Below are 60011 nucleotides of genomic sequence, written 5' to 3'. Positions count from 1 at the left end.
TGAACCAGAAATATTCCCTCGTCTCAGTGCACCCCCGTGTGTTCAACAAACCTACGGCTCTGAAGCCACTTGTTAGGTATTAAATAGAGTCGGTACGCAGCGGAAACACAAACACACATACACAAACGAAAGCAATAAATAAGAGACACGAGATTTTTACGTGGTTCGGTCAAGGCGACCCACGTCCACGGGCTGCAACTAGGATATTTTATTAAGCACGGTACAAAGATTACAATACATGCCTAGGTATATTGTATATATAGATAACAATTAGGTTTAATGGAGTAGGGACCCAAGAAAACTCCAACGGGCATTCCTCCATAATTAAGCGGGCGGCCCCTTTAGTCTTCTAATTGTCTACCAACGAACCCAGCCTAAAGGCCTTCACAAATCCTAACAATAACTATATGTCTGTGAACATGAAATTGAAAGGGGTTAGGTTAAAATACAAAATAAACAAAAAAATGATAAGTGTGAGACGTAATCTAGTACATTTATCTTAAATTTGGGGGGTTGTAATTAATTTGAGAATAAAAAATGATGGAAATGACATATATGTACCGAATTGGTTTAGCTTATACCTTAGTATGATCATACCCTTTTTTGTCTTTTCAAACATATATTGAATTTAGTATTTTATTTGTACCAAATTGTTTTATTGATTGTGTTTTTGATTTGTATTTGATCAACATAGCTAATTCTGCGTTTGATGATGGGGATTTAGGATTTTATGAGAGTTCAAAGCAACTTGACTCGTGGCCAGCTTAATAACCTTTATATTGATGAATAAATTCAAACTCCTGACCCAAATATTATTAAGTTGTGGAAGATTTATTTTGGGATGTTTAGATATTGCAATTGGGTTGGAATGATTTTGTGATTTTGATAGCTTGCTTATGACAGTAAGTTTTGTTATAGATTGTAAATGGAAAAAAATAAAATTTTGTTGTGAAGTGGATCGTAAATTTTTAGGTCTGTAAAAATGTAAAATGGTCAACGAGTCAACCTTGACCAAAAAGTCCACTGTGGTCAAAAGGATGGGCGATGAAGTATCTGAGCATTGATTCCCTGACCATCAAACCGCCTCATAAAATGTTATATCCGATTCTATTAAATTGGAACATTTAAACTGGAAAAATTCTTGAATCTATCAATGTATAGGAAGAGCGTTTGCGCCCATCTTCGAATGCACCTTGTATAAGCACCGAGCAACATGAGATAACATTATCCTACTTCTTGTAATCAAAATACCATTTCAGACATGAACACACTAGAACCATTTAAATTAAGATCACAACATTATGTAATGCCCATAACACTATAGTTAATTAGTTATACTAAATCGTGAATAGTTAATTAGTTGTACCAAACTGTGAAATCGATAGGCCTGATTAGACCATTCTCAGCCCGTTCCATATCTTATATCCATATATATTATATAATTACACAAAAAACACTGTATTTGCTCTCTTCTATTTAATTAAATAATAATTTTTATACCTTTATAATTATATTTTCTTTCTCTTTCACTCACAACTACTTTATGAAAATATTAAAAAATTATACAGTATCTACAGTAAGGGTCAAGTTATTCTACAAAGGAAGACAAAAATAAGAAGGATGAGAAGGATTTATAGTAACACAAAAAAAACCCTTAAAAAAATAATAGATAAATAATCATAACTTAAAATTTAATAAAAAAACAGAAAAAGTAAAAGCACAAAAATGTTTCCATCATCTTCCTCATTCTTAAAAAAAAAGAAAAAAAAACACGAAAAAAACACAATGTTGAGTGAAAAATACCATTGTGTATTTTAGTTTATAATTGTGTTTTGTGTTTCTTTTCATCATTGATTGTGTCTTTTCCTCCTTGACATTGTGCCTTTTTTCTTGATATTGTGTTATATTAGTGAACATTGTGTTATATTTTGTTCGGCATTATGTTATATTTTGCGATTTATTGTATCTTTTTTTAGTTATAATTGTGTCTTTTGTTCATTTTCGTCATTGTGTCTTTTGTCTCTACATTGTGTCTTTTCGGGTTTTTGTTTTTTTTTGTTTTTTTTTTGTAATGAGAATGATGAGTGAAACATTTTTTTTTACTTTTTTATTTATATTTTGAGTTATGATTTTTTTTATTAATTTTTTGAAATTGTTTTAGGGGTTTTTTGTGTGGCCACAAATCCTTCTCACCCTTCTAATTTTTGTCTCCATTTGTATTTTAACTTTTTCCTCTACAGTAAAACCTCAAATTTAACTTTCCCATATAAATTTTCTCTCTCCTCTACTTACAACCATATCATATAATTTGCAAATCCCTCTCACATAATTTTAGGGAACGGATTGAGAATGCTCTTACTTCTTATGTTATAGCCCGTTCGAGAACTGATTATGACTGGCAATAGGATACCTACTTTGTCATTTATGTTTGAATCCAGAGATATGTGTAATCGGTCTGAGTTGCTTCATTTTCTATTTTTTATAATATTTTAGAGATCACGTAATCTTATGTAAATGATTGACTAACTCTATAAGATAAACAACCTGTTCATCTTATAGAGTAAAAATCTGTTGACTATTTGTAAGGTTTAGTGTATTCACTTGTATTTCCTGTTTGGTGTCTCGTTTGAAAACCTTCTCGTTTGTGTGATGCTTAACGTAGAATTAAATAGGTTTACATAAATACCTGAATTGTACATCTTGATCCAGCTGCATGCCACACTGACCTGGTTTTATCGTTTCAAACCTCGTTTATAAAGACTAGTTCGATTTATAGGTTCAAAACTTAATCTCCATTAATAAGAAATTTAATATGAGACGGACCGTACAAAGATGAGACAGTCCATGTTATCTTAGTTTAACCTGTTTGACTTGAATAAGTTTATACGGGGTGTTACAAAAGTTAAATCGTCCATTTGAATGAGAGGGACCACGTCAAGATAAGGAAAAAAATGGATGAGACGTATCGTATCATTATTAAACGGTGTGTCTAATCCTTCTGCTTGGTTCGTTAAGGAAAAAAATTATTTTAACAACTTCTCGATATCTATGTAAGTGTTCTAAGACCTTATGCATGTATGAAAACACTTATGTGAGTTACTTCTATAACTCATTTTGACTGAGGTTCAATCGGTAAATGCTTGGATACTCGCTTAAAAGAAATAAACGAACTTTAAACGAGTGCAAGAACAAGCCTACCATACTTCCAAGCAATCGCAGAACCTAGGAATGACTTGTAATGACATCTAGCTTACTAGAGTTTTAACTTGGTTGGAATCACCTTTCTTGAACTCGTTCTTGCTTATAACACCTTAAAACATTAGTTTTGCTTAATCTTAATGTGTGAGATGATAACCAGGAGTTGTGTGGTGAAAATGGACCGCCACATAATGAGACGGTCCGCCTCGTTTGATTTTAAGTTTGGCAAAATGACAAATTGGTCCATCGACTTTCTAAATTGATAAAAATGGCATGAAAGTTTTCAAAATGTTACACTTACACAAAGGTTTACTAATACGCCAATCACGTGGACAACCTAATAGCATGTCACGCGAAATATTTAGTCTATTAAAAAAAGAAAGCAGCACGTGTAAATTTATGCCAAACTCGCTTGCTAGTGTTACAGCGAACTACCGACACGTAAAAGATTAAATTCATTTTTTAAGTTCAGAATAACCGAAAATTAAAAGCCAAATTTGAAAAGTTACCAAACACTGCCCAAAAAAATTAATTTAAAAAACGTCTTATTTTTATGGTTTCATACATGTGGACCAATAATTGACAGAAGAAAAGTAACTTAAAATTTTAAGTGATGTGTGGTCCGTATAATCCATTCATATTGCTTCTTTTTTACACGTTTTAGATGTAGCAACTTTAGTTCAATCTCAGTAAAAAAAATCAAATTTGGTCTTTGAAAGGAAGATGCTAAGTTTGCCACCAAAAGTTTTAAAAATAACACAAATACTCTTTTATATTATAAAACTAAAAAATCTAAATATTTATGAAACATCTTTTTTTCAAAACAATGTTACATATGTATAAATATAATTACTATACATGTAATAGAAGTTTTTAGCTCAATTAGGCTGTTCACTATGAAGGGAGCTTTAAAGCCTTTCCAGTTCTCGGTGGTGTATTCTCTTATGCCGCCCCTAAGCTGCCCTCATACAGCCCATAACGAACAGTCTTTGTGGCTTCTTCTGTAGCGAAACTACCATTGTTAGCTACACCTCCCTATTGGAAATGATGCCACATGTTGCTTCCATAGATTTGGAAAACCAATTGTCAAAAAACAAGAGTTGGAAACAAGAGTTGGAATCTAGCCAGGTTGCTAATTGGCTTGCCGAAAAAACAATTTAGAAGATGGTTGGCCGGAAATTCTTTTATATATTAATATATTTTGATTGTGTTTAAAAAGACGGGCCATGGGATTTAAGTATTTGTTCTTTTAATTGACAGGTATAAACGTAATTTCATATGCATTTAACTAGAAAAAGTTAACGACTATCCATTTTAGAAACCGCCACTTTATGTTAATCTATCAAACCAAACTATAGTTTCTAGAATTTAGTAATCAAGTTCAAAACCGCAATATAAAGATGCCTAATAGTTACTTTTCGGAGAAATCTTTTGAAGAAAAAATGTGGCCTGAGCTTTGACGATAGTAATGTGTCTATTTTATGGGGAAAGAAAACGATAAATTGTAAGGTTTTTTAGAATGTGCGCATGTACATTTCACATTTTTTGGATGTGGGCTGTGCATGTGTCATACAAAGGGTATATGTTTCTGTCAGTATTTTAGTGTAATTGGATTAACTGTGATGTTAGGGGCGAAGCCCATAACGAACGGGGTCCGGGGACAGCGCCCCCGGTTGCGGAGTTCTAGGGGCGGCAGCCCCTAGCAGGTCCAAGGGGCAGTTATCTGAAGTTTATGAAGTTTATTTATTAATGTTTTTAAATTTTGAATAAGATAGTTGCTTGAAGCAGTTATCTTGAACCACAACTGCCCTGGAGGTAAAACACGGTTTTGCTTTGATCGACACCCTATCTGCTTCATCTTCCTCACAAATTCCATACGAAATTCTTGTCTCAATTTAGAGTTTTATTCGATTAAAATGTTTTGGGGAACCACCAAAATAACTTTTAATTTGAAAGTTATCACACGACTCTCTAAATAATCCAGGTTGCTATATTGAAATCCCCAACCCTCTTTCGCCATCAGATTCTGCACTATTATGCACATATGTTTTTCGAACATGCGACTATTTAAATCACTAAAGTGCTGCTGGCCCAGAAGCCCACCATAAATGAGAGTGTTATGTGCCAACCTCATGTGTTTATAGACCAAATCGTTCGTTTGTTTTAATAATTATGTCATGTTTCTTTTCCATTAGTTATGTTTTTTGAGTTGGTTAAGGATGGATAATTGGTGGTTAAACTCTACGATGTTTGGCCATTTCAATAGCAGTTTAGGACTCACGTTCTAGAAGGAGATGTTTATTTGTAATTCTTATTTAAGGATCCTTTCTAAAGTTAATGAATTATGATTGAGTATTATGAAAAATTGATCTGATTCTCTCTCTTGATTATATTTGGATTCTCTCTAATATGTTGGACCACTTAATTAACGATTCGATTCAGAGAAAACCCATGCCCAATGCCTATTTTTAAAATAATCTTTGAGTAACTCACCTCAATCATTTGGGCTATCAATCATTAAAACATTTTATGCAACATATGGCTGGAGAAATATTGTTAATATTAATAATAATTCCTGTGCTTAAAATTTTTAAAGTTTCCAAAATCTTGAAAACGAAATAACTTTTTAATTTTGTCACGATGTATGGTCACCGGCATTTTCTTCTAGATACTCCACGTGGCCAGAGGAGCCCACACTATTGACAATTGAGAATACGGTTATGAAAGCCAAAAGGTGACTCAAGTTGACAATTGAGAGCATAGACAATAACCACTTGCATGGGTCCCATTCCTCCCTATAAATAACAAGACACGCTACGTCTTCCTTACAACTCAGCTCACGCAATACAACAACTTCAAATTAAAATGTTGATCAACATCCTCTTCTGTTTATCAGTCCTCTTACCAATCCACCGAATCAGAAAAGAACTGATCCATCTGCTAAAGACCTCCTTGTTATACATATTCGGATACGACAAAGTTTATCTTCATAGCCACGAATTGGAGGTGGATCTTCCCATCATCCGATTCGAGGATCTGCTGGAGCGAAGACATAGGGAGGTGGAAGAAATGTGTTTCATATGTTCCAAAAACTATGAGGGACATGACGTGGTGTGCCAGCTTAGCCGTTGCGGTCACGTCTTCCACAACAAGTGTGTTGGGAAATTGATTAGCCGAAAACAACATGACTGCCCGTTTTGCAGGTCGTCTTTCTTCTCCGGCCCGCCTTCGGTTACGTGTAAAAGTATCTGAATTTAGGTTTATAATTACGTTTAAAACGGGAACGTGTTTTGACTTTGACTCTTATAGTTCGTAGTAATTGTTTTTACTTTTTAGTAGGTTGGTAAAATGGGAACGTGTTTTGACTTTGACTCTTATGAATTCTAATCTAAGTTCAACTTTTTGTTAATTATATTTCAAACAACGGTTAAACTCAGATGATCTTCTATTCCAATGGTATACGATGATTATTAAGATTTGAACTTTTACACTCTTGGATTTGAAACTTGAATCAAGAGGTTTTTTCCCACAACGGTGGGTTTTCCTTTTGACGATGTTCATCGGTGAGCCAAACCTTAAGCGTCAAAATCAGTATGTGCGGTTGATATCTCGTCTCAGAAAGGCTCACTTGAATATTAAGAATAATTTCAGACGTCGGTAAAGAAAAAAAAAGGAAAGAAAGAAAGTATATTTGTAGAAAAAAGCCAGAAGACATTATCATGCTTCAGATAAAATACGGTTAAATCTGGTACATTAATTATGGATCGTAGCTTCTTGTTTATTTTTGGGGATTTGGTATTACATGGATTATCATATAGTTTTTAACTTTTAAAAATTTAAAGCGATGAAAAGTTCATAATTATTTAAAATAAAGAGAATTACACTACACAAAATTTCAACAAGCATAATATTTATTACATTAGTTGTAAAACTATAACGTAGTATTATCACAATAGTTGTAACTATAGCGTAATAATTAATACACTAATTCAACGATGTTGTAACTTAAAAGTTATCGCACAATAACAAAACGAACTTGCACAATAGACATTTTGGCAGTTGTAAACGTATAGGCATAACAATAATTATTATTATGGTTAGTTGCGTTTTTTTATGAAATTGTCACCATTTCTTTGGGAGAATTACCTACATCTTCTTATTTTAAACCTACTTAAATTACAATCAACCCCAAACTTAAACTTATAATCAACCCAAAATTTAAATTACACATCTCCCATTCCTCAACCAGCACAACTCTTTTGATTCACGCTTTTGAATCTCGGCAAACCTAATCGGTGAACTAATTGGCATTTGATTCCAGTTGATCGGCACTTGATTCCAGCTCACCAATGATTGATTCGACTAAAGTTCACTGGTGATTGACGATTCAAGTTTGGATTCCAATTTCAAGCGATCCCAGCATCCAAATATGTCGGGATTTGATTATAGTTCAAGTGAGATTAGCGTTTCCAATTTCAAGCGATTTCGTGTATGATCTTTTTTTATGGTTTTGGATATCAGATGATTGTAAAAAGGTATCTTATTGTCACACCCCAACGTATGGCCTAAAGATGTGACATCAAATTGATACATGTTTTGAAAGTATATCAGAGTTGCGGGTTTATTTTAACGGAAGATTTTATATTAAGGTATTAATTTACATTGAAAATTCTTGGGATTAAATACCGGAGTGCTTGTTTTACAAAACACATGTTTCATAAGATTACAAGGATAATTGGGCCATCTTTGAATTGCAGTCATCTATCTCCGTTAATAGCTCCTAACTAGTTTTGCACCCGCCGCAAGTGCATTAACTTGCGCTTGGTTGTTATGGGCTAAATTCGTTATAATACTAACACTAATTTATAAAAAGAAAACAACTCGTCAAACGCAGAAAACAGTTGCGGCACTCTTAGCTTCATTACGGTACTAAAATAATTAAATTAGTAAACGTCAAGAAAATTCGTTACGGGACCGGAACTAAAACAAAGAAAACTCATAGCTTATGAGAAATATATAACACACTTAAAATGACGTTTATTCTGTCAGTAACAGCCGAGTATTACATTGGCGTGAGTCGATGCAACTCTGGTTGGTTTTGGTTACCTTTGTTACGATATATGACATAAAAAAGTAACATATCTAAAATGACGTTTATTCGGTCAGTAAAACCTGAGCATTGCGGTGGCAAGTCGGCGCAAATTCGATCGGTGTGGTTACATTCATTGAGGTCGATGATAAAAAAAACATATTTAAAACGACGTTTATTTGGTTAGCAAAACTCAGGGGTTGTATCGGCGAGTCGTAATGAATTCGTTTAGTTTCGATTATATTCGTTATAGTAACGAAACTAAACAAATTACATATTTAAAAGTAAAAATAACATTAAAACAAACAAAAAAGAGAAAGAAAACCATTAAGAAAAAAAGCATGTATGTGAGACGGACCATGTCAAGATGAGACGGCCTCTATATGTGTTTGACATGCCGTCCCATTTGAACCTTTGATCGATATTAAAAACGGATGAGACGTACCATATTATTAAACGGTATGTCTAATCCTTCTGCTTGGTTCGTAAAGGGTAAAAATTATTTTAACAACTTCTCGATAGCCATGTAAGTGTTCTAAGACCTTATGCATGTATGAAAACACTTGTGTGAGTGACTTCTATAACTCATTTTGACTGGGGTTCAATCGATAAATGCTTGGATACTCGATTAAATGAAATACATGAATTTTAAACGAGTGCTAGAACAAGCCTCTTCCAAGCAATTGCAGAACCTAGAAATGACTTGTACTAACCTCTAGCTTACTAGAGTTTTAACTTGGTTGGAATCACCTTTCTTGAATTCGTTCTTGCTTCTAACACCTTAAAAATTAGTTTTGCTTAATCTTAATGTGTGAGATGATAACTAGGAGTTGTGTAGTAAAAACAGAGCATCTGTAGGTCCCCGTGGGGCGTCGCCGATCGATACGAGATCCGCACGAGGTCTAGGAGTGCGGAATCCTCCTAGACTTGTTTATTGGTGTAGAAGACGAAGGACACGATTACACATAAATACATACACGAACAAACACACGAATGGAATAAACACATCTGCAGATCTTTTATATCATAATCATAACTCGTTACATACCAAACACGAAAACAAATGACGGCCGACCCGAGGTGAGCTCTACCTCGGGTCGTCCCACACGACTCTCCCTCTCGGTTTCTCTCTAGACAAATAAACTGAACACAAAAACACTCTTAATTTCTGGATCCTCAAACCTAAACAAGACACGTATATATATATCGAAACAACTTCGCGGGCTTGGGCTTGGGCCAGTAGGCGAAGTTGTTCTAACTTCGCCTACGGCAGAAGTTGTTACAACTTCGCCTACGGCGAAGTTGTTATAACTTCGCCTATGGCGAAGTTGTTCTAACTTCGTACTTCGTTTCCGCTGATCAGAATTGCATAACGACGGTCACAAAATGCACCAAAAGACTCCCCTTTGACCGTTGCTCTCAATTCTAACAAACACAAAAGATCATCTGTTACAAAACATGCACCAACAGACTCCCTCTTAACTGATGATCTTCTGTTTGCTCTTCAACCAGCCGTGTCTGAAACTGTCTTGTAGCTTCACAAATCTACCAATCACCCAGCGTCTTCCATATCAGATCTCCCCTTCAGTGTAAGCTTCTCCGACTATATAGATTGAGGTCTTTGAAATGCATGCATCCCTGTGCCTAATTGATCATCTCAACCAATCACGTGAGTCCTTCTGACTTCACCAACACGTGAAGTTGGGCTCCCTCCACAACTTCACCAACACGTCGGCATACGATAAGGTTTAATCTTCAACTACTCAACATCAAGTGATCAATTTCATCACAAAACCACCTTGACAGAATCTAACACACATGACCATTAATTAATCCGAAGCATCTTCACTCACCAGGGATAACGATCAAGAACATAAACACTTTAATTCCCGATTAAATCCAACTTGTTCCAGAATTTTCACTTTAATAAATAAGCATCACGTTTCAGGATCCAATTCTCGAACGCCTTGAAAATAACATAAATAATATGCTCTGACCGCAATCCAGTAATGACGAAAACCTTCAGTTCAATTTGACTGTCTTAACACATTTTTCATTAGGTTTTTAATTTATTTTCTAATCGAACTTGGCTTTAGGCGAAGTTAAACCTTAGGCGAACTTAGCTTTAGGCGAAGTTAAACCTTAGGCGAACTTAGCTTTAGGCGAAGTTGTCTCCATTTGTATTTTAACTTTTTCCTCTACAGTAAAACCTCAAATTTAACTTTTCCATATAAATTTTCTCTCTCCTCTACTCACAACCATACCATATAATTTGCAAATCCCTCTCACATAATTTTAGGGAACGGATTGAGAATGCTCTTACTTCTTATGTTATAGCCCGTTCGAGAACTGATTATGACTGGCAATAGGATACCTACTTTGTCATTTATGTTTGAATCCAGAGATATGTGTAATCGGTCTGAGTTGCTTTCATTTTCTATTTTTTATAATATTTTAGAGATCACGTAATCTTATGTAAATGATTGACTAACTCTATAAGATAAACAACATGTTCATCTTATAGAGTAAAAATCTGTTGACTATTTGTAAGGTTTAGTGTATTCACTTGTATTTCCTGTTTGGTGTCTCGTTTGGAAACCTTCTCGTTTGTGTGATGCTTAACGTAGAATTAAATAGGTTTACATAAATACCTGAATTGTACATCTTGATCCAGCTGCATGCCACACTGACCTGGTTTTATCGTTTCAAACCTCGTTTATAAAGACTAGTTCGATTTATAGGTTCAAAACTTAATCTCCATTAATAAGAAATTTAATATGAGACGGACCGTACAAAGATGAGACAGTCCATGTTATCTTAGTTTAACCTGTTTGACTTGAATAAGTTTATACGGGGTGTTACAACAGTTAAATCGTCCATTTGAATGAGAGGGACCACGTCAAGATAAGGAAAAAAATGGATGAGACGTATCGTATCATTATTAAACGGTGTGTCTAATCCTTATGCTTGGTTCGTTAAGGAAAAAAATTATTTTAACAACTTCTTGATATCTATGTAAGTGTTCTAAGACCTTATGCATGTATGAAAACACTTATGTGAGTGACTTCTATAACTCATTTTGACTGAGGTTCAATCGGTAAATGCTTGGATACTCGCTTAAAAGAAATAAACGAACTTTAAACGAGTGCAAGAACAAGCCTACCATACTTCCAAGCAATTGCAGAACCTAGGAATGACTTGTAATGACATCTAGCTTACTAGAGTTTTAACTTGGTTGGAATCACCTTTCTTGAACTCGTTCTTGCTTATAACACCTTAAAACATTAGTTTTGCTTAATCTTAATGTGTGAGATGATAACCAGGAGTTGTGTGGTGAAAATGGACCGCCACATAATGAGACAGTCCGCCTCGTTTGATTTTAAGTTTGGCAAAATGACAAATTGGTCCATCGACTTTCTAAATTGATAAAAATGGCATGAAAGTTTTCAAAATGTTACACTTACACAAAGGTTTACTAATACGCCAATCACGTGGACAACCTAATAGCATGTCACGCGAAATATTTAGTCTATTAAAAAAATAAAGCAGCACGTGTAAATTTATGCCAAACTCGCTTGCTAGTGTTACAGCGAACTGCCGACACGTAAAAGATTAAATTCATTTTTTAAGTTCAGAATAACCGAAAATTAAAAGCCAAATTTGAAAAGTTACCAAACACTGCCCAAAAAAATTAATTTAAAAAACGTCTTATTTTTATGGTTTCATACATGTGGACCAATAATTGACAGAAGAAAAGTAACTTAAAATTTTAAGTTATGTGTGGTCCGTATAATCCATTCATATTGCTTCTTTTTTACACGTTTTAGATGTAGGTAAAAAAAAATCAAATTTGGTCTTTGAAAGGAAGATGCTAAGTTTGCCACCAAAAGTTTTAAAAATAACACAAATACTCTTTTATATTATAAAACTAAAAAATCTAAATATTTATGAAACATCTTTTTTTCAAAACAATGTTACATATGTATAAATATAATTACTATATATGTAATAGAAGTTTTTAGCTCAATTAGGCTGTTCACTATGAAGGGAGCTTTAAAGCCTTTCCAGTTCTCGGTGGTGTATTCTCTTATGCCGCCCCTAAGCTGCCCTCATACAGCCCATAACGAACAGTCTTTGTGGCTTCTTCTGTAGCGAAACTACCATTGTTAGCTACACCACCCTATTGGAAATGATGCCACATGTTGCTTCCATAGATTTGGAAAACCAATTGTCAAAAAACAAGAGTTGGAAACAAGAGTTGGAATCTAGCCAGGTTGCTAATTGGCTTGCCGAAAAAACAATTTAGAAGATGGTTGGCCGGAAATTCTTTTATATATTAATATATTTTGATTGTGTTTAAAAAGACGGGCCATGGGATTTAAGTATTTGTTCTTTTAATTGACAGGTATAAACGTAATTTCATATGCATTTAACTAGAAAAAGTTAACGACTATCCATTTTAGAAACCACCACTTTATGTTAATCTATCAAACCAAACTATAGTTTCTAGAATTTAGTAATCAAGTTCAAAACCGCAATATAAAGATGCCTAATAGTTACTTTTCGGAGAAATCTTTTGAAGAAAAAATGGGCCTGAGCTTTGACGATAGTAATGTGTCTATTTTATGGGGAAAGAAAACGATAAATTGTAAGGTTTTTTAGAATGTGCGCATGTACATTTCACATTTTTTGGATGTGGGCTGTGCATGTGTCATACAAAGGGTATATGTTTCTGTCAGTATTTTAGTGTAATTGGATTAACTGTGATGTTAGGGGCGAAGCCCATAACGAACGGGGTCCGGGGACAGAGCCCCTAGCAGGGTCCAAGCAGGGTCCAAGGGGCAGAGCCCCTGGCTGGGGTCGAGCTGCCAGGTCAGCTTGGAAAAATTTTATTTTCATTAACTGTCTTAACACATTTTTCATTTGGTTTTTAATTTATTTTCTAATCGAACTTGGCTTTAGGCGAAGTTAAACCTTAGGCGAACTTAGCTTTAGGCGAAGTTAAACCTTAGGCGAACTTAGCTTTAGGCGAAGTTGTCATCAGGCGAACTTGGCTTTAGGCGAAGTTAAGCCTCAGGCGAACTTAGCTCTAGGCGAAGTTGTCATCAGGCGAACTTGGCTTTAGGCGAAGTTAAGCCTCAGGCGAACTTAGCTCTAGGCGAAGTTGTCATCAGGCGAACTTAGCTTTAGGCGAAGTTGCCATCAGGCGAACTTAGCTTTAGGCGAAGTTGCCATCAGGCGAACTTGGCTTGCAGGCGAAGTTCATCGCTTTGAAGGCGAAGTTGCCCAGATGAAGGCGAAGTTGCCCAGATAGCCGCAGTTTCGGTTTCTGTCCAACATTTCGAGCGATTTTAACACCCTTGTTACGGTTCAACATCACCCACTACGCTTCCCGACCATTTTCGGTCGTTTATACACTAAAAGCTCGGATCTTTAAACTTCAAAGATCAAGAATCATACATTTTTGAGCTTGTTTGGGTCTTGTTTATTTGCTTAATCACAACTAGTCTCTCTCTCTCACACTCTTGGATCTCGCCTCTCTCTTCCGGCCGCCGCCGGTTGAGGTGTGTGGTGTGTGTGTTTTGGAAGTGTTAGAGAGTATGGTAAAAATGAAGATATTTTGGGATTTTGGGGGTATTTATATCCCTGAAATCTCATTCTCATTTAACCCATCTCAATTAATCCAAGTCCAAGACCCGCTCCTTACCCGATATTAATTAATTACGCGAAATCACTAAACATAACTTCCTTTATTCATCATTAAAATTTTAGGATGTTACAATCTTAATGATAAGAAAAGCCATGGCTTAAGTAAAGATAACTTTGTGTATGTTGTGTGATTGTGAAGGGGGGTGTAAATATGCAGGTATCTAATGACAATGTAGTTTACACAACAAAAACTTCAAATCTCACAGCTTAACCTAATAGTGGATCACATAACCTAAATGCCAATCAACCATTAGAATTGGACAAAATAATAACCACCTGCTTAACAAAAATTGAGAAGGTCAATATCCCATGAATCTATTAAATAGAAGCAAAAGTAAAAAAAAATGAAACACACACACACACCTCGTATCTCGTCCGATGACCTGATCATTGGCGTGATCTTTAATTAATAATCCAATCGCATCTAGTCCTGATTCTTCTTTCACCTTGACACCAACTCTTAGTTTCAACTACATCCATCCTCTATCAACCAATATATAATAATAATTCAAAAACAATAAGATAAGTCAAACCATAAATTATTGTTGATTGTCAACAGTTAATTGAGGATTCAACAATTGTTGTTCGTGAGACAACAATTAATTGAGGATTCACCATTGCTAGAAATTGTTGTTCACGGCTGTTCATCGATTGAGCATGGTAGCGAGATTAAATGAGTAAGCCAATTGTATATCTGGATTGAATTCATTAGATCAGGCTATTGAGAATCTGGAGCTAGCTATTAGGAATCAGGGATGAAGAATATGAATCTGCAGCAAAGATAGAACCCTAATTGTGAAGAGCTTCGCTGTAGAATATGAATTTTTTAATATTAATTACCCGTGAAAAGTAAATATAAGGATAGACGGGAAAATGAAATTTTGGGTGATTGAGAGGTGGACACGTGTCTAATAGTTGATTCCTTTAGTATATAGGTTAGATATCTAAATCTAAATAAATCTAAGACACGAACACGGTTATGACTTATGATAACCAAAAGGTGACTCAAGTTGACAATTGAGAAAATAGACAATAACCAATTGCATGGGTCTCGTTCCCGGTTCCTCCCTATAAATAATAACACACTTTACGTCTTCCTTACAACTCAGCTCACAAAATACAACAAATTAAAATTAAAATGATGATCAACATCCTCTTCGGTTTATCTGTCCTCTTACCAATCCTTCGAATCAGAAAAGAACTGATCAATCTGCTAAAGACCTCCTTGTTTTACATATTCGGATACGACAAAGCTTATCTTCATGACCATGAATTGCAAGTGGATCTTCCCATCATCCGATTCGAGGATCTGCTGGAGCGAAGGCATCGAGAGGTGGAACAAATGTGTTTCATATGTTCCAAAAATTACGAGGGAGATGACGTGGTGTGCCAGCTTAGCCGCTGCGGCTACGTCTTCCACAACGCGTGTGTCGGGAAACTGATTAGCCCAGAAACAACCCGACTGCCCGTTCTGCCGGTCCTCTATCTTCTCCGGTCGGCCTTCAGTTTCGTGTAAAAATATCTAATAGTCAGTAGTTAAGATTATATGTAATTATAGGGACATGGTGTTTTAATTCTTTTATATTTTAACTTCTGATTTTATAAATATATTCAAACACCTCCTGCCTTGTGGTTTTATTATCTATATTAAGGCTTTGGTTTTATTAAAGCTTTTAAAATTACACAGTTGTCATTTCTTTGAATTTTATCCATTTGCTTTGGAGTAGAGGTGAAATAACTGGTTCTGGACGGACTCAACCCGAAACCGGTTCTGGTTTCTACCCATTGGGACTCATATCCAGTTCAGACCTGTTCATACCCGAAAAACCCACCAGTTACGGTTGGACAAACTTTTATACTTATGGATAATCAAATATGAAATAGATTTTGTCTTGATAGCATAAGAAGTAATCAGGACTATCGATTTCATGGTTTGGTATAACTAATTAACTATTCACAGTTTGGTATAACCAATTAGCTATAGTGTTATGGGTATTACAGAGTTTTGTGATCTCAATTTAAATGGTTCTAGTGTGTTTATGTCTGAAATGGTATTTTGATTACAAGAAGTAGGATTATGTTATCTCATGTTACATGGTGCTTATACAAGTAAGGTGCATTCGAAGATGGGCGCAAACACTCTTCCTATACATTGATGGATTTAGGAAATTTTCCAGTTTAGACGTTCCAATTTAATAGAACCGGGTATAACATTTTATGGGTCAGTTTGATGGTCGGGTAATCCAAGCTCAGATACTTCATCACCCATCATTTTGACCACAGTTTACTTTTTTTGTCAAGGTTGACTCGTTGACCATTTTACATTTTTACCTGGACCTAAAAATCCACAATCCACTCCACAACAAAATTTCATTTTTTCCCACTTACTATCCACAACAAAACTTACCGTCATAAGCAAGCTTATTAAAATCACAAAAGTCATTCCAACCCAATTGCAATATCTAAACATCCCAAAATAAATCTTCCACAACTTAATAATATTTGGGTTAGGAGTTTGAATTTAATCATCAATATAAAGGTTATTAAGCTGGCCATGAGCCAAGTGGCTTTGACCTCTTATAAAATCCTAAATCCTCATCATCAAACGCAGAATTAACTATGTTGACCGAATACATGTCAAAACACACAATCAATAAAACAATTTGGTACAAATAAAATCCTAAATTCAATAGATGTTCTAGAATACAAAAAAGTGTATGATCATACTAAGGTATAAAGTAACCTAATAGGTCCAGTTCGGGTTGTTGGAATCAGAATATAATATGTTACCAACGTTATTGGAATCGGCGATATAACATAGAATGGATCAGAATATGAATCGGAGATATAATTGCATTTATTACGGATGACTAGGTCAAACAGGTTTTTCGGGTTTGCCAGAAACCCAATTAAAAGTATTCGGTACTCAACTCGAATTAGTATGGGTGGGGTTCGGTTTTGTTCGAATAAGGTTCCGGTTACATGAGTACAGGTACTTTCGGGTTTGGGTTAATAGTTTTACGGGCCTGGTTTCGGCTTTTAGATACAAATTGACAGCCCTAGGTCGAATAGTACACTAAACATTTATTATATTTGAAACATTAATAAAAACAATAAAAACCTAATTTCCTTAAACACCGCAGACAAAGAGTATCAGTTTTATCAGTTAAAAAAATGTCACCCATGAGGTATCAATCGCTTATAAACCAAGGCCTTAATAACTCGAACCCATCCTTGTTCATTTTTGGATATGGGTTCACTTATTTTTATTTATCGGTTCACGTTAGTTAGTTATTCTTATATAGCTGTTCAGCCTATTCTATCATATGTAAGTCTGCTTTAGTTCCACAAAAATATTATACACGTGTCGCCTGCCCAATGCTTTGCACGCTTTTTTTAAACGTTTAATATGCTAATTTTCATCTGTATTGAATCTCATTCCTATATCTCACCCCTGTATGACTAATGATACCCAACTAATCCATTGGTTTTTCTACTAAACATGTTATGGCCATAATTGATCGATCAAAAGCTTTAATAATTTTGTAATTTAAAATGGAGTGTTATGAACCGTGTGGTCAATTTAATAGTCACAATCCCTTAACTAATAATAGAAATGAATTAAAGGATTCATTTGTGATTCATCTAGGAAAAATCTAGTGTTATCTAGAAAGCCCAAAATAAAAATCTAGACGAGATGACGTTTGCAAAATGCTATATATTGAAAGACTTCTAGAACATAAAAGACATGTAGGCCCATTCCAGAACATGTGAAGAGAAATAAGAAATTATGAACATAAGTTTTAATTTTAAAGGACCACGTACGTAACCTAAAAGGTGAAATATAAAATAACTAGGATATATCCGTGTGATACATGGGTTGAAAAACATATTATTTAAACTAAAAAATATAATATATGAATTGACAAATTGTAGTATAGTTAGCGGTTTTTCTTATGAGAACAAAGAAATTAGAAATTGCCGTTTCATCAGTGTTTTAAATGAAGGATTGAGTTACTTTACAAAAGCCAACAAAAATAAAAAGTGTAAGAAGCTATAGTTGATTGACATGTGTCGAGTGAGGACCAAAGGTAAAAGGGTAAAAAAGTAATAGTACATATTTTCTCGCTCCACATGCAAGTCACATGTCAATTCGTCCATTATTTTAAAATGTCCATAACTTTTTAATACAACATTAATTTTTTTAAAAAATTTCACCATAATAACAAGCATTTTTTATTTTTAATATGAGTATGACTTTGTTGTATAAAAATTAAAAAAAAATTACGTCTTTGTGTCTTTTCGTCATTGTGTCTTTCTGTTTGTCATTGTGTTTTTTTCGTCATTGTATTTTTCAAATCATCATTGTATTTTTTTTAAATGCTAATAATACGGTTGTGTAATAATAATACGTAAATATAATGATAAAAATAACAACAAATTATCTAATACATAAAACACAATGATGAATACATATTACCCAATTACATGAAACGTAAAACACAATAATTAACATATAACACAATGGTGAATACATATAACACAATGACCTGAAACATAAAACACAATGGAAACTATATATTACGCAATGACATGAACGTAATACACAATAACTAAAACAATGATAAGTAGAAAGACAAATGATGAGCGCATAGACACAACAACAAACAAAAAGACACAATGACGCAATCTTTGTTTTAATTGTTATCTTTAATATAAGTATCAATTGATAACATAATGACCAAAATCTATAACATAATGCATAGAAAAAACCCAATTAAAAATCATAATGAACAACCAATAACACAATATAAAAAACTCACTAAATTTTTTTATTTTTATATAACAATATGATACTCATATTAAAGATAAAAAAACTCTTTTTATTATGGTGAAATTTAAAAAAAAATAATATTGCATGAAAAAGTTATGGACGTTTTAAAATTGTAGGGGAATTGGCATGTGCCTTGTATGTGGAAAGAGAAAGTCAACAAAAGTGGGTTATTACCTTTATGCCCTTCTTATCAATTTGTTTTCTTAAATTAATCTGCACCATTCAAATATAAGATCAATGGATTAGATTCTTTATCACCATTCTCATTTTGTTGTCATTTCTATTTTAACTTTACCCCTAATTACCTTTGTTCCTTAAACTGCAATACTTTATTTTAGTTAGTAGTATAACGTACTTTGAACACACTATTTTTTAAAAATTATTAAAAACTATAATATATGAAATTTTGAATTTGATCGAGGTTTATAAACATAACCTATTTTCATTTTCATTAAATAGGAATCATTATTGTGATAATCAATTTGAATCATTTCTTAAAATAAAAGTTACCTAGATTTTCAAGAGAATAGTTTAAAGAACTCAAATGTAAGAAATCATTATGTGATGCCGATCTAACCAATCAGTGTATAAAAACCCATGAATGCAACTTACATGAACTAATCATAATTCTCGTATCTGTTTTGTACTCTTTTTCTCTCAATACATAGTTATTTTCACGTCGAATGGCGCTCAGAAAAGAAACCCTTTTCCTTTGAAAAGCTCTGACGGTGTTATGCTTGTAGGTTACTCAAATATGATAATAACCGGGTTGTCGTCAGCCAATACAAGATCACTTGAATTCAGTACACTCGGGTGCTAATTCTTGTATCTTCAATTACAAAAGAAAAAAAAACATTATTATTGTAACAAAACAACAATACAGAACAATAATACACTAGTATGGCTTTATTTTCATTTTGTGAACCTAATAGACCAACTTTTGGTTCTATGATAAATTTTTTAACATTTCGTTTCATTAAAAAAGAAGAGATGACTAATGAGTAACAAAAAATAATGTATGACTATATATGTATGGCCATTTTTAAGTAGACAAGTCAGGTTCTCCAACAAATAATTTGGTATACCTAATTGCTCATACATGAGGAGGACGAAAAATTCCTTTTTACAGTATGACATATCAAGAACTATCACGGGTACACACTACACGGCTGAGAAGGCGACACAAGAAGGTACATGTCACCTAATCACGTACACATAAAATGAGCTGTGATTTGGCCTTCCATCATTTTGGAAACGTAGATTGCTAAAGATCAGGTGGATGACAAATGATGGGTGAGAAATGTAAGATTTAATGTTGTAAAACATTCGAACAGATATAGATCAAAATCTTAGGAGTAATGTTTAAATGTTTTTTTATCATATTTTATGCAATATATATGTATATATATTTTTAACTTGGAGTTGTACCGATATCATCATTTTCTTGGAATTTTCGTTTAAAAAGATTGCTAATAAAACTATGCCGTTTCATCTTCCAAATTCCCTTATTTTAAAAGGGACAAAATTTAAACCATAAATACATAATCAATTTCAGTTTATACTTAAATGCTAGATCCCTAATCAATTACAATTTTTAGTTTACATTATCCAAATTCCGACAAATCATAATTAATCATTTAATTACTATCAATGTAGCTGTGAACAAAAATGTTGAGCCCCCCTTTCGCGTTTTTGTTCATACTTCACTACTTGTTTCATCGGTCTGAACAAAGTTTTTACGAATCAATTTGACGAAGATAAAAAAAAAAGAAAGAAAACTTTATCCAATATACCACTTAGGTCAAGAATGTTAGGTTCAAGAAAATCTTAAGTCTTTTTATCAGAAAAAGATAAATTGACCTTAAACATACAAACAAAAACTTAGTTTTCAAAACTACCATTGGTAGAGGGAATTGAGGGGTGAGAAATGGAATTAGAAAGAATTCTCTTGTTTGTTTATGAAAAAAGAGGTGAGAAATGGAAATAAACCATTTCCATTTCTCTGATTTTGTTTCTCTAAAAAAAGCGGAGAATTGGATTTCTAGGGTTTCATTTCTCAGCCTCACTCTCTCACGCCTCTCCCTGCTGTTCGATCACAGCAGCAAACTCACGCCTCTCCCTGCTGTTCGATCGACTTGCAGCCTCTAATCACCCACAAATCATCTCCAATCCAAGAACCGAGTTCGTATTCGCGATCCTTGCTTCGATTCCAACGATCCTAGGTATGAAACTTTTATTTTTTCGACTTTCTTATGCTCGACCAGACCTAAACCTCGATCCAAACTCAGCTGCTGATGTCGAATGTTATCGTGGGATGTTTGTATGTCGTTGGTAATCGATTTAGATATGTTAGATTTCAATGGTTTATGTTTAATTCAACTCTTGATGAAATCTTAGATGTCTAGGTTGGGAATTGAACATTATATGGTATGAAATTTATGAGTTTGAATCATGAATTTTATGTTAGAATGATATTTAGATGCTAGGTTGAATGTTGGAACCGATAAATTGAGTGTTTACATGAGTTGCTTGAATGCTGTTGCTGATGAAATCTGTAATGCTGTTTTGTTCAAACAATATTTTGATCATAACAGATGCAAATTGATCGTTTCTTGAGTCTAACATTAAGTTCAAAGAGTCTAGTTTCAAACCCCACTGGTTTCGTAATTTTTAGAGAAGTTTTGATTACCCAAACGTGAAAAATAAAACCGAAGGTCAAATCTGTTTTTGACTGACAGATTTTAGGTCCACTTCTAAAGAGCATAACTCTCTTGTTTTTGAAGTTTTAGACTTCATTCCTCTTTCTAATGAACATTTTAAGTGTCTAGAATATTTCCCAATTGACCTTGTATACAAATCCTGAGTATTCAATTTTTGAGAAATTTTGACATTTACAAACTCTGAACAGTAAGTTTTAGATACCTTTGATAATTAGCATTTTAGTTGAAAACCTTATGCATACTTTAAAAATTTGAGAAAAATATATAAACACCTAGAGATGTTGAAGTTTCTGTGAAAATATTTTCATAATTTATTTCAATTGTTTTGTTGATAAATAAATCTATATTTACAAACTCAAATCTGACCAAAAAACTCATATTTCTACGTATCAACAAATCATCACTTTTTACACCATTTTTATCTAGAAATTGACTTGTAACTCACATGGAAACCTTAGGGATCTTGTATAACATTGACTAGTAACTCACATGGAAACTTGGATGTTCAATTTCATCCAAAATAACATATATATTGATGTAAATATTGGCAATTAAACAACATTCAGTAAGTCAGTGAATAAAGTAGCCTGTAATCATTTTTCTTGTTTTCATGATCACTTTGTTGCTAATATTTGGATTATATTTTGGAGTTATTTGCTTTTCTTGAATTTTCTTATATTTTTATGTGTAGATGGCAAGATCACCTTCCAGACAAAGAATAGTTGCCATAGGTGCATTTTATGTCATTTATGTTACGATTCGTTGGTGGATGTTGTGTACTTATCATTTACGTCGGTCGATTGAGTCAATGACTTTACGTACAAAATATTTAATGAGTTACCATAATAGGCGTGAAAACATGGTGAGGATGGTTTATGAAAGTGATGTTACGAGTGTTGTTAACATAAGAATGAATATACATGCATTTACAACACTTTGTGATATGCTAGAAACTAGAGGGGGACTAAAGAATAGTAAAAACATGCTAGTCGATGAGCAAGTTGCTATGTTTTTACATACCCTTGCTCATAATGCAAAGAATAGGATACTAGTCAACAGATTTCATAGGTCCGGGGAAACTGTAAGTCGGTATTTCAAGTTAGTCTTAAATGCTATATGTCGATTACACAAAGAACTCTACAAGTCACCCGTGCCAGATAATGAAACTGATGAAAGATGGAAATGGTTTAAGGTTAGTCAAACACATTTTTTATTAAAGATATTTTTTGTTAACATAAATTAGTAAGTAATGTTTTCTTTTAACTCAGGGTTGCTTAGGAGCATTAGATGGAACATACATTAAAGTTAAAGTCCCTGCTATTGATAGAAAACCTTATAGGACAAGAAAAGGGCAGATTTGTACTAACGTACTCGGAGTATGTACGAGAGACCTTTTATTTACGTATGTCTTAGCGGGATGGGAGGGTTCTGCAGCTGATAGTAGAGTTTTGCGTGATGCAATCAGTAGACCCAATGGTCTTAAAATAACTCCGGGTATGTGATAGACAATTTTCAAAGAATATACATAGATTTAAGTATGATAATTAACATAGAGTTTATGGTTAATTGTAGGAACATACTACCTTTGTGATGCCGGTTATACAAATGGTGAAGGATTTCTAACTCCATATCGAGGTCAACGTTATCATCTTAACGATTGGTCTCGTCCTCCTACGAATGCTAAGGAGTTCTTTAATATGAGACATTCATCGGCCAGTAATGTTATAGAAAGATGTTTCGGAATGATTAAAGATAGATGGGCTATTTTGCGTGATAACTCATATCATCCCATAGAGTCCATGCCACGTATCATCATTGCTTGTTGTTTATTGCATAATTTCATACGAACAACAATGAGTGAAGACCCTCTTGATAACGAAATCCCAGTAAATCACACACAACCTGCAAATGACCATGACAATGTTATTTCTATGATCGAGCCCTCACAAGAATGGACCGATCGTAGAGACCTTCTTGCTAATGAAATGTTTAATAGTTGGACTGCGATGCGTGCGCAGCGTGCCAACAATGTTTCTTAATTATGTTTGACAATTATGTATTTTTTATTTGTAGAACCAAGGATGTTTCTTATTAATGTTTATTTATGCACTTTATTTGTTTCTTATTAATGTTTCTTGTTATATTTGTATTTGTAGTTACATGAATTATGATTTTTAATTGTATAATTATGCATTTGTACGTAGACATGGCAGATTCAAATATAGTGAGAGGAGTTACTCGGAGCAAGCATACCTAGACAAATGATGAAGATGCAAAGCTAATTGATGCATTAATGGAGATACATGCATCCGGAAAGTATGCTGGTGCTGACAATGGATTCAAACCATGTTATTTAAATGGTGTTCAACAATTGCTAGATGTAAGTCTTCCTAACTCTGACCTCAAAGCAGAACCACATATAAAGTCTAGGATGAAGACATGGAAGACACACTTTAGCATTGTATATGATATGGTGCATACAAGTGGGTTTGGTTGGGATGAACAAAAATGTTGTATTATTGCCGATGATAGTGTTTGGAATGAATACGTGAAGGTATATTCTAAAAAATATATTTTTTAGATTTTAAAATTTTAGTCTAATTTATTTGTAATTGTCTTGTAGTCTCACAAAGGTGCTGTGAATTTTCGTGACAAGTCATTTCCTTTCTATGACAAATTGTGTACCATATTCGGTAAGGATAGAGCTACTGGTAGTAAAGCAGTTGACCATGGAGAAGAAGATGTTGTTCAAGAGACGCAAAAAAGCTCATCTGTTGATATTGAAGACTTTGATTTTGTTGATGAAGCCGTTCCAAATGTTGATAGATCTGAAGGACAAACAGGAAGTGTAACAAGCAAGTGCAAAAGAGGTAGAAGCACGGATGCAGATGAGATATATCGAGAGTCTTGCAAAGATATCAAGGAAGTTTTGCTTCGATTTGGGGAGATGGTGGGTGAACAACTTAGCAAAGAAGGTATGGAGGCTCGTGAAATCTATGAAAAGGTTAGTGATGAGTTGAAAGCTTTACCAGGTATCACTACGAAAAAACGGTTCAAAGCAGCTCATTTGATTGGTAAAGATGTGGATATAGGACGTTCTTTTCTTGCGTTGACAATAGAAGAGAAAATTGAGATGGTCGAGTTGTATACCGATGGTTCAATGGGATAGTTGTGTATGGTTGAAGTATGTTTTGTATGTGAATTGGTTTTAACTATGGTTGATGTTTTTTGCTTAAAAACTATGTTTTGTATGTGAATTGGTTTGATCAATGCATATTTTGGTTGGAATTTATGCATCTTTTTATATGTTTTTTATTTTTTAATAAATATTTGTTATGAAAAAAATACTTGTGCTAATGATAAAGTTGATATAATTCTCTATTTATTTCCTATGTACCAAACAAGAGAAATGATTCTCAGCTATATTTCTCTACAGAAATCTCTGTACTACCAAACAGAACAGTCAATTCTCATTCTCCAGACCAATTCCCTTTCTCTGCAATTCCATTTCTCTATTCCATTTCTCTACAATTCCATTATCTGTACCAAACACCCCCTAGAGAGAAAAATCAAAAATAACCTTCTAGTCTTCTAGAGGATAAATGGACCCTGGACTAAACTGTCAATTAAACCAGTAACTACCCTTCTACCAAGTCAAAAATGGACATTTTAATAAACATAGAAAATACATCGGAAAGCGAAAACACAATTTATGGATTGAAAATGTTAAATTCATTTAAATTTTCATTACAAGAAAATAATTACATGTGTTTTAGCATTTTTTTTACCAATCTTGTTTTATTTTGTTCTTATTCTCATGATTATCACATCATAATTTTAAAATTCACCATTGAATGTCAACATATGACACTTTCAGTTTCATGTAACGCCCAAGCGATTGGTCGCCAATCATCATACCATCTATGAGTTTTTCTTAGTTTTACAACATCATAAGTTAGTACCATTTAAATATAAGTTATGATTCAAACAATGATGCAACATCATATTAGGTATGATTGAAACAATAATGCAACAAATAAGTCAAAGCATCAAAACTCATAACCAACCCAAACTCAGTCCTAGCACAGGCCACGCTAAACAACGTACCCTACGCTGGCATGTGATGGTTTAGGGCATAAACGTAGTGTGTTGCAGAAAGATCTGAGCGTAGACCACCTTCAAGTGGCGTACCTACACAAGTGGACGCAACGCACACCCTTTGTAACACCAATACCCTATGCTTCAAGTTTCACTATGATTTTAAAATCAAACTATGATTAGATACATGAGTTTTTATCGTGTTCTCACACATAATTGTCTCGTATTTCATTTCGTCATCTCACGGACTTGGTTATTTAATAAGGGTTAGTATAGTTAATAAAAATATAGATCATAAAGAATAATTGATGAATAACTTAGGACATGTTCGGGATTGAGTTTGAAAAATGCTTATTGGCTCTTTCAAAAAGCCATTTTGAAAAGCCAAGATTTGGAACTTTTGGAAAAAAGCTTTTCAACCTTTTGAAAAATCTAAAATAAGAAAGTTTTTGTAATTGCCAAACACATTTTAATTTTTTAGTTTTTTGAAAATACCAATAAGCCAATAAACATTTTTCAAACTCAATCCCGAACATGCTTTTACATCCCGTTTAATAAGAGTATTAAAGTATCGTAATAGTCATCTTCCTTTCTATAATTACCCTTCTCATTTTCATATCTCATAAAAATAGTAACTTGTTATTCAAATATTATGCAAAACCATTCTTGATCCGTAAACTTTTTATTATAGAAATGAGAATGTCATTAGAACACACATATTGATTTTGAAAACCAATGCTTTTCGAGAAAAGAAACAATTTTTTTTTAATTTAATAATTAGCAAAAACGTGTTTTTTTTTTGAATTTTTAATCTTTTTCTCTACCGGATTTTTTTCTAATAAAAAAGTTTTAATACCGATACTTTTCGAGAAAAGAAACTAAATTTTTTGAAAATTTAATAATTAACAAAAACATGTTTTTTTTTTATTTATTTATCAACAAAATCCATGTCACTAATTTTAAATTTCCTATTATCACCTCATGTCATCAATAACAATTTTTTTTAAATTAAAATATTTCATATCATCATAATAACCTATCAAAATGGTAAAATAAAACTTTGATTAGTACATAAGTGAAAGTTGAATGATCTAAAATGAGACAAAAAATTTGTAAGTAAACTAATTGAGACAACAAAAAAAAATAGAGTAATCAAATTGATACAATAATAAAAGTTCGTTACTATTCTATAAAGTTGTCATTCTCAAAATCAATGTGTGTGTTCTAATGACATTCTCATTTCTATTATAAAACGTTTACTGATCAAGAAGGGACAGCTTTATAGAAAATAGTAACCAACTTTTATTATTATATCAATTTGGTTACTTTAATTTTTTTTGCCTCAGTTAGTTACTTACAAACTTCTTTTTGTCTCATTTAGATCACTCAAGTTTCACATATTTACTACTCAAAGTTTTCTTTACCATTTGATAGGTTATTATGATGATATGAAATATTTTCATTTAAAAAAAATGTTAATGATTGCGTGAACTGATGATAGGAAATTTAAAATTGGTGATATGGATTTTGTTAATAAATAAATTAAAAAATTCAAAAAAAACACGTGTTTGTTAATTATTAAATTTTCAAAAATTTTAGTTTCTTTTCTCGAAAAGCATCAGTGTTCAAATTTTTTTATTAAAAAAAATCCGGTAGAGAAAAAGATTAGTTATTTTCTCGAAAAGCATTAGTATTCAATTTTTTTATTAAAAAAAATCTAGTTTCCGTTTAGAAATTTCATAATACTTAACTTTTAGGGGGTGTTTGGTACAGAGAATGGAAAAGGATAGAAAATAGAAATGGAAATGGAATTGTAGAGAAAGAGAATTGGTATGGAGAATGAGAATCATTTCTCTTGTTTGGTACACGAGAAAATAAACATAGAACTCTACCATACCCAACCCCACCTCCACCCAACCTGACACCACTCACCACCGCAGCCCCACCACCACAGCCCCACACCACCAGCACCACCACCACAGCCCTTTCTTCAACCACAGCCCACCACCACCGGCTGCCGCCACCAAATCCCCTTCTTCAACCACAGTACACAAGAAATTAAAAAGATTCAAATTTTTGGAACATAAGATATAGAAAAAGGAGGATCAGATCTGTCATCACTGCCTCTTTGGAGATTTTGTGGTGGTGGTTGTGGTGGCGATGATGATGATGATAATCAGAAGCCACCTGCGACCACCGCCGATTTCCACCACCACTGTCACCCACCTGCGACCACAATCACCCGACCATCTGAAAACCCTAACCTACCACGAACCACCACTTGAAACCCTAATCTCCGTTCACCCGTATCACCTACAACCTACAACCGGTTACCATCTCTGTGTTCACCACTGCGAACGGCGGAGACGGGGTGATGGTTGCAGACTTGGAGACGAGGTGGCGGTTGTAGACTTGGAGACGGGGTGGTGGTCGGAGACGAGGTGGTGGCCGGAGACGGGGTGGTGGCCGGAGACGAGGTGGTGACATGCTATGAGGAGGCTGCTGAGAAATGGATTTCTCTTTGTTTTAAAGAGAAATGGAATTCTCTAGTTTTAGAGAAATAGAAAGAGAAATAGAAATGAAAAGTGGAAAACAAACAAAAGAAATAATTCTAATTTCATTTCTCCCCAATCAAATCCCTCTACCAAACACCCCCTTAATCCTTTATAAACTTAAAGGTGTAGACAGTATAGCTAAAATTCAAAACAAAAAAAACATTAAATTTATCTAATAGTAATTATAAATTCCATTTCATCACAATGTAAATTAAAATACCATGTCATCATAATAACCTACCAAAACGGTAAAAAAAAAACTTTGATTAGTACATATATGAAATTTGGGTGATCTAAAAGAAACAAAAAAGTTAGTGAGTAACGTAATTGATACAAAAAAAGTTTATGAGTCACCTAATTAAGATAAAAAAAAGTTTGTGGGTAACCTAATTAAGAAAAAAAAAAGTTTGAGTTATCAAATTGATACAATAGGAAAAATTTGTTACTATTTATGAAGCTTTTCCTTTCAGAAAATACATTAATTACTATTTCATGTAATTTGACTTCCATATACAAATACGATTGAAAAATAAAAGTTACATAATTAGATTTTAAAATTTATTAAAATAAATGATAAGTCAAAATAAATGTATTTCGTTAGTATAAGTAATATTTTCTTTATAAAATATATCATTATTATAAAGAGAAATGTGCACTTAATAAGAGAAAGAAACAACAAAAAATTGAGTGTTAGGAATGTGTCGCGTGACACCACATACCTACTTTATTAGAGTAGATAAAAGATTTCACTCTCCTCAACAACACATACGATTACATACGAGCTATAAATTCATCAAGAACGTGTAAGATAAACTTATATTTCCTTGTACGAACTTAATATCTTTGTCATAAACTTTGACCCCTTAACTTCCAAACTTCAACTTAACTACTTTGCTGCAAGTCAATTTTATTCGTTACGGTATGTAATCTAACACTTGAACCCAAATCTAATCTTACTATATATTAAGGCAACATGATTTTTTCACATGGCATCATTCTAGGGCTTCCACATAGGATGTCATGTAAGCGGTTTCCTATTTTATCATCTCTTCTTCAAACACAATATGGAGCATGAACCCGTTTAGTTATGTTATAACCCATGACCCGGTTTCTCTTCAAATACAATCATCTTCATATGAAAATAACAATTTGTAAAATTTTGAAAAATAAATTATTGTGTGATACAAGTCTCGAACCTAAAACCTCATGTTTCAAACTAAAGATGCTTACCAACTTCACTAAAGTAGTTATTGTGTTAAATCTCTTGACTTCTAAATGATATATTGTTAATTCACTTATAATTAATGTATTACATATAACATTTTTTTATTTTTATTATATTTTTACCCATATGAGACACGAGCTCTAAGCTAATACTCGTTAACGTAAAAATCTTTTCAACAAATTCATATGCCAACAAGACTTCACATCAACTCTCTTTATTCAACCCATAACGTTCCATACTCGGAATGGTCTAATAGAAATATCCATATCTTTAATGTTCTCAAAGAATCAAAGCTAGGGTCCTTGTCTTGTGACGTCATAGACAAACATTTGACACTTCATCTAGAATGTGTAGCACATTTATTTAAAAAATATAAAAACGCGGTATATATTTTTTTTAAAGCGATGTTAATGAATAATATATATATATCATGATTACCATGTGTGAAAAACTATGAAAGGGTAGTGGATAACTGGATTTGTTAAGTTAAGAGTTATATACACCTAGCAATTTATATCAAAATAGAACACGTACCAGAAGTCATATTTATTAAAAATCTTTATCAAAAGAGTGATAAACTGATAATAAATTATATATATAGTGTTGGAAATATACCTTTCATGTCCATTAGTGTCGCCATGTATTGAGGCTTCACACTATTTTCACCAAACCTAGCATTTCGATAAGCAAATTCAATCATCGACTTCGAATAAAAATAATATTTATTAGAATAAATTGTAAACCGCTCAATCATATCATTGATTGGCATCATAATATTATGATGCCAATCAATGATATGATTGAGCTCTTATTCTAATAATATTCATCCTCAGATTGTGTGTTATGGGGTGCCTTTGAGCGCCATTAGTCTTCCACACCACCTCCAAAATGGGGTAGAGCCACTTTGAGTGTCATCAGAGTAATGGTGCCAAAGCCCCTTTCTAGCCAGCAACCCACTACAACCCCATCAAATGGACCCATGTAAAGGGCAAGGGCGCCAATGTCCATCTCCATAACACTTCTTAGCTAGGGGTGTGTACGAAACTGAAAAACCTGTCTCAAAACCGAAAAAACCAAATTAGAGACCACCGGTTAGGTTTTGATAAGAAAAACCAAAATATCGGTTTTGTGTTTGTGAAAAACCGATTTGTTGAATTACATTTTGAGAAAATTACTGTTTGTGTTCATGTGGTTTTAGGACGGAGACACAATGAGTCCTCGAAAATTTTTTTGAACTGATTGAGTCGCCATGGTTTTAGAACGAACAATTTGAGTTCCTGTGGTTTCATAAACGAACAATTTGTGGTTCAGTAAAATGAAATTTTACCCTGAAAGTTAAGTAGCGGCAGGAACTCAAATGGTTTTAGGACGGAGACACAATGAGTCCTCGAAAATTTTTTTGAACTGATTGAGTCGCCATGGTTTTAGAACGAACAATTTGAGTTCCTGTGGTTTCATAAACGAACAATTTGTGGTTCAGTAAAATGAAATTTTACCCTGAAAGTTAAGTAGCGGCAGGAACTCAAATGGTTCATTTTTGAAACCACAGGGACTTAACCAGTTCAAAATTTTTTGCGAGGATTCATTGTGCCTCCGCCTTAAAACCACAGAGACGCAAACAGTAATTTTCTCTTACTTTTTCATTGAATCTTATGTTTTATAAACTTGGATATTTGTATTGTTTTTAACGTTAATAGGTTGTATCTTATCTATTTAGATGAGATTAAATCATTTAAATGTAAGTATCTTTTATTAGATGTTAATATTCTTGCCCAAAATGTACATATTCTAGTAATTATCAACTTTAAATATATATATATATATATATATATATATATATATATATATATATATATATATATATATATATATATATATATATTGGGCCCAACTTCAAAATATCATGGGTAAAATTTCTTTGGCCGAACATTACTAGCCCGATTAGCAAAACTGAAAATATCTCTCGAATCCAAAAACCGAAAACCCAAAATCGAAAAAAGCAGAACCGAGCGGTTTTGAAAAAATAAAAAACGAAACTTTGGTTGTCGGTTCGGTTTTAGCCCTAAACCAAACCACACTGCTCGGACCCTCTTAACAAACCTCGATAAGAGATTTGATTTGTCGACTACGAAATCTCCCACTAAATACGTATTAAATAAATAAGTAATCAAAGTCTTCATCAATGGTGCATAATGAGAAGCAATGGAGCTTGGACAACAATAAGATGAGTGTCGTAGATAAGGAGTGGTAATTTCTAATACGACTCAAACCATGACACACAAGAATCATGTTTTGTGTATTTGTGTTAGCCTGGATATAATATGTCGTATTTAATGTTTACTTCTTGGGCTTGATGAACTTTGTACCAGGCTACCAGCACTCCCACTTGCGGCTATGAGGCCGATGAGAGCCATTTGACAAAACACAAGGTGATGTTGTTAATGGGTCAAGGGCTCAATTTAAAATTATTATGGGCTTGCTATAATTTAAACATAATCCAATGCTTCAAAATAAAAAACTTACTTATTTATTTATTAACTTATTTCGTTTTAGAAGCATGTCATATTAATAAAATATATCATGTGTCTTTTATAGGACATACAAAACAAATCTTATGAGGACCGCAATACGAGCAAAATACACGTTAGAATCATTAATCATATTATCATCATTTACATATAGAGTCCAGGGCCGGATCTAGGGTTGTAAACCTGGGGGCCCAAAATGGTTTAAACACGTAGAGTAGAGTAGAGTAGAGTGCTTAGATGAATACGGGAGTGATTAGAACTAATGTCGACCAAGATTGACGGAGAAATACTTATGAGTCGCTGCGAGCAACCTTCCAGGTTGGAAAATATAGAGAATGGAGAAGAAGGTTGCTTTGGTATCACAGCTCTACGTGTTCTTCTACCGCCCTTTACCAGCTTTCCTTATTAACTTCGCCCCAAATAGCATCTCATACGTCTGCTAGGTCAACTCTTGCTTCTTGGAGGTTCTAGCTGCTGTTATGTGATTTATAATACTTTGTTATTCAGGGTAGGCTGTCAAGTGTGGAGTTTGTTAGACGTAGAGCTAAAGTTGCATCTGCCAAAAGTATGGATGGTTTCCATGTTATTTCTTTGGGATAGGGGTGAAAGGGTAGTGGAAAGTAAATAGCAACATATAGATTTTTAGTAGGAGGTTTTTTCATAGCAGACTTACAGGTCACACATTCAAATGAAATGGAATTGAGATGATGGCAATTTTTTTATCTTCCTCATGTATTTTAGGCACTTTATGTTCTGTTTTTTTTTTGTTTGTTGTTGCACACGGTTATTTCTGAACGCATATCAGGTGTTCGACTAAATGTCTGTCAGCCTTTTGGGTTCTTTAACGGTTTGTTTTACATGTGTTTTTTTTAACCGGCTGTGCGTCTTCCTTTTCTACTTTGCAACTGCATACTGCTTAATTTGTTGACAAGTGTGTTGCATATGCTTTGTTTCCTTTTTTTTTTTTTTTTGAAATTAGACTTTTAGTATGTTCTTTTAACGTTTGCTGGTTGCAGCCGTTTGTGCTAATTAGATGCTTGCTTTGTCATTGTTTACGTTTATATATAACTGACTCACTCTAGTTTTAATTGCAGATATTATTTACCTCCAACCTGCTCCTGTTCGTTTGTTCGTAAGGTCAGCTTATGCTTACGTTTGCACAGTCTTTGTTACTTGTACGTGGAAATGTTTCCGTGCTAGATTTTATTGCTGCTGTCGCATATCGATCTAATAGTCTTTGACATCCTTTTATACGTGTCTTTATCTGTTATTAATGGGACAACGTCCTTCAATTTACCCTGTCCCATGTCCACCTCCCGTAAACGAACACGGCAGTTATTACAACCGACATCGTCTTCGTCGCTACCAAAAATTAGCTACGTTCCGTCTGCACGGCAACACAGACTGCGTGCGTCTCTGTTTCATGCTTCAGCCTCCGAGCCATCTTTATACATGGACAACGGCGACTGCGGTTGTGTTTGCCAGTATTGCAACGCGTTTTTTTGGTACGACGAACGTTGTGTGTCGTCGTCTGTGAACCGGAGACCAACATATACCCAATGCTGCAAGGAAGCTCGTGTGAGGCTGCCGTATCGAAGGGCGTACAGCTCAACAATTGTTGGCCCTTTCAATCAACAGGACTTCATGTCAAATATACGCGCGTACAACTCCATGTTCTCTATGACATCATTCGGCACGAAGATTGATGAATCTATAAACGATCGACATGGTCCTCGCGTATTTAAAATCGAAGGTCAGATACATCATTGGTTAGGTGGTTTGTGTCCTGCTGATAACGAAAGACCACGATTTTTACAAATGTACGTGTACGACACTGATAACGAGATTCGCAATAGATTGCATTCTTTTCAAAACAACTCTCAGTCGCATCTTTCTGTAGATGTTGTACATTCACTTTGTGAAGAATTAGGAAAATGCAACGCCTTAGTTAAGCTTTTCCGCACGGCTAGGGATGTCATTAAAACATATAACGCCCCTAACTTCTATGCCCGACTATACGCGTCCGTTCATGCGTTGTCCTACGATACGCCTTCCGAGAATTCTATAGGTGCCATCGTCACCGACAATGACTCATCATCTGATGGCTTTGACAGTCATTCATTGTAAGAGTACCGGTCCACAACGTATAAGTAATTTACATCCCCTCTACATGTCGTTACAGTATCCTCTTTTGTTCATTTTCGGTGAAAGCGGCTGGTCCCCTCAACTGCGACTCACTTTGGACAGCGGTTCAGCGGATCGCAAGATGACAATGAACATGTTCTACAGTTATCAAATTAAGAGGCGGGCGTCTATCCCAACAGTACTTGGTAGATGCTTACGTCTGTATTGAGCAAGATAGGCTGGATTACATAAAAGCTAATCAACATACTTTTCGTACCGACTTTTTCCACGGTATTCATGATGCAGTACTACAAGGAGATACCGACGCTCGCGACATTGGTAGACGTACAATATTACCATCCTCATTTACGGGTGGCCCTCGCTACATGTATAAACATTATCAGGACGCTTTAGCAATTTGTAGAGTACACCAAAACCCGTAGTACTTCATTACTTTCACTTGCAATGTAAAGTGGCCTGAAATAGAGAGATACATGTCCCAATACCCCTCTCTAAAAGCGCAGGACCGGCCTGATATCATAGCCAGAGTGTTTCACATGAAAGTTAAGTCCTTACTAAATTTTCTGAAAACACGCAAACCTTTCGGTCCTGCTGTTGCGGATCTATATACCATTGAGTTCCAGAAAAGAGGGCTACCCCACTGTCATTTGCTGTTATGGGTCGCCCCTTCAAGTAAAATTACAAACCCACAACAGATTGATAACTACATCTTAGCTGAAATACCTGACCCTTCTGCTGAACCGCAGTTGCATAAAGTAGCTTTTGAGTTAATGATGCATGGTCCTTGCGGTATTGCAAGGCCCTCTTCGCCATGTATGAAGGGTGGATCATGTTCAAAGTCTTTCCTAAAGGACGTTCAGCAAACAACTTCATTTGACAAAAATGGATATGCAAGGTATAGAAGAAAGCCAGACACACATACTGTTCGAAAGAATGACGTTGCCCTAGATAACCGTTACGTTATGCCTTACAATCGTCTGTTATGCCTACAATTTCAGACCCACATAAATGTCGAATACTGTGGTTGGAGCATGTTAATAAAGTACTTATTCAAGTACATTTCAAAAGGCGCTGATCGTGTTCGTTATACCATTACAAGATCTCCTGCAACACTACCTACCACGACTGACATTCCGAACGGCCCGATCGATGAGATAAAAAACTTCCTTGATGCCCGTTTCATATGTCCTCACGAAGCGTCTTGGAGAATCCTCAACTTTGTAATACACAATAGGAATCCCGCCGTACAAGTTCTGTCCGTGCATTTGGAGGGTATGCAAAGGCTAACTTTTAGGGACAGCGATCGTTTAGATAACGTCTTAAGAAACCCGTATACTGGGAAAACAACATTAACAGATTGGCTACGTAACAATCGTTATGACAACACCGGTCGTCACTTACGTTATGTAGACTACTTATCAGAGTATAAATGGGATGCAACTGACAAATGTTGGATTCGTAGATCCACAAGAAAGACACCTGCTATAGGACGGCTAATTTACATACATCCAACATGTGGTGAAACATTCTACCTACGAATGCTACTAGCACATCAAAGAGGTTGTCAAACATTTGAAGATATTCGTACCATCGCAGGCTATACATACCCAACCTTTCGAGATGCATGTGAAAAACTGGGATTGTTAGGAAACGATAACGAATGGTCAGATGCATTCACTGAGGCATCTAGCTGGGCAACTGCATCAGAATTACGTAGCTTATTCGCTCATATGCTATTACATTGTGAAGTGTCAAGCCCTTTGCAATTATGGAATACACATTGGCATCAAATGGCTGACGATGGTACTCATACCCACGGCTTACTAAACACAGAGGACTTAAAGCAATACGTTCTTTACGAGCTTGAGCTGCTGCTTCGTACAGCAAGCCCACCATCGTCTTTAACAGAGTTTGCACTGCCCTTACCTGAAGAACAGTTACTTAGATGCATAAGGAATAAATTATTGCTGAAAGAAAACAATTATGACAGAGAGGCATTGCCGGTTGAACGTCAAACGCTAAGAGCACGTCTAAACCTGCGACAATCACAAATTTACGAGCACGTAACGTTGACATGGCATCTAATCGTCAGGTACTTGCATTCGTGTACGGCCATGGAGGTACTAGAAAAACTTTTCTCTGGAACACTATCATCTCCGGTCTACGATCCAACGGACAAGTTGTTCTTGTCGTAGCAGCCTCAGGAATCGCGTCATTGTTACTACCTTCTGGAAGAACAACTCACTCAAGATTTAAAGTCCCGTTAGACATAGACGATAACTCCACATGCAATGTGACGAAAAATACTCAATTAGCCCAACTAATAACAGAAACCACACTTATCATTTGGGATGAAGCACCCATGAGTGACAGAAGATGCTTAGAATCCTTAGACCGAACTCTCAAAGATCTTTTAAACAATACCCTTCGGTGGTAAATCAATAATTTTAGGCAGCGACTCTAGACAAACAATCCCTGTCATTCGAAAGGCTTCGAAGGAAACAATAATCGCCTCATCACTACCTAGATCATACCTATGGAACAAACTGACAATGTTCAAACTAACTGACAACATGCGTGTCCATAGAGAAAACTTGCAGCCCAAAGAAATACTAGAACTTTCATCTTTTTGTACACGGCTACTAGGTATAGGTGATGGCACATTAGGAACCCCGGACCCAAATGACCTCCAGAATACAAAAACCGTTGAAATCCCATCCAATTACATAATACCTTACCACGAGAACGCCCTCACAGATCTTATCAGTTTTATCTACGACCAAGACACCTTGGAACACCCAATTGCGATGACCCTTTCACAGAAAGCAATAGTTTGTCCAAGAAATGAAACTTCACAGCAAATAAACATGCAAATGCTTCATATGACCCCGGAACTTGCCGTGTCTTATCTTAGCACAGACTCGCTTATACCACATTCAGGTGACAACAGCGACATTGGAAGCCTTTACCCTTCAGAGTACCTAAACCTGCTGAACTTCAACGGAATGCCACAACATAGGCTTCAACATAAAGTCAACACGCCGGTAATATTATTACGAAACGTAAACCTAGGTGCTGGCCTTTGTAATGGAACAAGACTCATAGTAACACAGCTGTTACCAACAAGGCAACAATAATCGAGGCACAGATAATAACAGGCACAGCTATAGGCCATCGTGTTTATATACCCCGTATAATTTTGACACATAAAGACAACGAATTACCATTTGTGTTTAAAAGAAAACAATTCCCGATCAAAATCTGTTACGCAATGACAATAAACAAAAGCCAAGGTCAATCCCTAAATAAGATAGGAGTTTACTTACCTGAACCCGTTTTCAGTCACGGACAACTTTACGTTGCTCTGTCAAGAGCCACAAGTCCTTCAGCACTAAAAGTCTTAATTGTTCCGGAAGACCCGACCAAACCAAATCAAACGAAAAACGTTGTGTACTCAGACTTTATAAACACGGTTAACGCATCTTAGCTGCATACAGTATGTAAATATTGTTATTTTCGTCTTATAATAGAACATTATAAAAAGCTACACACAAATGTAAGCGCCTCCCATTTAAATTAATAATGTTCTGACTATCATGTGTCAAATTAATTACTAATTACTTTCTTACAGGAGTATGTCTAAAGGACGTATAAAGGATATAGTAGCTGAAACTGAAGGTCCAGAAATTCACATTCGCATACTAAAAAAATGGATACCACACAAGAAAAGGGACGACTTATGCTACCTGTTAGTTGATGCTTACGTAAGTCACACATATTATCAACAAACACAAACGGTAAAATACTGCTGTTACATACTACCAACTATTGCAGGGTGATACAATTGAAACGTTTACAAATTCATCACATCAACAACACTACGACTCGATCCTACAAGTTGAATCATGCTGCGCAATCTTGAAGTATATATCAACAGAACCAAGAAAACAAATGGCAGTTGTATCTCACAAGGCATTAATAAGGATAGGAAAAATGATGATTGTGAAACCAATTGAAGACGCAAACATCCCGACATACTACTTCAACTTTATACCATAAGACTCCCTGCATCAGCACATACCAAATCCAAAGCCATTAGCAGGTACAACATGTTTACTAATAAATAAGTTTACCGCATCAGCAGACACATATTAACCTAAGCATACACCATAACCAGACTTCATAGGTCGCGTTGAATCAGTATTCTACATGCTACTATCAAAAGACAAACCACGGAGAAAAGTGACGCTCCAGGATACACGGTAAATCCTAATAAAAACATATAAGCAAAGTTAATATAACTACTTTCTGTTACGCAATGTCACATTGCAAAACTTCTGCTAATGGTGCTAGGCTACCATTAACATTAGTTGCTACCTTTACTTGCATGTACTCAATAGTTTAACACGTTGACCATCAACTCATCTACACACCTTTGCAACTGTTCTCAACTATTGACTATTAACTGCAAACCTACCGATAATACAGCTGCTATTACTTAATAGATCTGAAACTACTCAATATCTAATCAACCCTTTACAGATCGATAACTAATTTACTATAATATATGGCCCATTTTCAAAAATAGTATTTTGATAAAACACCCACATGATTGAGTCGCACAAACTAACATATTCTCACTTACACCTACAACAGGGCAAACAAGATCGAAATCACCTTATGGACAACGAAAGCCGATGACATTAATCAGCATGACGACTTCGGGAAGATAGTTGCAGTTACCTCCATGTTAGTAACGACATACAATGGTAACATTCCTTTACCTTTCACTATCAATATGAAATTGTACATTGTAAAAAAAACCGCTAACATACTTAACGCTTAACTTAGACATACAGCTAGAGTCAACCTCAGCCACTACAGTCTACATCAATCCTCCATTACCAGATCTAGAGGAGTACAAAAAGAGGTAAACATTTTCTTTGAAATTACAATAACACTTGCCACACACACACACACACACACATAGACTCTAAACAAAAACCAAATTGCAAACGCAGGTTTAAAGATATGCCATCCCTAGCTGCCATCACTGAACAACAGTCAATAACCACACTAACTGAGCTACTCTCAAGGAAAGCAGAACACAACATGGTATTCGAGATTCTATGTACATATTCTCCAGTTTTGCTTATATCTTTATATCAGTTGTCCTGTTATATATTCTTTAAGGGGGTGTTTGGGATTGCTTATTTTCATCAACTTATAACTTACTAACTTTTTGAAAAGTAATAAGGTGTTTGGGCTTGCTTATATTGTGAGAGAAAAAGTTCCATGAGTTGCACTTTTGTAACTTATTAACTTAATGAAAAGTTATGAGGTACAATAAGGAATCCTAAACACCCCCTAAATACATTTCCAACGCTGACCATCCTCCAATTTGTAGCCAATCAAAGGAACATGCGAGGCAAGAATCATGATCATCGATCTCCAGCACTCATGGTATTATGTAAGGTGCAAGAAATGCAACGTTTTTCCACCAATGTGCCGACCATGGCAAGGATTTCGGCATTAACTACATGTAAGAACACTCAAAAGTAACTCCAAAAGGTTTTTAAACACACCAACGTTAGCATTCTTTAAAACAGGTACTGCCTCAACGCATACATCGCAGATGAGAACTCAATCATAAAGGCAGTTTTCTTTGACGAGGCACTGACTGAAATGGTCAACACAAACTGTCGAGACATGGTATTAAAGAAAGGATACACAAACCCAAGAGCAATACCGGATGACATCTCATCGCTTCTAAATATACCGCACCTACTACAACTGACAGTGAAAAATGACAACACCGTGTACGTTAACTCTGCACACAAACAGACTTCAATAACCCCCCAAACACCAAACCCAAGAAACAAAACACCAGGTAACTTAAACGTTAGTTACACTCATAACCTTCACTTTACATTGCCTAATAACATATCTTATACACATCAACAGAAAAATGAGACTCAAGCAAAAGGATGAAGATGTAGGCTACCAAAGTCACTAACGCTGCACATAAATTTTGAACAACAGCAGCATCATTATGTAATCAGCAACCATCAGCTTCATCAGAATCTTCAACAGCTCATCTAGATGAAGCTTGTAAATAAATAAACTTTTGTTTGCTGATGTATAACTAATGTAGCAACCTATATGGGGAACATTTTTTGCTATTACCAAAAATATCATCAACCCTTAACGTACGTGAAAAGCTTTTATAGTCTAAAACACAGGCTCACGCAGCGAAGCACGGGTAACTTTACTAGTTAATTAACAAATTTACAATTTGGCCCTTATATTTTGCTTCATAGTTTTTTGTTTCCTAACTATAATAATAAAATTTCCAAAACACCCCCCTTGATCAAACTATAAAAATAAAATTTCCAAAACACCCCCCTTGATAAAGTCTTATTGAATCTTGATCCAAACTATAAAATTATTAATAGTTTCCATTACTCCCATTCCATATACACTCTACCAAACTACGCACACGAAATCGGTTGTTACATGAACTTTGATCAATTGAAATTGTATCAAATTTTGATTTTGTGAAGGTCGATTACAAGGTATTGGTATGAAATTACGCCTTGAAAGTTGAAATTGATTGATTAGGTTTATCGGTTTATAAATTTACAATAGTATTGTTTTGTTAATGGTGTCACACTTAACATTCAATCACTGATTGTGTGTGTATAAGTTTATATGAGGGCCCATTTTTTTTATTCGCACAAGGTCCATAAATACCCACACATTCTCAGGGACGGCCATATAGTGAGTACCTAACATTATTTTTATTGGTGATACTTTCGAATATGTAGGATTAATCAATGTCACTATTTGTACGCTACACACGCACACCAAAAAAAGAAGAAGAAGAAGGAGGTATTGAACCCTATATAGCATTAATAAAATTTCTTTAAATCATTTGAAGCTGGTATCAAACACATTGTTTGCCTTATTTATATGCAAACGAAAATTTCAGAACAAATAGGTTTCTTTAGTGACAACAATCAACTTCTTTAACTTTTAAAGTTGATATCATGATTTTAGAAGTATATAAAGAATCCAAATATATATTTCACAATAAGTTTTACAGAAACTAAAAGTTTTTGTTTCACATTGAAACAAGTTAAGGTCGGGGGGATAGCAACGGCATTGGAGGGGATGTCATGTGACATCACGACGCCACTACCGACACGATGAAAGATGGTTGACATCAAAGAGAAAGAGGCGAATGGTAAGAAAAAAAGTCGTCAGCTCAATGACTATTTGTTAAAAAAAATAATTCATAAATACCACATTGATAAAATTTTCTTATACGACTTCGCACCACCTTCTCATACAAAAATGGATCTTGTAAAGAGCATATTTCAAGAATCAATAACCAACATCGGCAATTAGCATTTTGATTACTTGTAATTGTTTTTCTTAATGAAATTCGAGTATTTTAATGCTTTTTAATAGTTTAGTTTTTTTTAAATGGTGTATTTTGAATAAAAGCTAAGGGAGAGATAGGAATGCGAAAGATGGACATTTTCATGGTTTTGAAACGGTTAAAGAAGGCCATGAGTGATGTAAAATGCTACGATGATGTGTAATGATGATGATGTGTGTTAGAATGGGAGGAATGAGAAAAAAGAAAGAATTGGCCACCCTAATCAATTACACATTAAAGAAAACCAAGTCATTATTTCTTAAGATTTTAATTAAGGGGGTGTTTGTTTGCCTCCGAATGAGGCTATTAAGAGATGTCTGGTTCGCTCAGACGTGAGGGTGTTTGGTTTGCTTAAATCACTCATCTGAATGGCTCCATTTTCCTCTTAATCGCTCAGCTAGAGATTGAAGCTGAACCATTTAGTGGACAATTTTACCCACGCAACCACCATCCCTGGCTTTCTTTCTCCTTCTCTTCATATGATATTTATTTCCCTACTCGATTTCTGCTCTTATGTCCCCCCTCGTCGCGATTTCTGTTTCACGATCTACAGGGTTCTAACATCTAGGCCTAGAAGCTAGGGTTTATTGTTCGAACGACTAATTGATATTCAGTTTAAGCTAATTGATGTTCAATTTGATGTTCATGAAAAGAATTGTGGAATTTAACTTTTGAACACAGGCAGCAAAAAATTTAGGGACTCTGGAGTTTGCTGAAGACCATCACAAATCAATTAAGCAAATAAAATTCACTTAAATTGTGGGGCTGCTACTGTAAACTGTTAAAGCTAAAAATAAACTTGGCGCGTATTTATATTAATTGAACCAAATATATAATATAGATAACGAAATATATGCATTATAAAATATATAACAAAAACTCAAATATGCTAAATCGTACGGTTCGGTCCTGTTTATACTAACGGTTTTTGGTATAAACCGTGAACCAAACCGTTCGTTATGGTTTGAAAATTTTTAAACCGACCGACCAAAAATTAAAAACAAAAATCAACCATGAAACCAAACCGATGACCGGTTTGAGCGGTTTCACGGTTTGAAACCGAACCGTGAACACCCCTAACCGTAATATAGAATTTAGAGCTTAAGCTAAAAGTGTATGCCTTTAGGAGGATATTTACAGATGCATGCAAGTATGCATGTGCTAACAGCAACACAATTTTGAATGCTCGATTGGTTATGCCGTGAATCATATGCTAATTGATGTTGAGTTTATGCTAATTCAGAAAAAATGCCTATGGCAGTTTGGCAGCATGTTGAGTTTATGCTAATTCAAGAAGAAATGCCTAGTTAGTTATGTAATAATATTGCAGCTGAAAATTTAACTAGTACTGATGATTTCAGGCTCTAAAAGACAGCATATGGTTGTTTGAGCAAGAACAGGCTTTGGGATTCAGTAGTGTTTCCACAAACATTAGGAAGACTGTCATCAAACTCAAGTCAAGAGGATGAACCAATTGCTCCAACCAAAGGACGCATTCAGGTCCAAAATATTTTCAATTTTGTCTAAAAATTCAATCTCGAATCTTGATTTTCCCAAATGATCATGTTACCATTTGTAATTTTTTATAAAAAATGCAGCTTGTGAAGGAATTAGGGGCCCAGTAGAGTACATTGTCCTGCCTACATTTGCTTATGAGCATAAAATCTTTGTTGGCCCATTTCCTAGAAAGTTCCCACAAGCTCAAATATATGTGGCCACCACGACAATGGAGCTGGCCTTTGAATTTACCACTATAATTTTTTGGTATTTTTCGCGCGAAAACTTTGGAACACAAAGACCTGTCGACTCCATGGGCTGCAGAAAATTGAACAGAAGGTTCTGAGCTCTCCTGAAGTTGGTAATAGAAACCACACACACCATTCTGTATGCCCGTGTTAGTTATAGTTATTAGGTTTATTAGTATATGGCTAGTCAGCCTAAAATACATTTTCTTAGGGTTTCTTTCCTATATATTGACGGTGCCCCTGCATTGTAATTACAACTTTTAGATATATTATTTCAGGCCTTATTTACAGTACCAAATGCTTTTAATCTTAGCTTTAGCAATTAGTCGAATTTCAAGATTTAGATAAGAAGTTTTTATTTCAGGAATTGGACCGTATGTTGAGGTGGCATTTTATCATAAGAGTCAAGAACCTTGCTTGTAATCGACGCTGTAATCTTTGTGCCGAAGCAGCCTCCCGAGTGTATAACCAATAATTCGTTGTTGGCATCGGCTAAAAACGGGTTAGCTGTGAAAATTCTTAGCAAAGGCAAGGAAGTCCCTCAAGAACCGGTTGTTGTTAACAAGATAAATAGGCAAAAAGGTCTTTTTTTTCGCTAAAGATAGCAAAGGTCATAACTTTACTTGTAGTTTTGCACATCTGATCCATTTAAACATTCTGTTGCAGGGTGGGAAAGAATGGCTCTTCAAATCTTGTTTCTTGGTCCATCAAATCTTTTGGAACCGAAAGCTAGTTTCTCACAAATGTCACTGAAGTTAATCGTTTCGCCCATTGTTAAGACCTTAGTCTTCAGCAAAGTTCCAAAAAAGGCATGCTATTTGAAATGTTACTAGAGTTGTTTAAATTTGTGGATATTTGACTTATGAAATCAAATATTTGACTTTTTCAGTTGAGGGATTGGATTGATAAAATTTTCAAAGTTATATCATGAATTTCACTAAGATTTTTGGGTGTTTGATTGCTAGACTTTAATAAAATGTACTCATAATTATCATATTTCATATTAAAAAAAGAATCGCTAAATAATAGTCAGATTTCATATCTCAATCTTGAGATATGACCAAATGCATCTTAGGGGCTGTTTGGTTGCCTCTTAATGGTTAGATTTCATTTCTATATATATATATATTTTTTTTTTGTTTTTAAAGGTGAATGGAATTGTACAGTTATTAACATTTTGTTGTTTGAATGTTTTGTTTGTTGGTGTTCATGGATGTGAAGTTTTTGAAAGTTTGTTTTAAGATGCATTTTGGTAGATTATAATGAAAGTTTGGTCATTCGGTATAGTTATTAAGAGCTTTAACTAAATATAAATATTTCATTCAGCATGAAATAGTTCACAGGGATAAAATTGTCATTCTGTACAGTTATTCAGAAGTTCAACCAAACAACACTTACTGGTTTAGCACTTACTGATTCAGTGTCTCTTAATCATTCAGACCTCTTACTCATTCAGCACTTGCCAAACAGCCTCTAAGATTAATCGTTAAAATTACTCCATATTATATAATGGTATTGGGTAATCTAATATACCTTTTGAAACATTCTATTTTATAAATAATTAAAAATTAAACATATAAAATCTTATATTTTTAGAACAATATCTCCTCTAAATCAAACTTTTAGGTGGTCAATTAGGATAACAAGCCTTTAATCCACTTTTGAACGATTAAACCATTGGCTAGTTATTTTTTAATCATTTTATTAAATAATGTATGTTTATATTTGGCCTACAAGTGATTTTTCAAACTTTCACCAACCAAGGTTTGTCATTAATAATTAATTTAAGGTAAAGTAATTAATCATGCATTCCACTTTAAATGTAAAAGGATACAAGGGATAAGATGAAGACAAGTAATATGATTACTTTAGGGTTTGACATGACTTGATAAGATTTTGAGAGTAATTTTATTTTCCAAAATAAGTAGGCACTGGTTATTCACACACCCTTGACCTACTCACACACCCTTTAACATGGGGTTTCATACGATCGTTTAGCCCCTATACAATCATATGTAAGGTATGTGGATAACTAAAGGGTGTATGAATATCATATCCCAATAAGTATAGCACTTATTATAGGATAATGCACAATATTTTATGCATAATGTATAATCACATGATCTTTTATAGAATTGGTCATTTCAACTTTAAGAAAAACTTTTTATTAACTTATTTAAATAGCTTGGCTTTTTAGATTTTATAAGACTATCCACACTTTTATGTTCTAAGGCTTAAAAATACCTCATATCAAATGTTCACTGATGCTTAAGAAAAATTCTCCGAATTCTTACATTTTCACATTACTAACACTGTTTAAATTATTTTTCATTATCAAATTAGCTTTTTCAAAAGTAAATTGCAAATTTATCCTTTGTTTTTTACCAAATTTTGATGCACTTTTAAAATCAACAAGATTTGTTGTTTTCAAATATTACATGTTTTGTCTTTTTGCCTTAACCGAGTTAATTTTTTTCGTTAAATCTGGTTATGTGCAAAGCACATAAGGATAATTTTATATTTTTACATGTTTATTCAAACATACAAAATATAGCAGCAGCATCCCCTTTAACCATATTCGATAACAAAACCCAAGCCGACCGCATCATCCACCACTACCACCGACCCCACCACCACCAATTAATCGTCCATGTGCATTCAACCTGAAAAAACATTCATACAAATATTAGCGTATGAGATGACAAACCTAAAACTCCAAAAAAAAAAGGCTACGCAGTCCGCACAAAATATATAAGGCTGAGATACTACATGCCAGCCAACATATATTATATCAAATCTACAAATATTTTATGTAACTTACACGCTCGCCCATTATTTGGATTTTGGAAAGTTGCGCATTGTCCCTGCTTAAACAACAGGTGAAACCATTGGAGGGGGGCTGCCCCTCAAGCAATGCATAATGGTTAATGCTAATTAAAAGAAATTTTCTGTCACATCATCACTTTTTTTGGTTAATGCGGATTAAAAGACATTTTATGTCACATTATCATTTTTTTAATTAGGAAAAAAAAATATGTGTACCGAATAATGTCCTTTAATGCCTCTTCAATCATTATCACTTCAAGTCACATATTACATTATTGGAAAAATGCTCATACCCTTCACACACATCTAGTGCTCAGGAGGATGGTGTATGGGCTTTATCCATCCCTATAATGCCTCATTACGAATAGCCTTAACCCTCGTCTTCTTAGACACCATTGTGCATGATTTGGATATGGATGATTTTTTAAAACATATAAAAGCCAAATAAAAGTGTATACAAACATTTATATCAAACTAAAGAGCATAATATAAATTTTATAATATACTTTTTAAATTATAATATGACATCGATACATATAATGAAACTATACGAAGTATCAAATGTAAAACAAACTTTTTATAGTTACTTATTTCACCCTTCTGCATATATAAAGTTGTTTCATTAAACACACTTTAAAGAAATAGACTATATGTTTTTGTATATAAAGTTTTAGATGTTATTTGAAATATTAATTAGCTTTAATAAAAGCGATAAGCAACTAATTCACGTACCCCGATTTCCGAATACATCTTTTTTCTGCTAAGATTTCAATCTCACCGTTTTTACTAGGGCTGTGCAACGGTTCGGAACCGCGAGAACCGAACCGTATTTTAACGGTTCCGGTTCAGTTCGGAACCGAGTTAAACGGTTCTTGTGTAAACGGTTCTTGCCAGAACCGGTTTTCATTTAAAATTATAAATATGAAATATTAGATGGTGCAAGAAACAAACGACAGTCCATAAAATAAAACATTATTATATCAACATATAATATTTTAATGAATGAGATTGAGAATCGATTAAAATGACTAGCTCAAAATATTTTAGAAAACAATTATTTTTTAAAACAGATTTAGGGCAATGAAAGATGATTATCCTTTAGAATATTGTAAGGGATTAAATGTAACCAGGAAAGTGAGAACATGGATGGTCGCTCGTACATGGAAGTATGAAAGCCTACTAAATAAATATAATTTTAAATATAGTCTTCAAAGTTTAAACCTAACTCGGTTCTAGCGGTTCTATAACTGGAACCGTCGGTTCTAACCAGAACCGAACCGGGAACCGTTATATTTAAGAACCGGATCCGGAACCGAAATACAATAATACCGGATCGGATCTAACGGTTGGGTTCCGGTTCTCCAGTTCTCACGATTCGGAACAGCTTTACCCCTACTTTTCACATAGGCGTTCACATGTGAACAGTTAACTTTCACAATTTCATATTCAATATATTTTTTTTCCATAATGTAATCTACTAATCTCATCACGGGTTATTAGCCAGGGTCTCCGGATGATCAGCATACTAGTCACTGGGCCTGGCCCACATTTACCCAAGATTTCAAGGTCAAACTTTAGGTTTATGAACCCTCAACATCCGGGGATTTGTGATGGAAAGGGGCCTGCTTTTTGAACCACACGGAACGAACCCCCTAGGCTCCTTTTTTTAATAGCATTTTGAGCTACACCTAAGTGAATATTTCTGAGACAAGATGTTAGTAATTTATACAGATTTTGACTCTTGAGGCTTGACTCACTCAAGAACACCATCAAAGAAACCAACCACTATAGTCTATAGAAAAACCACACTGAATCAGGTTTCGAACCTGGGACCTCAAGATCCAAAGCCTTTACCATCACCAACTGTCATTGGACCAGAAGGCCAACTGCCCTAGCTAAACTCCTAATATGATATGTTGTTGAACAAAATCTATTTTTGTGATTTTGCCAAAATATGTCTTAATTTTTAAACGTTTCAACTAAACTAATTTAATAAAAACCCGAAGTGGCAACCATGGAGCTTGAACAAAATATCAAAACACCCAAACCAACTACGATTAACCACGCTGCATAATGTTAAACCTTCTCCACTTCTCAACTGATAGAAAGAGAAAGACTTCTTGACCGATTCCCTGTCTAATGAAACCAAGAGACTTAATGTCTTCAACCATCTTGATGAGAAATGTAGATTTCTCATTAAAAACTAAATCATTACGCGTCTTCCATAAACACCTAGTAAAAATAATGCAATGTACGTCTTCTTCTTGAGAACCTTTAAAAAATTGTACATCTCCAAGAGATCTGTAACACCGAAAGCATAAATGTTCAGTCTCAATTATTGATTAGTTGTACCAGATAGGTTTACTATACCGAGTTAATAATAATCTGGACCAAGTTTAATGAACACCTATTGACAAAATTAGAAGATTTCAACACATAATAGATTTTGACACTTGATACATATTGGTATTTCTAATTCCCATGCTTAATGAATTTAACTTTTACTTTCTATTAAAAAAGTATAATGTTACGTTTGGTTCAATTATATAATCACTTCACTAGATTGGTTGGCTTTTAATGATTCACTTGATTCAATTTCGTAAATATATTTGAAACTGACCCAATATACTTGGTTATTAAAGATATTGAAATTTAAAACCCGGCCATTGGTTTTATAATTTCCTTAATTATTATAGTTTGATGTTTTGTATTGTTTGATTGATTAGTTTTTCTACTTGTCAAGATTATGCAAAGGAAAGATGAACCTCATCAAGTGGTGTTATGATATTAGTTTTGGGTTTAGTGTTTAGTGATAGAGACAAAGCCTCTTAAATATAAAAAATTCCGGTTCAAATTCTAAGAAGTGAAAGAAATTTGAATTAAAAAAAAAAGTATTATGTTATCAAATAAGAAAATACATGTTTAAAAAATGTGGAAATATTAGATTTTCTTGTCACCCAATTGGCACTATTTCTTCAAAATGAAATGATTGTAAAAACAATTGACATAATGATAACTTAATTCATGGGCGCACCTAACCATGACTAAGACATCCACTTCTTTGACCTCATTAAACACTCAATAGATGTTTAGCAAGTTCTAAAAGGTAAGGTCGGAAGTTGGCCAACAACAAAACGAAGTTAATACGAAGGAAAACACAACAGAGAGAGACTTTTAGGATATGAAATTTGAGAAACAAATTGTTCCATGGGAGTGTTAACAATTAGATTATTAGAATTGAAAATTGTTTTTTCAAGTTGTAATTTTATAAAGAAAAATACCATGCAACTAACAAGCAAAATACCATGAAACAAAGCAATTATAAAACTTACTAACGGAAAATTTGTGAAGTTTAATACATCAAGGACATTTACAACGGATATCGGTCTGTTGTTGAATATTTTATCATTATGAGACTTCCATATGACCCAAGTGGTGGTAAAATTGACACTTTAGATTACCATCTTGTTTGCGGTAGCCACTTGTTGAACTTATTCGATCAAGTTAATCAAGAAACCGAACATGATATTAGCAAAACCTATGCGACTATTTTTGTTAATACTATTGATGAATTTATATAACCCACAAATCCTACTTCTGCTCAAACAAAAAAAAACAATTAATTAAAATAATAAACAAACTGTATTTTTAACTTTAAGATAGTGAACTTAGACTCCAAGAAAACTAGATTGCCCCGTCTCCAACACCAGATCTTGCACCGATTTGTAGTTGAGGAGGACAATCTTGCACCAAGCCCAAATTTGGCTCTAGATTCCTTTCGCAAATGGGCACGTTGGCGGGAGGTGATTTGTTGATTCCACTAATTGATCAAAAAAGACACAACCAGTAGAGTTTGTTTTGATACCCTGTCACCATAATGCATCTCGAGTGGGAATTCTACCCAACGGCATCGGCTACCCAATGCAGTTGACATTAACCAGTATCTATTTTATCCAACTATGCGGGTATAGGTGTGCATTGAACATATATTTTTAAATTATAACAGAGAACTCATCCGAATCATCAGCCAACCAACAACATCAGTCCTTGTGGTTGTTTATGCTTAGGCTGTTGAGAATGGATCATAGTTGTTGAGATTTCGTTAGGTCTTTCATGATTCTTAATGGGCATTCCATTTCCACGGCCATACAATCTCGTTTGATACTTTTTTTTAACCCTAACCATGATTTTACAATTTTTCTATGATTCAAGGGCATAAGGTCGATAATAAGTCTTTTTAATTTTACCTTAAAAATTTTCAAGTAACATAATTCAATGTATTTTTCATACAATTCTCATTCATCATTCCATTATTGTTGTAGTTGTCATTATCTCAACCAGGAATTTGACACAAGCTTAATGAAGCCTTAATGTAAAATATAAAGCTTGGTAAGCTAACTCTCACTAGTTAGTTGAGTCGATAGTTTTTATTAACTTTACTAGACTCCATAGCTTTTAAATTCAACCAACTCAATTAGATAACACTATATCTATGTTCATATACAAATATACATATAGACCTGTAAATGAACCAAACATTCATTGACCCGCTCGTATATAGGGATGCAAATGAGTCCAGCTACTCGCGAGCTGCTCGAGATCCGCTCGTTAAAAAGTTCGAACGAGCCAAGCTTAATTGAGCCCGAGCTCGAGCCCAAAAGTAAGCTCGTTTAATAAACGAACCCGAACTTCACTTATCGAGTTCAATCCGGCTCGCGAGTCCAAACGAGCCTACCATTTATATAATTTTTTTTAAATATATATTTAATAATTCTTAATTAATTATATATATATATATATATATATATATATAATGTTATAAAAATAACTAAATAGCATATATTATTTATACAGAAAATTATAATAGAAAAATATATCTAAAAATAATTATATTATTTAAAAAGTAATTTATAAATGGTAAATGAGCTGAAAATCTACTCCCGAGTCAAGCTCAAGCTTTGAAAATAGATATCGAAACGAGCCAATTTCAAGCGTGGTCGAGCCCGGGCTCGACTCGTTTGCACCCCCGGGCTCGACTCGTTTGCACCCCTACTTGTATACATCCCGGGCTCTAATTGAAACAATGACATAACCTAAGGGGTCTAGTTTCACCCACCCTATAAAATCTTGAGTCCACTCCAAATCACTTTCATTGTTGCAAAACTGCGATCTTGCACTGTTGTAGATTTGTAGTCACCTCCCAATCACAACCCACCAATTCTTGTGGACTCTTCTAATATCACCATCACCCTCCACAATCATCAATAAACAATTTCAACCCATCATTACAAACACTTTAATTATCCTATCCTCCTTAATCCATCATCTGTCCGTCTATGATACAAACAATGAGATTTCAAGAACATATACCCATCAACAAGACAACAGACTATCGATTGGTTCTAGAGAACCAACAGTTTTAGAATATTACAGTTTCAGTTCTTGATTGGTTGTTCACCTGATGAAATGAAGTCTCCTGGGATTAATTTAGTGATGACTGTAATCGGGTTTACTGTGAGTACTATGTTTATAGTTTTTGTGTGTACTAGATTGATCTGTGCTCGGATTCATTACATATCTGCAAGAAGATCTATTCGTATGTCTTCTGGATCTGATCTAAACGCTGTAAGTATTATTAGTTTATAAATTCTCTAAATTTAGAAGCACACGTATCCGGTGGCGGATACAGGATTCTTTCTTTTCCTATGGCTCACCTTTTTTTCGGTGGTATCGGGTTGGGTCATAATAATTGCTCAATTTGAACAAAACTAACCACCGAAAAAAGGCGGGCCCACAAAAATTTTAGAATTTTCGGGTCGGTCGGTTAGGATAAGTAAGTAGTAAGTACCTGACGGGTAATTCTCAAGTACTTCCCTACCGGGCTGAGTGCTCGCAAGTCTCCAGTTGACCGACCTGACAGCGCCTAGCGACTTATGCAACCATAGGCAGGGCCGTCCCCGAGAGCTTGATAGCTTTTGTGGGCCTTGCACGAGTTATAAAAACGGGCCCTGTGTGGCTGCCTAGCCAGCACAAACCCAAAACCGACCCTCCTGGTTATGGGCCTTGTGTGGCTGCCTAGCCAGGCCCTGACCATATAGGTCAGGTATTCAATTTTCTTAGGAGTATTATTTGAAGAAGATGAAGATTGAAACCTTGATAATTTTTTTTCTTTTAAATAATTGTTCCATTATTATTAGTCATAAATAACAAGTTTTAAATAGTGTCTCATAAAGATAAGTATTCAGTTGCTAACGTTCTGGTTGTCCTTTGCAATTCTGGTATTATGAACATGGGTGTGTGACAAGTGGTTTTTAAGGAATAACTTTCTGTGAATAGCTGGCCAAAAGTGTGAATAAAAGGGTGTAATTTTTTAAAATTTTGCAGTCATGTGATTGATTATTCATGAAGTTGTACCCATGTTGATAAAGATATTTATTAAAAAATATAATATTACCAGATTAAGCATCTAGTTGTGCAACTTTAAATTGAAAAAAAGACTATACTAAACGATTATTTCGTGCAACAGATATCAACCCTAACCCGGACATACTTAAAATATCATGTCACCTGAACGCTACTTGTTTAAGTCGTCTATCTAAATGAGTCAAACAGTTTGTAAAAGGTTATAATCAAGTTGTAAACCTGTTAAACAGGTAGGCAAGTTGTAGTAAATGGGTTAAACATGTCGTAAACGGGTTGACTGAACGACCTACACGGATTAAACTAGGCATCCTAACACGAACCATTTAATTAAACAGTTAAGCATGTCAACCCTGACACGATCTCTTTATTAAATATATTAGACATGACAACTCAAATATGGTTATTTTCATGCCTTGTTTTTGATCGTGTCAAGAATTGGCATCCCTGATTTCGTGTATGGAATGTGTTAAACTGCCGGTGTTTTCACTTATGTTTTTCATCGATTATTCTATTTTACAAATTGGTCAAGGCTCTAATGATTGTGTTTCATGGTTTCTACTTTCGACGACGGCTCAAATGTTTATCTATGATTAATTTTTGCCTTTTCTGTGTTGCAAGCGGGAGCGTGGCATGCGCGGCGTTGACTCTTTTGTTGCAACAAGCTTCCCAACAAAGAAGTATAGCGATCCGTTCTTTTCTTGTGTAAAAGATGCTCAGTAAGTATACCTTTTAAAACTACCTAAACTGAACTTTGTAAAGAGGCCAATGCTTTCTGTAATGTAGCCAAAAATTGCATTTTTGAATCCGGTTTTACATACGAATATGTTTCTACTTACAAGAGTGGGCTTTTAAGGTCTTGGTCTATTTGATAAGAAGAAGTTAATCTTTATGATCTATAAAAATGCAAGCTTTATACAATTATATAGTTTTTTATTTTTCAAGATTCTATAGTGACATTCAACTTTCTTGTCAAAATTTATATTCCCACAACCACCTTGAAGTTGCAAAACGAAAGATGCTCAGTTTGACTTGGAAAGGTCAAACTTTTTTCTTGAACTGTTTTGTTCTTCAATGGATCAATGATGTGACATGTGATCTATATTGAAAGCGAAGTAGAATGTCAAGTTAATACTTAAATCTCTTTAACTAGAAGCTATCAACTGCATATTATCCAACAGATTCCATCTTAAAAAAGTTTTGTTCAACTACTGACTTTTTGGCCATTTTCTTTTATTTTTTGTAGATGCATAGTTTGTCTTTCAGACTACCACGCAGATGACACGCTTCGCATTTTTCCCTCATGTGGACACTTTTTCCACTCATCATGCATTGACATATGGCTGCAGCAACACTGCACGTGTCCCGTTTGTCGGGTCTCGTTACGTGAAGTATTTGACAGGCGGTGCTCAATGCAACCTATGTTTAGTTCAGCCGTTGGATTCTCATCAAGAGCAGATTACGATTATAGGTTGGACCACACCACTAATAGTCAGCCACGGTCAACTGACAGCATACATGAAGCGAGACCAAATAGCTCAAACACGAACGATAATGATGGTCCAGCTGGCTCGAAAAATCCGTGAACAAACTGTTTGAAAGCCCATCGGATGTTTAAGAACTTATAGATGTAAACAATGTTTGCAGCAATTCAAGAACTTAGTGATGGTAAAATGTCAAAGAAGTCAAGGCCCAATGATGTTTGTCATCTTTTTAGGAATTTGTGTGTTTTGTCTACTATAGAATCTGTAAATATTGAAAAGTCAGATTGATAAGTACATAGATTTGTTTTTGCCATAATTGTATACATGTATCTAGAAAGTTGACTTTTTTGTATTGACTTTGTCTCAAGTCAACTTATCATGTTATGTCGTCTCAGCTTATCATGTTATTATCACTGATCTTATTGATCCAGAACGGTTGCATGATATTTTGCATAAAAAAGTGACACAATATGGGCAGGCCAAGTAATGGGTCAAAACAAGTTCATATCAATCTGGGTTTGTTGTATCATGTTTGTATCAAGTTGTTTTGTTAATACTTCAGTTTCAGGTGATCAGCATGACTTTCCAAATCCCATGTAAAGCAAAACCTACTTTACAATATAACTATATGATGTGATGTATATACCAATTCTAGAGAGGAACATGCAACAATTGTAATGTATTAAATATATATATATATATATATATATATATAGGTACGCCTTGCTTGCGGTGCGCGCATATAATGTATATATGTGTGAACCCTCGGGTGGGCAAAAGTAAAAGTGCACTAATTTTGACGTTATTTTACTATTCTCGTGAAAATAACGTTAAAAGTGGCGGAAGGTTAATCAGGCATCATGTGGTGGCGTTGATAGCCGAAAGACAAGGGCACATGCACCAATCAGCCGGTGTCCCTGATGATTGAGTGCTATGTGCCTTATGTCCAAGGCTTGATGCAAAACTACTATCGAGCCGGGGGTCTCACCGGAAGCAGCCTCTCTATCCCTATGGGATAGAGGTAAGACTGTCTACATCTTACCCTCCTCAGACCCTACCATAGCATTGCTATTGGTGGGATATACTGAGTACGATGATGATGATGATGATATATATATATATAGGGTAAGGATCCTAAGAGAACCTGAGAACTTTGAAAACCATTTTGGACCACTAAAAAAACCTCTAAAAAAATTATAAAACAAACAAAACCGAAAAAATTTTAAAAAAGTAAAAAAAACCAAAATTCTTATATTTCATTCCGGTTTCATTAAAAAAAAACCGAATTTTTTTTTTCTTTTTAATTCGTATTATACCTATACACATATGTATACTTTCATTTAATCTCTAGTTACGTAATATACACATATGTACATTATCATTTACCTTAAATTATACATATATGTATAGGAAAAAACATGTGTGTACATATTATACATATATGTATAATAAAAAAAAACCGATTTTTTTTTCTTTTTAATTCGTATTATACCTATACACATATATATACCTTCATTTAATCTCTAGTTATGTAATGTACACATATGTACATTATCATTTACCTTAAATTATACATATGTGTATAGGAAAAAAAACATGTGTGTACATATATGTATATGTATAATTTAGCTAAACCGAGAATTTTTTTAAAAACCGGGATGATAAATAAGAACTTTGGTTTTTACTTTTTTTTATTTTTGTGTTTTTTTTTGTTTTATGATTTTTTTTGTTTTTGGGTTTTTTTTGTGGTCCAAAATGGTTCTCATAGTTCTCAATTCCCAAAAACTTCTCACATGATTCTGATCATATATATATATATATATATATATATATATATTAGGTTAAAATAAAAACCCACTTGAATTGTGAAAACTCTAGAAACTCATTCTCAACCACATGTTTTTAATTAAACATTAAATCTTGTGGTCTACAATTAAAGTTAATAAAAAATGTAAAAGTTTATTTACATTTTCTCTATCCTGAAAACATATATAAAAATTACTAAAAAAATAGCACAACATTTTTTTTATGTTTTCGATGTTTTGTATTAAATGTAACAACATATATTACATGTAACAAAAAAAAAACGATGTTACATAGGGTTCTCACGGGTTTTCTCAACTCAAGAGGGTTTTCAAACTATACTTCTCCTATATATATATATATATATATATAAGTAAGTATACAATGGGTAAGGTTAAAATGAAAACCCATTTGAGTTGTGAAAACCCGCGAAAACCCTATGTAACATCATTTTTTTTGTTACATGTAATATATGTTGTAATATTTAATACAAAACATCGAAACATCAAAAAAAAATGTTTTGCTATTTTTTTAACATTTTTTTACTAATTTTTATATATGTTTTCAGGAGAGGGAAAAAGTTATATTTATATTTATATTTTTTATTCACTTTAATTGTGGACCATAAGATTTAAACATTAATTAAAAACATATGGTTGAGAATGAGTTTCTTAGAGTTTTCACAACTCAAATGGGTTTTCATTTTATACTTAGTCAGTATACAATTATACATCAAGGGTCAAAGCAAACACCATATAGTTTATAGAGTTTGGTATGACTTTTGTAGTCTTGCTTTCAAACTGCTTTAAGAACTAATTTATTGCCAAGACCATGGTAACTTGGTAAGTGATTTGTCTAATGTGAACGCATTAAAATTTAAAACTTAAGAATAAGGTGATGTTTGTTTTTTTACAAAATATTTGCCTGGCCTTTTTTTTCTGCAGCGCGCAGACCACGCGCAGACATTGCCCTCTGCAGACTGTTTGTTTTTTTGAAGACTTGTCATTAAAAAACGTCTACGTGCCCTCTTCTTGATGCAGACTTGGACTATAGTTTTCCAACCTCTTCTAAACTCATTATTTCCATCAGATATCAATTAAGTTATTAAGATTTTGTTAATTGAATTATTGTTAATTGATTTGTTCAATTGAGTTGTTAATTGATTAGGTTTTTTTTTTTGGTTCAATTATAATTTTGCATAACTGTTCAAGTATTATTAGTTTTTAGTTGAAAAAAGTTTGTAGAAAGTTAAAGATTATAAAAAGTCTATATAAAGTTTTTAGTTGAAAAAGGTTTGTAGAAAGTTTAGGTTTATGTCATCGGCTTGTGAGTTGTTTTAAGCTCGAGTTTTGGCTCGTTTCATTCATTATGTATGAACTATCTACTTTTGAAAACAATTGAAGAAACTTTTGAAGGAAAAAACATTCACGTGAAAAATTCTTAATGTAAGTTTTTTAATTTGCTAGTTCAGAGGTATAAAATTTGGATTTATATATTTTTAATTGTTGCCGGATAATTTGCGTTTTTGGTATAGAGCTTATATTGAAAGTTTTAGCAACCTACAGACGTTAAAAAACAAACGGTCTTCTTCTTGTAGAGTGCAGAGGCTTGGTCCACCTCTTCTGCTACAGATGTCTGCAGATGTGGTCCGTAGACTGCAGACATTTTACCTCTGAAAAAACAAACAGCACCTAAGACGATGTTGGTTCAATTATGAAAATCTACACCTTTTTTCTATGATGTTTTTCAGTTTATTCTTTTAATTATTTTGTGAGGCCTCTCTCTAAGACATTGCCCAGATCATTACGTCTTTCATGCGGGTCGAAACTTACCCAATCATTTCTGCATGATTTTTTTCTTGTGCACTACCCCTTGCTAGGGGTGTTCAAAGTCGGATATCCGGAAATTTCGGATAGTAGATTTCGATATCCAAATCCGTATACGAAATTTCGGATATCCGACATGGTACAATGGGTTTCAGCATGATTTTTTCATCTATCACTGCTGGAAGCCCTTGTGGTTGTTTGACTGCGTACTCTAACCATACATGGCCTCCGATTATATCTTCTAAGGAACTTGGCAAAATAACCCCTTAACTTCGGGGGCTTAGTCTCGAAAGTTTTTCCTAGTATTAGAGTTTGATCTCTCAATCGAAGAATTGAAAGAGTGATCCAGGACAAAAAAACAGAAAAACTAAAATCAGGCAAACACTGTAATAAGCAACATATTTTTATTTTATTTTTCTTACAAAAATCCCCCACACGGTTTTTTTCAAATTATTATTTTTTAAGACAGTCGTGAAAAAAAGTGAATAAATAAAAACTATTGAAGTATAACATAATCCCGCTTAATTGTACTATAACATCTTTAACGTGTTGTATTTCTACTAGAGCTTATTGTCATAATGTTTGTCTTGGAATCAAGAGGTCCTAGACTCCCGGTTCCTTTCACACTATTGTTTGTTGGAAACTTCCTTTTTTGTTGTGATTATTAATTTATCATTACCCTTTATGGTTTTGTTACTTTTTAATTGTTGGCCTAAACTTCAAGAATTTGCTTGCCATTGGTCCTCAACAAATCCCACTATTCTATCAGAAAGTGATCTCCAGAATACAAGGAGCATACAGCATGTTAGATCAAATGCCTAAAAAATGATTGATTATACAAGTAATAAACCACTATAAAACCGTTGAAAGTAGAAAGCGGAGTAGCGGACCAAATTAAATGGTACTACGGTTTGATTTCATAGCTTGTGATTATTGGGTATTTGTAACATCTAACCATCTAAAGTTCGACAGGTGTTCCATTAATTCCATGACTATGTAACCAGCAACGGATGTTAGAAGAAAAAATTCACGGGTATCAAAAAGTAAATATTGGATCCCATGGCTTTTCTAGTATTTGCTCAGAGGCATTAAGGGGCATCTGAATACATAAAATGAAAAAAAAAAAAAAACTGCATTGATTTTGCACTTTGCCGTGAAAGTTGAGGCGTGTCCCGAACACCCCTCAACCCCCCTATGTCCACCCCTGTTCGTAACACTCTAACGCATTAACTATTCAAGGATTCGATCATTTCTAGAGAGAAAATAGTTTAATGCAATAACGAAGAGACCTTATGTAACATTTTAACATTTCATTAGTTTCGTTACTAAGAGGATTAAGCGAATTGCCAGTCTTACTGTGTTCAGTCCGGTAATAAAAAAGGCCGACATTTGTCGATAAATAGATGGTGCGATTTTGATCATTTGTTGAACGGGAACTTAATAACTGAAAGCTCGTAAGAAAATAAACAATTATGCGACACTGCAATAAACCCATAACATGAGGGGCTTACAATGTTACAAATAAACCAAAAGGGTAACATTTGAAACTAGCCCACCACACTAATAACACCTTAATTGAAAAATTAGCCACATGGATATCATAACTCTACAGTCAACCTTCATTTCCAAACATGGCTTTAGCTCTCAAACTCCATCTTCACTCTCAAATCTCATCGATTCCATTCACGAAACTAGTTCGATCCCCGCAGACACCCTTATTCCAGGCTTCCAGCTTCAGTCGAGTCAAGCATGCGCGGGTTGTCACCTTTCGTCTCAAACCGAGACGAACAAACCCTTGGGGATTCAATGTATTAAACATTAATCTATTTATTATGGTGGCAAAATGGTTATTGGATACAAAACGTGAAAACGAGAGAGTGTGGAGAAAGTTGGGATGTTGGAGTTCGTTGAGGAGTTGATCATGTTGTGTTTTAGACTTTTAGGGCGATGTGTGTGTTGTATGTAACAATGGAGATCATTGGTAGTGTTGTTATCAAGTACTATGATGCTATTCATTTTCTTCTATATGCTGTTATTAATTTTCTTTACTTTCAATTTGTTATTGTTTAATAAAAGTTGTTGTTTTATGAATTAGAAATGTTTTGAAATTTGTGGAGCATACGTGCTACTTAATAAAAGTTTTTTAGAAGTTGGGTTTGTTGTATGTGTTCATATCAAGTTCTTTTGTTAGTCATGACTTTATGGTATAGGTCGGCGTAATAAATATGTAATAGAATTTCCGAAAACAAAACCTCTTTTACAACACTTGATTTTGACGTTCCAGACCCGACTCACTTAAAAACACCATTAAGGAGACCAGAGACTATAAAACCCAGCTCCCAAACCTTAATTGTCACCCTAG

The 60011-nt window shown here is 34.3% G+C and overlaps 3 protein-coding genes and 1 pseudogene across 3 annotated transcripts; all 4 read left to right on the top strand.

Moving 5' to 3' along the window:
* Nucleotides 1–34574: 34574 nt before the first annotated feature.
* On the top strand, nt 34575–36296 carry LOC143609148 (uncharacterized). The gene has a single exon (XM_077083987.1). It carries the CDS (start codon nt 34575–34577, stop codon nt 36294–36296), a length of 1722 nt encoding a protein of 573 aa, XP_076940102.1.
* A 378-nt stretch (nt 36297–36674) lies between these two features.
* Nucleotides 36675–37238, top strand: LOC143609146 (uncharacterized). The gene has a single exon (XM_077083986.1). It carries the CDS (start codon nt 36675–36677, stop codon nt 37236–37238), a length of 564 nt encoding a protein of 187 aa, XP_076940101.1.
* A 4219-nt stretch (nt 37239–41457) lies between these two features.
* On the top strand, nt 41458–49336 carry LOC143609145 (uncharacterized; annotated as a pseudogene).
* Nucleotides 49337–51475: 2139 nt separating this feature from the next.
* LOC143609133 (RING-H2 finger protein ATL38-like) lies at nt 51476–54268 on the top strand. The gene is made up of 3 exons (XM_077083977.1): nt 51476–51741; nt 53158–53255; nt 53783–54268. The coding sequence occupies exons 1-3, from the start codon at nt 51583–51585 to the stop codon at nt 54120–54122; spliced, it is 597 nt and encodes a 198-aa protein (XP_076940092.1). The 5' UTR covers nt 51476–51582; the 3' UTR covers nt 54123–54268.
* The last annotated feature ends 5743 nt before the right edge of the window (nt 54269–60011 follow it).

This window comes from Bidens hawaiensis, unplaced genomic scaffold, assembly GCF_021521415.1.
Source record: "Bidens hawaiensis isolate Kalapana, Puna unplaced genomic scaffold, B.hawaiensis_p1.1 tig00419494_1, whole genome shotgun sequence".
Taxonomy (NCBI): domain Eukaryota; kingdom Viridiplantae; phylum Streptophyta; class Magnoliopsida; order Asterales; family Asteraceae; genus Bidens; species Bidens hawaiensis.
This window is presented reverse-complemented; position numbering and strand designations above follow the sequence as displayed.

What these genes read in the sequence shown, in the direction of transcription:
- LOC143609148 (XM_077083987.1), top strand. Translation starts at nt 34,575, where the DNA reads ATGTCCCAATACCCCTCTCTAAAAGCGCAGGACCGGCCTGATATCATA.
- LOC143609146 (XM_077083986.1), top strand. Translation starts at nt 36,675, where the DNA reads ATGCGTGTCCATAGAGAAAACTTGCAGCCCAAAGAAATACTAGAACTT.
- LOC143609133 (XM_077083977.1), top strand. Translation starts at nt 51,583, where the DNA reads ATGAAGTCTCCTGGGATTAATTTAGTGATGACTGTAATCGGGTTTACT. An exon ending in CTGGATCTGATCTAAACGCT is followed by an intron (nt 51,742 to 53,157) that starts GTAAGTATTATT and finishes CTGTGTTGCAAG; the next exon opens with CGGGAGCGTGGCATGCGCGG. An exon ending in TCTTGTGTAAAAGATGCTCA is followed by an intron (nt 53,256 to 53,782) that starts GTAAGTATACCT and finishes TATTTTTTGTAG; the next exon opens with ATGCATAGTTTGTCTTTCAG.